At 42.5% G+C, this 71,823-nt stretch overlaps 2 protein-coding genes across 6 annotated transcripts; one reads left to right on the top strand and one right to left on the bottom strand.

Annotated features, from left to right (window-relative positions):
* The first annotated feature begins 12,842 nt into the window (after nucleotides 1–12,842).
* Pcbd1 (pterin-4 alpha-carbinolamine dehydratase 1) lies at nucleotides 12,843–17,659 on the top strand. Of its 2 annotated transcripts, XM_026405818.2 has the most exons (4): nucleotides 12,843–12,948; nucleotides 15,713–15,844; nucleotides 16,346–16,426; nucleotides 17,211–17,659. In XM_026405818.2, the coding sequence occupies exons 1-4, from the start codon at nucleotides 12,946–12,948 to the stop codon at nucleotides 17,307–17,309; spliced, it is 315 nt and encodes a 104-aa protein (XP_026261603.1). In that variant the 5' UTR covers nucleotides 12,843–12,945; the 3' UTR covers nucleotides 17,310–17,659. The 2 variants fall into 2 exon arrangements, with proteins under 2 accessions (XP_026261603.1, XP_026261604.1); XM_026405819.2 differs by lacking the exon at nucleotides 15,713–15,844 and having other exon boundaries at nucleotides 12,854–12,948.
* Nucleotides 17,660–20,224: 2,565 nt separating this feature from the next.
* Sgpl1 (sphingosine-1-phosphate lyase 1) lies at nucleotides 20,225–70,699 on the bottom strand. 4 transcript variants are annotated; one of them, XM_026405832.2, is made up of 15 exons: nucleotides 70,615–70,699; nucleotides 69,946–70,015; nucleotides 50,446–50,611; nucleotides 45,519–45,586; nucleotides 42,352–42,499; nucleotides 39,409–39,485; nucleotides 37,721–37,849; nucleotides 29,480–29,568; nucleotides 28,247–28,352; nucleotides 27,377–27,475; nucleotides 26,596–26,745; nucleotides 25,060–25,298; nucleotides 24,466–24,612; nucleotides 23,335–23,455; nucleotides 20,225–22,789 (listed from the first exon to the last, which is right to left on the bottom strand). In XM_026405832.2, the coding sequence occupies exons 2-15, from the start codon at nucleotides 69,970–69,972 to the stop codon at nucleotides 22,649–22,651; spliced, it is 1,707 nt and encodes a 568-aa protein (XP_026261617.1). In that variant the 5' UTR covers nucleotides 69,973–70,015; nucleotides 70,615–70,699; the 3' UTR covers nucleotides 20,225–22,648. The 4 variants fall into 4 exon arrangements, with proteins under 4 accessions (XP_026261617.1, XP_077654678.1, XP_077654677.1 ...); XM_077798552.1 differs by having other exon boundaries at nucleotides 50,446–50,608; XM_077798551.1 differs by lacking the exon at nucleotides 70,615–70,699 and adding an exon at nucleotides 70,551–70,599.
* Nucleotides 70,700–71,823: the final 1,124 nt, after the last annotated feature.

Here is a 71,823-nt window from a genome sequence, read left to right as displayed (position 1 = left end):
TTCACACTCAGTATTACATTTTTTTGCATAAAAAAGGCATAAAGAGGTTCAAAAGGGAGACAAATATTTTACAAGTTGTGTAGATTCTGAAATATAGGATTAAGATGTATCAACCTCAGAAATGGTCTAAAATGGGAGAAAATTAATGTGTGAATCATTTTCGAACTTTGCAGAAATTCCTCAGATATCATGACTGATAATTCACATGTAAATACTCATACTCCAATGATTTGGGCGTGCAAATCTACTTCTTCAATGGAAAATTTTATGAAATCTAAATATAGATCAAGTATTTCTGATGAAAATTTAGCATCCAGATTAAGCTGTTCCCTAATTGTAAGTTATATATTGGATTTCAAAGACTTAGTATAAACATTTAATATCTCAACTTTCTGCTGATTATATGTTGAAATGATAAAATTTTGGTAAAATAGAAGAGGACATTGAAAGTAATTTCATGTTTCCTTTTGCTTTTTTAAAAATGGAGCCATTAGAAAATTGAAAGTTCACACATGGCTCCCTGTGCGGTGTCTGTCGAGTTTCTGCTGGACAGCGCCCAGTTGACAGAGGTCTCTCAGCCTCAGCACCTCTGAGGTCCTGGAGCTGGAAATTACTGGTGTTTTCTTGCAAGCAGCTGCGCCACACCCTGCAGGACGCTTAGCAGCACCCTTGGGCGGTACCCACTACAGGGCAATAGCACCCCCTCCCCAGTTGTGACAACCAGAAAGCGTTTCCAAACACTGCCAACCGTCGCCTAGGGAACAAAACTCACAGCCACTCCAGTTGAGAACAAGTGCCCCAGAGCTTCTGCTCATGTCCCCTGGGAGAGCCAGGTAGGAAGAGGCGTTTGTGTGGCAGGGAGGGAAGGGAACAACAGGCCTGGAGGAGCTCCATGGGCCTAAGGGAAGGACCAGAGGTGGCCCGTTCAGGGCTCACCAGGCCAGGGCCTGCCCCGCTGTCCTTGTCCTCTGGCTCTGAGTCTGCATGCACTTAGAGAAGGAGGGCAGAGAGGTCTCTGAGGGAAAGGGAGCCTCCTTCGGGGCCCTATCATTGAAGGCTGGTTCCCCGTGGGGTTGCCACCTCCATGCAGGACTCAGAAGATTTTCCCAGCCCCACAGTGGGACAATAGGTGGGAAGTCAGGGCCCCAAAACAGCACCATGTGTATCAAAGGCAAGGACAGCATCTAGGGACAGCCGAGGGGCTCTTGGGTCACTGAGTGTGGCAGCCCTCCTTTGGGACGAGGCAAACCCCAGGGGTTCATGAGCCACCTGAGGAGGAGAGAAGCCCCCAGATACAGATGGCACCAAAGCCAGGCTCTACCCATGTTAGTCTGAGAATCTTGTCACCCTGCTTGCGTCCTTGCAAGGTCGTCTGTGAGCATCATCCCAATCTCCTTCCCCGCCTTCCCAGCCCCTGCCACAGCTTGGCACCTAGAATCAAGTTCTCTTAAGGAAGGAAGGAAAGGGAGCTTGCCCTCGAGCACTGGGCAGCTCGGAGACAGGGCACGGAACAGACCTCGGGGCCAGAATTAGGAACTCCCGTGAGTTCAAACGCAGTCACTGGAAGGCCAGCCCCACGCCGTCTGGGCAGTACTGGTTCAAAGGTCTTCCAATCCACTGGCAAAGAGTAGGATTCAGCAGAGGGCTGATGTGCCAACTGGAGACAAGATAACAGACCAAGAGCCACACCCCCCATAGCCCAGCCAGGGCCCATTAGAAATGTAATGGAGAAAACATCCCCTATGCCATGGCCAACCGAGACTATAAAAAAACGAAGGATAACCGTAACGAGAAATATCTGAGTCCTATATGAGGAAGACGATAAAACTTTACTGAAGGACATAAAGAAGCTCTGAATAAATGGAGTGATATATCATGTTCCACGATGGGGAGACTCGATAATACGGAGATGTCAATTCCTCCCAAATTAAATCTATAAATTCAATGCATTCCCAATCAGACTCCTAAAGGGATTTTTATAGAACTTGACAAGCTGATTTTCAAGCTCACCCGAAGGAGTAAACAAGCAAGATCAGGCAAGAACGTTTTGAAGAAGAAAAATGAGGTGGGATGTGACCTACCAGCCATCAAAACGAACTACAAAGCTAGAGAAATTAAAACAGGGTGGAGCTGCCGGATCAAAGGAGCGGAGAAGAATGAGGAAACCAATGAGGGGATTATGGGAAGGCAGCACAGGAGCAAAGGATGTGTCACCCCGCTTACGTCCTTGCAAGGACATCCGTGAGCATCGTCCCGATCTCCTTCCTCAGTGTATTAACAAAATTGCCCGGATGCGTGCTGACCCTCCTAGAGAGTAAAACAACGAACATTGTTAATGTTATTACTGCTCCTCACATGAGGCCCCAAAGTAAATCCCAGAGAAACAAGCCTCTTTCCAACTTTTTACTCACTGTAAAGTTTGAGAATGCAATCAAGACATTTGTCACCGGGTGGCGCATGCCTGTAATCCTAGCAACTCGGGAGGCTGGGACAAGAGGAATGCAGATTCAAAGCCAGCCTCAGCAACTTGGTGAGGCACTTAGCAACTCAGCGAGACCCTCTCTCTAAATTAAAAAAAAAAAAAAAAAAAAAAAAAAAAAAAATATATATATATATATATATATATATATATATATATATATATATATATATAAAGGGCTGGGGATGTGTGGTCCAGTGGTTAAGTGCCCCTGGGTTCAATCCCCTGTACCCCACCTCCAAAAAAGACATGTATTTGTTAATCTTGGGGCCAGAAAGTCTTTCCTAAACCAGAAATGTGAAGGAAAATTCAGGCAGGTTTGGCTATCTAAGAATTAAGCATTTCTTTGAATCAATGAGCCAAAAAGCAAATGAGATTTGGAGAAAATATTTATAACATAAAGAATAAATGAAGGGCTATTATCTTACAAATCCACGAGAAAAAGACAACCTTGAAATAGGAAAGAGGAAAAAAGGTGGGTTAGTGGGGGGGGAGGAAGACGAAAGGGCTTGTGAGCAGCTGATCACAGAACCCTGCTGGGGACCCCACAAGAGACAGAGAGACCTTGTGCAGTGCCAGAGGAGCATTGAGGGAGGGTCTCCATCCCGGAATTCCCGCTGGACACTGGAAGGCTGAGGGTAGGGCACTGACTCCAGTCCCCTGCAGTCTGCCTGGGCACAGCCCATCCTGCAGGCAGAACATCTCCAGGCAGAAGAGGCAGAAAGCCATGTTGTGAAGGTGACCTTCAACATGGGGTGGAGAGGACCTGGATGACAATGCTAGGCACCGGATGTGGAATATCTCATTTAATCACTAGAATAATCCTCCAGGATAGCTGTTATTATTATCCCCACTTTACAGGTGAGGAAACTGATACTCCAAAGGTAAATCTCACAACGAGGGAGTGAAGGAACCTGACCTCAGAGCAGACGCTCTCTCTAATGGCAGTGGACACCTCTGCGTGGTGACCCTGGGCATTTCTCCTCACACCTCAACCATATGGTCCCCTTCACCATGAATACAAGTTTCTGTGATTTTTTTAAAAGCTTTAAAAAAAAAAATCTTTGGATTTTCAGCCCAGGACCTGGTAAAAGATGAACACTACCTAAATGGCAGAGTGTCAGAGTCGTCATTGTTAAACGTTCCTTCCTGAATATAGTTTATAAGGTGCTGAGTGGCCATCGCTGCCACCCAAAAACAGAAACATGGATTTGGGAAACGTTTGTGGAAAGGTATTAAATCCAGGGCAGAGCGCCAGGCACTGTGGAGACCGGAGATGCCCCGTTTTCATCCTTCAGGTACAAGAGAAAGAAATGAAATACGGAGGAAAGGGACCTCATAACATGGCCTGAAGGAAGCAGGCTCAAGGGCTAACGTGGGTGTCCTGGGAAGCAAGTGAGGCCTGAGCCTGGGAACCCTCCTTGAATGGGACCCGTCTGAGGACCAACATGTCCTGTGTTTTTCGTTTGTTTGTTTTGGTACCAGGGACTAAACCCAGGGGCGCTTAACCACTGAGCCACGCCCCAGCCTTTTTTATATTTTATTTAGAGACAGGGTTTTGCTGAGCTGCTTAGGGTCTTGCTAAGTGGCTGAGGCTGACTTTGAACTTGTGATCCTCCTGCCTCAGCCTCCCAAGCCTCTGGGTTGACAGGCATGTGCCACCACGCCTGGCATGTCATATGTTTTTGCAAAAGCTGAAAAGACAGGTATTTTAAGTGCAGTGGATTAAGCTCATTGTCTTTTTCCACTTCGATCTTCCCTAAGAAAATTGGGTTTTGTCAGTGTAGAGGCTGGGTGTGTCTGGGACCCTGGCTAAGGGCCACACAAGTTGAGGATATATTTAATCTGGGCTTAGAAAGATACATCTCTATGATTTTCAGCCACTGTCATCTTGGTGACAGGAATGCCTTCCAGGAAGACTTCTCCTTGTCAGATATGCCCCATGGCCCCTGGAAGAGAAGTCTGTGGGTAAGAGAAGAGAACTTGCTGTGCACAGCGCTGGTATCCCTGAAAATTGTTCCAATCAGCAGGTGTGTGACATGTGTGAGCAGACAATTTTATTTTGATCATTACCTAATCAAAATGGATGTTCTCTCCTTGTTAGGAATATTCTCAATTATATAATACAGCCAATTACAAATACACTATCATTTTTTTCTTTTTTATTGCACAAGGCGAATTTTTCAAATTTTTATTTATTTGTTTGTTTGTTTATCAAGACTAACCAGCAAACATACTCTGTGCAAGGTCACAGCTTATGCATTCAAACTATGCATAATAAAAACAATGCCTTTTTCCTAGCCTGATTACCCAGATTTATTTTCCTTTTCTCTCTTTAAAAATCCTAATGCAGGGCTGGGGATGTGGCTCAAGCGGTAGCGCGCTCGCCTGGCATGCGTGCGGCCCGGGTTCAATCCTCAGTACCACATACAAACAAAGATGTTGTGTGCGCTGAAAACTAAAAAATAAATAAATATTAAAATTCTCTCTCTTTCTTTCTCTCTCTCTTAAAAAAAAAAAATCCTAATTCAGGGCTAGGGATGTAGCTTCTTTGGAGCTTGCCTCACATGCACAAGGTCCTGGGTTCAATCCCCAGCATGACAAAAAAAAAAAAATGCTAATGCAGCTGGTGGCAGGTGGCACAAGCCTATAATCCCACTGGCTTGAGAGACTGAGACAGGAGGATCTTAAGTTCAAAGCCAGCCTCAGCAATAGGGAGGCCATAAGAAACTCAGCGAGACCCTGTCTCTAAATAAAATACAAAATCAGGCTGGGGATGTGGCTCAATGGTCAAGTGCCCCTGAGTTCAATCCCCAGTACCAAAACAAACAAACAAAAAGCTAATGAGGCAGGTGAGGTCATAGCAGCCCTGGAGGCTGAGATAGGAGAATCACAAGTCCAAAGCCAGCCTCAGCAACTTAGTGAAACCCTAAGCAATTTAGCAAGACTCTATCTCAAAATAAAGAAAGAAAGAAAGAAAGAAACTGCTAATGCAAAACCACCATCATATGAAGAGATCTTGGAAACAGCCAATGTAGCAGGAAACGAACATTGCTATAGCCGTGTGCCAAGCAACTAATAAAAGTATTATTTTTCTGAACTTTGTGGTGTTTGTAGTAGTTCTATTAAATCTCCACTTTGTTGTGAATTTCTTTCTCCTTCTAAATAAAAATTTATTTCTGTAAAATTGTTTCTGTAGTTCGTATTCTTTTTCTTTTTTAAAAGTATATTTTCAGTTGTATTGGACACATTACCTTTATTTTATTTATTTCTTTTTACGTGGTGCTGGGGATGGAACCCAGCGCCTTATACATACTAGGCAAGTGCTCTACCACGGAGCTACAACCCCAGCCTCCGGGTCTTAAAGAACAAAACTTGAGAAGAATCAAAATCCTAGATCTGCCCCTGGTCCTTGGAAGAGGTGACTACTAAGTCACTTTAATGGAGGGGCAAAATTCTAGGGTAGAATGGGACAATCAGATGGTCCAAACAAATCCAGGTATCCCTGACCTCTAGTCTCCAACAGGAGGCGTACAGGAGTCCTTTGGGGTGCAGTTCGTGCCCTAGAAGCGTCCACCAGGCGACCAGCGCACTGGTTTCATTCAAGAGGTTCGTGGCATAGAAGTTAACTAGTGAGAACAAAATAAAACACACAGACTCAATTACCTTTTTCTATGACCAGGTCCAGACGGCTCTCACCTCTCTGGCTCACACCTCGAACCACCCAGTAGGGCAGCAGGGATTACTCAGGGCTAGCAGGAGGGGGGGGGAGAGAGAGAGAGAGAGAGAGAGAGAGAGAGAGAGAGCGAGCACGCACGCCAGGGAGTGGCCTTTTATTGGGGAACAAGAAATTCAGGGGGAAATTCCATCCAATGAAGGTTGAGGGGGGCAGCACTCCAAGGTCAGGGTCAATGATTGGCCCCAGGGTCAGTGGTCAGTCACACCCCCACACAGAGAGGCTCTCGCACCTGGAGAGGGTCGGGAAAGCTCCGACACAGTTTGGCCAAAGCGCCTCACACCCAATCCAGGAGGTGCCCAATCACGTGCGAGAATGGATCCCCGCTGAAGCAATAAGGCTTCCATCAGCCTTCTTCTTTGGCAATGTCGTTCCAAGAGTGTCATCATGGAGATTCTTAGAAACCTGATCATTTCCCTGAATGCAACAGAGCCTCAAATCTTTCCAAGGTCCCAACAGAAAGTCTTCTGGCTTCCTCTTGACCTTTACCATAAAACAATTCTTACTTGGAAAACCATTTTGCCAGCTGGGAAGACTGTCCCGGGCCTCCTACATTTCCTTTAAATTGTACGGGGTCTTGCTAAGTGGATTAGAGCCTCACTAAGTTGCTGAGGCTGGCTTTGAACTTGCAATCCTCCTGCCTCAGCCTCTGGAGCTGTTGGGACTACAGGTGTCCACCACCATGCCCTCTAAATTCTGTTCAAAAACAGAACTGTTCATTTTTAAACTCACAGTTTACTCTTCTCAGTCTTATCACAGGTCACTACTACAAGTTTAGGACTGACTTCATTACGTGCCATTTCTCTCTCCCAGGCTACTCAAGAGTCATTTTCCTCACTCTCTTAAAAAAAAAAAAAAAGGAAGAAAGAAAGAGGAAAAAAACTTTAAAAAAAGATTTACAATGTTATTTGAATGATTTATTGTAAATGCTGTGAATCTATATTTGTTTTGTATCTATATGTTAAAATTAATTTCTAAAAAAAAGGGAAAGAAACTATGCACGGTGGTGCACACCTATAATCCCAGAGGCTCAGGAGGCTGAGGCAGGAGGATCTCGAGTTCAAAGCCAGCCTCAGTAAAACCGAGGTGCTAAGCAACAGTGAGACCTGTTGGGAAAAGTACAACGGCAGCCGCACCCCAGAGAAAAACCCCAACATGGCGCCTAAGGACCTTCTCTTCCTACTTTCCCCTTTTTTTTTTCCACTGGCGCAAAAAGTTCCCACGGGTGTGAACTCTCCCGCTGGCGCCAATTTCAAATCTCGCTGGTGGGGAACCTTAGCCCCAATAAGAACTAATTCCTGGGCTCCGGAGCTGATATCTGGAAGCACTTGTCACTAAACGGGTGGCCTGCCATTTTGCTAAGCCCTGCCATCTCTCCTTAGATCTATATAAGCACACAGCCTTTTGCAATAAAATTGGAATTCTCCCCGGCGAAGTGTCCTGCGTGGAGGATTCTTTCAAGACCCAGTCTCTAAGCAAAATACAAAATAGAGCTGGGGATGTGGCTCAGCGTGCCCCCGAGGTCAATACCTGGTATCAAAGAAAATAAAACTTTTTATGGAGATATAACATACATACAAAACTGCATAGTTCACAGGGGTTCAGACTGAATAATTTTCACAAACTAACAGACCAACGTACCCAGTACATGAACCAAAACATAGAATATCACTCGTGGCCACTCAAGGCCTTCTTTTGTCACTAATTTCTGGTGGTAACTGTTTTTAAGTCATGATTATTGAGACCTAATTTGCATATCCATTCTTTATGACTAAGGCATCCAGTCACGTGACCACATTGGTCAAGGCAGACGACTCCCATTACCTCAGAACGTTCCCTGTGCCCTGCTGTGGTGGACCCCGGTCCCCCTACCACCTTCAGGCCCTTGTAGTCACTCACCTCTTCTCTCCCTAATGTTCTGTGGTTTTCAGAATGTTCTAGAAGAATACAGTATGGCTGCCTTTGAGTCTGAGATCCATTCCTGTTGCTGAAGGTGAAAGTCGCCTGTGCCTTCACTGTTGAGTAGACTCCAGGGCACCCATGCACCACGCTGGTTTCCTCCTGTTCAGGCCACTGGGGTGCTTCCACGTGTAGCTGCTCTAACCATCAGCACAGAGGTTTTTGGAGGGACATGTTTCCATGGCTCTTGGAGTGGACTTGCTGGTTCAGGACTGTGTGTTTAAGAAATTGCCAGATTGTTTTCCAGAGTGGCTAAAGCAATTTGCGTGTGCACCAGCAAAGTCAGAGAGTTCCAGGGACTGCGCATGCCCGTGGCGTTCTCAGGTGGGTCCCTGAGGTAGGCAGGGGTCTCTCGGTGGGATGTTAATTGCCATTTCTTCATTGATCCCCAGGGAAGGGGTGTCTCTCTAGGAATTCCCCGTCTCAGACCTTTCTTCCAGTGTGACAGCGGCTACTACCTCGTGCTAGGCAAGTGGTGGAGATGTGAGCTGGCTGCCCCGGGCAGCCCAGTGCTAAGCCTTCCCGCTCACCCTCCCAGCAGGTCCTGGCAGGTGGCCTCTCCAGCTCTTCACAGCGGTCCCATCCTCTACGGGATTCGGTGTAGGACTTGGGCCCAGTATGGCTTCCTGAGCCTTGCCAGGGTCAGAGGGCATTTTCTTCTACCAGAAGCTCATTGGCCTCTCCTCCAGGCTGACCACTTTTACTCTGTGCTCCCTCTAGCAGCACTTAAAAAAAAAAAAAAAAAGATTTTGGCCACTCTGCACTGGGTCAGGGCTAGATCAGCACAGGACTGGTTTGTCTTCCCATGGTGGCAGCAGCCAGTGCCCTCCAACCTGGCACTTCCCAGGAGAGTCTCTCCCTCTGTCGCCCTTCCCTACCTGGATAAAACCTGTTAGTGTGGCCAGCTCTCCCCAGCTCTAGCCCCGGCTATCTAGACCGACAGACAGCCCACACCCGGCTTCCAGCAGTTGGTTCAAATTGAACCAATGTTTTCTTAGCCTCCTTTATGAAGGCCACCCCTTCTTAGTGCCACCCAAGTGACCAGTCACCTATGTCCCTGTGAACAGGCCTGCCCAGGTAGAATTCAGTCTCCTTGTTGCTGAATGAGCTCCGGGAAAGGGCTGAGCCTATAGCACAGTGGCCTTTTGTATCTGTGGGTTTATTATATGTCCCTTCAACCAACTGCCAAGGGAAGATATTCTACAAAAACTTGCATGCAGGGCTGGGGCTGGGGCTCCGTGGTAGGGAAAACTCACATAACCAAGGCTCCGGGGCTGGCCAATGATTCACAGAAGTCCTTGGCTGGTTTTGACCTTGATTTGGAAGTTACATGGTAATATTTCTACCATATTCAGTTGGTCATGCAGGGCCACCCGACTCAACAAGGAAGAACTGCATCGAGTGTGATTATTGGGAGTCAAGGGTCAGTGGAGGGACCATGTGGAGACTAGCTAATATCCCAAGTAATGAAAAGGGAACTTTCAAGCTGGGTGTCGTGACACATGCCTAGAATCCCAGCTACTCAGGAGGCTGAGCGGGAGGATGGGGAGTTGGAGAGCAGCCTCAGCAATTTCGAGAGACCTGTCTCAAAATCAAAAATAAAAAGGGTTGGGGTAATGTAGCTCAGTGGTAGAGCATCCTGAGGTCAATCCCCCATACTGGAAAAAAAAAAGTCATACATCTAAAAATGGAGTTAACAGAAATAAAGGGAGAATATTTTTGTGACCCAGGGAGGAGAGGACTTTATTAATAAATCTTTTTTTTTCTTTTCTTGGTACTAGGGATTGAACCTAGGGGCACTGAACCACTGAGCCACATCCCCAGTCCTTTTTAAAGATTTTATTTAGAGACAGGGTCTCGCTGAGTTGCTTAGGGCCTCGCTAAGTTGCTAAGGCTGGCTTTGAACTTGCAATCCTCCTGCCTCAGCCTCCCGAGCCACTAGGATTACAGATGTACACCATCACATCCAGCTTATTAAGTGTCTTGAAAAACACAGAATTATAAGGCAGTGTGGGTTGAGAAAATAAGTCCTATTGCAATAAAATATAAGATTTCTACCCACAAAGAACATCAAAGTTGAAGTTAGTATACGGATGGCTGAATGGAAGGAAATATTTGCAACATCTTAAATTGATAAGCAATTAATGTCCAAATATAAAATGCCTACAGAATCAACTAAAAAAAGAACTATAAATTGTAAAAAAAAAAAAAGGCAAAGGATATTAAAAAGCAGTTTACAAATAACAAGCCCCAGATGCTAACAAGCATATGAAGTGTGCAAAATTGCTAATGGTCAGGAAAAAAAAAAAACTTACAGTAAAACAGTGAGCTCATTTTATAGCTATTAGCCTAACCAAAATAAATAAAAAGGCAGATGAGGCCAAGTATAAGTACACATGAGATGTGTAGGGAAATAGGAACGCTCACACAGCACAGGTGAGTTGGACTGATGTGGCCATTCTGGACAACATCTGGAACTATTTTGAGATTCACACCCATGGGGGGAATTGCTGGCCGATGTGTTATGCAGTTACTGAAGTTAAGAAGCTTCCCGCAGACCAGGGAGCTCCTGGAGCTGTTCACTGAAGTATCACTGTCTGCTGCTATGCACAGGCATGAGGGACCGACCACCTGCCACACTCCAGGGACAAGAGAGTGGTGGCGGTGGTATTAAGTATGAGCGGTACTATGTTCCACCACTGTGGAGACTCATCATGGAATACCAAGCAGCAGTGACAACACTTAGTACTGCAGATTAAATACATGCTTGGAAAAGTCTTAATTTTCCACCAAGTGAAACCTGAAACCGAATGTGACAGGTAACACCATCACTTATAGAAATTTAAAAATGCATACAGAAGAGGCAACAACATGAATTTTGCAAGAATGTGTAAAAATAAAACTACATTAGCACATTAGAGAGGTTGCTACTATAGGGAGAAGAAGAATGGATTACGAGAATAAAAGTTAATAGAAGCTGGGTGTGGTGGTGCACACCTATTATCCCAGCAGCTCAGTAGGCTGAGGCAGGAGGATCTCAAGTTCAAAGCCAGCCTCAGCAACAGCAAGGCACTAAGCAACTCAGAGGGACCCTGTTTCTAAATAAAATACAAAAAGGGCTGGGGATGTGGCTCAGTGGTCTAGTGCCCTTGAGTTCAACACCCCTATACTAAAAAAAAAAAAAAGTTAATAGAAAAAAAATTTTTATAATGTTAAGAGAAGTGACATTACCTGATTCTAAGACTTATTTTAAAGCTATAGGACAGGCATATTGGTGTACACCTGTAATCCCAGCTCTCTCAGAGGCTGAGGCAGGAGAATCACAAATTTGAGGCCAACCTTGGCAACTTAGTGAGACCTTGTCTCAAAAAATAAAAAGGGCTGTAGCTGTAGCTCAGCATTAGAGCATCCCTGGGTTCAATCCACATTATTTATATTAAAAAATAAATTTTATTTTTATTCAAATAAAATAATGACAATAAACTTATAGTAATCAAGACAGTGTGGTATTGGTGTCAAGATGAACAAATACATCAGTGGAACAGAAGAGCAAGTGCAGAATAAATCCACAAGTATGTGGTGGCACGTGCCTGTAATCCCAGCCACTTGGGAGGCTGAAGCAAGAGGATTTTGAGTTTGAAGCCAGGTGGAGAAGGGCTGGGAGTTTAGTTCTGAGGTAAAGCATCCTTGGTTTCAATCTGGAGGAGGAGGAAGAGGAGGAAGAGGAGAAGGAGGTGGAGGAAGAGGGGGGGGAGGAGGAGGAGGAGGAGGAGGAGGAAAAAGAAAAACCAGCTGCACCAGTGTCTGGGAGAGTGTAAAATGTAGAACTGGAACTCCGGCCTAGTGGGAATGTAAAATAATACAACCTCTCAGAAAACAGTGTTATTCCCAAGGTTATAAACATGTACTGTCATAGGACCCAAACTTTCCATTCCTAGGTATTGACCCAAGAAACATGAAAGCAGGTGTCCATACAAAATCTTGGGCGTGCAATTCCTAAGGGTTTTGTTAGTAATAGCCCAACTGGAAACAACCCAAAGGTCCCTCACAGTGAATTGCTCAACAATTTGGGGTGTACCCATACAAGACTATTAAATAAATATATTTTACTTTATTATAGAAACAAGGAACTATTGATACACACACAAAAAAGAAAGTTAATAGAAAAAAAAATTTTTATAATGTTAAGAGAAGTGACATTACCTGATTCTAAGACTTAGATGGATGAACCTCAAAAGACTTAAGCTGAGTGGGTACAGTACGGTTCCATCTACTCTACATAAGATTCTAGAAAATGCAAAGTATAGTGACAAATTACATCAGTGGTCGCCTGGGGAGGGGGAGCGTTTCCTAAGTGGCATGAGGAAACTTTTAGCACTGTGGGATGTGTTCATGATCTTGATCGTGGTAATGGCTCCATGGCGGACACATGTCAAATTGTGCTCTAAATATGTGCCATTTATTCTAGTCAATTATATCCGATTGTTTTTCAAGATAAAGTCAGGTGACCTCAGGTGACTTAGGGCCCAGGATCACCCAGTCGGGAACCGGGGGCGTGATTCAGCAGGGCCAGCCATCGGGAGCGGCTCTCTGGGCCCAGGAAAGTGCTGGAAGGCCCCGAGCTGAGCGCGGCCGCCGTTAATCGTTACCAGTGGGCGGCCCCAGCGCGGCTCCGCCCCGGGGCAGCCTCCAGAGCGCCCCGCGCGCTCGCCGTGCCCGTCCGTCGCCACCTGCTGCCCGCCCGGCCACCTGCCCGCGCGCCGCGCCCGACATGGTGAGCTCGAGATCAAGCCGCGCCGGGGAGGGCGGTGGGGTCCCTTCAAGCCTCTGCAGAGCCTACGTGGCCCGCCTTGGACGGTCGGGTCTCCCTGGCGGGGGTGGCCACCGGGCTGCTGAGGGGCGGTGGCGGGCAGGCCCTGCGAGGCGGCAGCTGGGCCTGGCCTTGGCTCCCTGTCGCACAGCTGCGCGCCCGCGCCAGAGGCGGGGCGGAGACCAGGGGCAGCTGCTGTGCGCGCCTGGCCAGGGCCTGATCCCGGCCCGATCCCTTCCTGCCCCCACTAAGGTTGGGGGTCTAGCAGGGATTCAGACCCTGTACCAATACACCTGGCCTCAGACCCCGCCCCTGCGCCTGATTGGAGGTCAGTGCCCCGCGTGGGCTCCTGATGGCCCTGGATCATCCTTCTTGTACACCACCCCCCCCACCCCCCCACCCCCCCCACCCCCGGGAGCGGGCTATCAGACCCTTCCTGGCTGTGCATCCCGGAGCGGCTAGGCCAGGAACCATCGTTGGGAGCATCCAGGACTGGAAGGGCATTTGGGCAGTTACAGCTTGGGGATAGGGGCTGAGACTGGAAAGTTGCAGGTTTGGGTAATCAGTAACCCCTCCGCACACTCCTCCACACTCCCCCAGAGACCAGAGGCGGGTCTAGGCCTGACCCTGATTTACTAAGCAAACAAGGCTCCTTCCCTCTGAACCCAGAGTTCAGGTTTGTCAGTCTGCCCAGGCTATGGGACTTTGGAGGGCCTAGAAGATTCTAAAAAGAAATAGGGGCCCTTCAGGAGCTCATCTGTACCTGCCCGCCCCCTTTCAGGGCTCTGATGTCTTGGCTGACATTTGTTTGCCTGGAAACAGACCAGGCTTATCAGCCCCAGAAAAGGCCAGCTTTGGAAAGGAGACCTGGTTGTCAGGTGGGCGATGCACATCTCAGCTGCCATCCCTGTCCCTGTCTGTAGCCCATGGCAAGAGAAGGACCAAGCCTCATCAGTTCAGAGAAAGATCCCACATTTTCTGGAGGGAGAAGATCTTCTACCCGAAGTGCTAGCTCAATGCAGTGAACCCATCATGGCCTCTGGGGATTGAACCCAGGGGCTCTCAACCACTGAGTCACATCCCCAGCCCTTTTTATATTTTATCTAGAGACAGGGTCTCACTGACTTGCTTAGGGCCTGGGTAAGCTGAGGCTGGCTTTGAACTTGCAATCCTCCTGCCTCAGCCTCCTGAGCTTCTGGGATTATAGGCCTATGCCACTGCACCTGACCCGGGAGGTATTTTTAAAAACCCATGCATTTACTTAGTAGCCGTGTGGTTCATGGAAGTGTTGCACTGGCACTTCTGGATGATTCGTGAAGTAGAGCTCTTGTCGCTTGACTCATGAATCCAAAATTCCAGGTGCCACTGGGCCACCTGGCTGGTAAATGGTGAAAACTGAGACTTAAACCAGCTGGGCCAACTCCCCTCAGGGCGTCCAGACTGTGGGCTGCTTCCTAAAACCTCAAGAAAACTTCCTTGCTCTCTCTCCCCAGACCTAATTGATTTCAGCTTGGCCCCTGTCCCTGTCTGCTCTTGGGTGGTTTTATTTTAGAAGTCTAGCTTCTGGGGTCCTTTAAGCTCGTGGGTCCCTCTAAAGAACAGAACTGACCCTGGTTTCTTCTCTGAGGGTTCACTCGTGGCCTGACCCATGTCACTTCGGGCTTCTTCCAGTGTGCCCTACCAATAGACAGACAGGATGGGGTTTGCCAGCTGCCTCAGGGCAAGTTACTCCCCGTCTGGGACTGAGCCCTGTGGCCAGAGCTCCCCAAGCTTCCAGGAGATAGAAAGCCTGAGAACCTAGGCCTGGCAGCTGGGGACCAGAGGCTAGGTGGTGGTGTGGTTAAGTGCCTTTGGGGCGCAGAGCCACGGCTGTCAACTGCAGTGTGGTTAAGAATCACTGGAAACGCGTTCTACATGCTGTTGCCCAGCCCACCAGGGATGCAGATGCACAGACCACGCTTTTGAGAACCTCCTAGTGCTGGGGTGAGAGAGGGGTGGAGAAGCCCTGTCTCCTCTCTACACCTCTGCTTTCTCTGAAAGCTCTGGAGGGGTGGGAGTGGGGGGCTCAGAGAGGATAGAGTTGATACCAAGGGAGGCTGGAGCCGGGAGTGGCAGTGCAGGTCTAATCCCAGCCACTCGGGAGGCTGTGGTGGGAGGATCATGAGTTGAAAGCTAGCCTCAGCAACTTAGCAAGACCCTATCTCAAAATAAAAATAAAAAGGGCTGGAGATGTGGCTCACTGGTTGAGCGTCCCTGGGTTCAATCCTTGGTATCAAAAAAAAAAAAAAAAAAAAGGAAGATTGATAAAGGGAGGCCTGATAGTTGGTGCCCTTTTCCTGAACCTTGTGTGAGATCTGGGCTGGATTTTGCTTTTACTCCTCATCATAGATATAATCCACACAGCTGGGGGGCTTGGGGACTTGGCGGGTTGGAGGGGGGAGTGCTGCTTTGTCCTATGATTGGCATTACATTTCCTTTGAGATCTCTCTCTGAGGGGAGTGTAAAACTCAACACCCAAGAGCCTATCAGTGAGTAAGCCCAGACCCCACCTCCTGGGTGAAGCACCCCTCTCAAGTCCTGCTGGTCTGTTGCCTGGAGAGCTGCTGCCCTTTGGTCATCCGTGTCCAGAGCAGCCAGCACAGGCTGGCTAAGTTCCCTGTGGTCTGGGGCCCTCTCTTTTGACCTATGAAAGAAATGCCCTTGGGCCTCTGCTCTCTTCCTCTTCTAGGCTGGCAAAGCACACAGGCTAAGTGCTGAGGAGAGAGACCAGCTGCTGCCAAACCTGAGGGCTGTGGGGTGGAATGAGATGGAAGGCCGAGATGCCATCTTCAAGCAGTTCCATTTCAAAGACTTCAATAGGGTGTGTCCAGGGTGGGAGGGTTTGCCCATTCTGGGGCTGGTGGGCCACACCTGACCCTCCCTTCAAGTCCTACAGTGCCAGACACACTAATCCGGTTTATTCAGGCACCACTGGTGGGGAAATTCATTTCCTTGAATAACTTGGAAAGTGGCGTCCTCAGGGATCACAGAGTAGGAATGTGGGTCTTGGACTCTCCCTACCTGGAACAGTCCTCAGAAAAGACAGCCCAAGTAGCAAACAGAGATACATCTGAGGATGTTTTCATAGTCAAAAGACTAAGACTTTAACCTCTTGAACTTGTTAGGGATCCTAGTAAAAGACCTTCTTCCTGCTATAGAGAGACAACCTGGAAGTCAGATCTCAGAGCAGGGGCAGGTTGTCATGGGAAATGATTAGAGTTAAGGGAAGCTAGTCCAGCCTCCTGTATCAATCGACCAGTAAAAGGTGCCCAGGAGTCCCTTCTCTTAGAGCGCTAACCTGGGTTTCACTTCACTTAAATAGGCTTTTGGCTTCATGACCAGAGTGGCCCTGCAGGCAGAGAAGCTGGACCACCATCCTGAGTGGTTTAACATGTACAACAAGGTGAGCAAGGTTGTATGCCTGTGTTGTGCTCTGTCTCCATCCACATCTGAGCACTTGGGCGCTTTCTGAAGGCTCTCCCTTGAACTAGACTCTGCCCCCCACCACAGGTTGACTGTCCATTCAATCTATCTCCTTCCTAGAATCAACAATAAGTGGTCAGTCTCACTACAAATTAAGGAATTCAAATTAAAACACTTTGAGATACTTGTGGTAAAAGTAGATATCGATAAGGCAAAACCCAAGAAAGGAAAGGCTGTGGGAATCAAGCATAATTATTAATAGCTCCACGTGGTTTTAATCTTTCTGGGGGGATAGAAGAATAAAAAAGTAATAAATTTGAACTGAGAATCCCCATGCATAACAAACAGATCTGTCTGCTTAACCAATTGGATAGTCAATAGTCATACCTAGCATGTGCCAAGAACTCTGCTGGCCTGTTTAAAAACATTAAGGATGGAAGAGGCTCTTTGTAAATGGGTAGTTTAGGAGCCAGCAGTAGTTTGGGTTCTGCCTTTAGCTTTTAGGTTGCTCTTGACATCTGGGTGTAAAATTTTTATTCTGTAGTTGAAGTCACCATTGTTTTTGGAAAACATTAAGGAGAGGTGCAGTACAAGATGGCTTTGCACTGCTGTCACAGACCTGTCAGGGCACCGGGACCCAGGAAAGATGGCAGTGACCAGCTGCTGTTCTGGAGCGCTTAGTGAGGCTGAGCCCAAGTTAGTGAGTCTCCTACTCTTAGGTGAAGTCAGTGGAGTTGCCCTGAACTTCTGTTTGTTTGTTTCAGGTGCACATCACCCTGAGCACCCATGAATGTGCGGGCCTTTCAGAACGGGACATAAATCTGGCCAGCTTCATTGAACAAGTAGCAGTGTCCATGACATAGACCCTGCCCTTCTTTGCATTCTTCAGGGGAAGGGCGGGTGACTGAACTGGGAATCCAGGTAGGGAGTCCTTGGTCCCTGAGACTGCTGAAATTGGCTCTCCTGTGTCCACCCTTCTTGCCTCCATGTAGGGGCGGAGTCCATGTTGTGGGAAGATGGCAGCGTCACTGCCAACACCAGGAACTGAGCCCCTTCCCCTCTGCCACTCTTCATCCTTGGGCTGTTACATTAGAGTGAGCCCTTCCTTTCCTGGCAGGTTCTCAGCAACAATAGTGATTTTCTTCCCAGGATGTGTCTTGATCCCAAATCCGTTTCCCAAGCAGCTGTGACACAGGGTGAAATAAAATCCTATCTTAGGAAACACATGTGTTTTTATTCTTCTAATAAAATCTAATGCATCATGTGGTCCTACTGAGGATGGAACCAGGGCCTTGCACACACCAGGCAACTTCAGGTTCATTATCATGTAGGGGACTCAATCAGGAAGATTATCGACTAGGCAGAGGAAAACTAGGTTAAGGCTAAATGTCAGGATAAGAAATAAGCAGTGACTAATGGTGACAAGGATGATTCGGAGTCAAAGACCCAAGGAGGGTTCCTGAGAGGCAGAGATGGCTAAGGGGGCATCTTGAACACAGGTAAATATGAATAGGGCATAGGACCTCCATCTAGACCGTCTGGGACGATGCTGTCTTCTTCTTGCAGTCATGACTGATTTTATGTGTCAACTTGGCTGGGCCATGGGGTGCCCAGACCTTGGGTCAATTATTATTCTGGGTGTATCAGTGTTGATGTTTTGGATGAGATTTGTGTGTTGGTATTGAGTACAGCAGAGTGCCCTCCCTAAGGCAGAAGGCTGACATAGAGCAAAAGGGCTGGCCCACTTCCAAACAGAGAACACTTGCCCGTCTGCCTTGAGATGGGCCATTGGTCTTTTCCTGCTTTCAGATTCAAACTGAACAGTCCTTGCTCCATGGGTCTCAAGCCTGCTGGCCTCTGGACTGAGGCTGCACCTCAGGTCTCCTGGGGCTCCAGCTTGCCAACCACAGATCTTGGGACTTGCTGATCTCTAATCAGTTCCTCCTTGATCTCAAGTCCCTTCCTTCTCTGTGTGTATACTGGCTGTTTTAACCTCATATACTGACCTGTAACACCAAAGGCGAGCTCCTAATCCTGATGACCTTTGCATTTCTTGAAATCTTAGCCAAGGTCTCAGGGCTCACCTGCTTTTATTCTATAAGACAGGAAATGAGCTGTGGTTTAGGAGTCAGTTAAGGGCTGATTTGCACAGGACTGGTCCCCAGTAGTAACTCCAGGACAGAATAGTCTGCAGATGTACCATGACTGGGAAGGGGACAGTCAGAACAGACTCACCTTCACCCCAGTGTGCATGCCACATAGACCCCCACCTTGCATGTGCTGTGAGACAGACAGGGAAGCTCTCTCCCAGGATCGCTCACCTGTGGTGCCAACCTGAAGCACTGCCTGGGCCCTGAGATGCCTGGCAAATGCCAGAGTCATTAGGAGCAGGCATCCTGCAAGATCACAACTCAGGCAGTCAAGATGAGTCAAACCCCAGGACCACTAAAGAGGCAGAGGTTGGTGGCTGAGAAATAAGCTTACTGTCTAAAGAGGGCTAGCAGGACCCTTTCCTAGCCTACATGCTGTAAAAGACAATCAAGACCCATGTGGATGGTGATTCCTCTGCAATGCTTAACATCAAGACCAGCAAGATTCAGACAGTGGTCTCTTATATCTGATGACAGAGGATTACGGGACAGAAGACACCAGACATGGAGTTGTGGACTGTGCCTCTGCTTTTATCATGGATCAAGAGTCAAAAAATTGACACCCATGCAGCCCTCTATTTGTATGAGGAAACTTTGTGTGGGACAAAGACACAGGCAACACTTTTCAGAAACACAGGTTTATTCTAAAACTAATCCCAATAATTGAAAATAAGAGGGGATATTAAAGAGAGAAAAGATGATGTCAAGGACAAAAGTACAAGTGAAAACTAAGGCCATTAAAACCCCAAGTCAAAAAAGGGCTATTAAAGCCTTCTGCCTGCCTAGGCTATGGCCTGTCATTATTTCTGTCACTGTTGGGACCAGCTAGAAGCTGTTTGGTGCCTCCAAGAACCCTACAGAGAAGGCAAAGGGGTCTAGAGCTACAGAGGCAGTGCCAGGCCTCCCAGTCACTACCTGTTAGATGGGCCAGGCCCCGGCTGCAAGCATAGCCTGGCCTCTCCTTAGGGTTTATATGCGGCTCAGGGGACCAGGCCATTTGACAGTAGCTACAACAAAGCCAGCACTCCTTACCTTCATTCTGGAAAAGCGTGAATGGTATGAAAACCAGAATGGAAAGCTAGGCTACCCGAAGACAGCCTTGGATCCTGACCAGCCCTTGGGAAGCCTCCTCTTCCTCTTTCAGAATGGAACAAGATGCCCAGTAGTGACATGTGAAGATCACCAGAGCTCTGTCAGCCCCAAGACCAAATGCCAGGCTCAGAGCCATGACATGTCCTTTGGTCAGATAGAGCTGTGTGGCCCAGCTGGCCGAAGACCATCCAGGTGGCTTATTCCTTGGTACATGGCAAGTAGAGTAGATGAAGATGGCAGGAAACAGAAGATAGCACTGGTCCTGGGGAACTGATGTCCTGTCCTCCAGGACTCCCAGAACAGGTGTGCCTACCAGTTCTGGTGTAGAGAGACCAATCAGCTACCTACTGAAGCTCCTAGACACCAGCCCAACTGCTGCTAGCTTGTGTCCCTTGGCTCTGCCAATTAGCAGCCACATGACAATTCACCACCAGGGGGCGATCCCTCACCACAGCCCATTGGAGCGCTACCATCAGGGCATGGATGATCTGGTTTGTGTGCACCCCAGTAAATAAATGAATGCAACCATCCACAGTGGGACATTTAATTGTTTAATTTCTTTTAAAGAGATTATTGCTGCAATTAGGAAGGGAGCATATTTTTGAAGAGGGGGGAGGTTAGAGAAGACAAAAAAGATTTAAAAGAGGCAAGTACCATTTTCCAAGTATAAAATTGGTAATATTAAAAGTGACGTGGCAGTATTTTCACAGGACTACTTACTTCTAATGCAGAAACAAGACAGTATAGTTTTTGCAGAAGCCAAAGTGACATCTGTTAGCAACATGATACCATTAATAGATACCCTACTCACCTGAGCCACATACTAGGAATTATGTGCACACACACACACACACACCCCACACACAAATCTACACAAAATGAAAGCCTACACAAGTGTTAAGTCAAACTAAGGCTCTTAATCATAAATTAAAGTGGTTACAGTCGGTCCCTTTGAAAACCACCACCGCCCCCAGCACCAGTGCTGTCACAGTACAGAGGATGTGAGTGGCTCAGGGTCTGGTCCTGGGGAAACAGAAAGGGAATGCTTCTCCTTTTTAGCAGCTAGCAAGCCATGGTGCAGCCTGTTGGGTGGCCCCGAGTCCCTGGACCACCTCCAACATGATGCCTGGAGGCTTGGGACAATTCTTGGCTCCAACCACAGTTACTCTCTCAAGGAAGTGCCCATCAGTTCAGCAAGTAGGAGGAAGCGTGTGACTCCCACGTCCTAAAGATCTCAGCCTCTTCCTGACACACACAAAAGTACATCAACCGCTCTTGAACCCCACAACGCACTGCAGAGCAAACAGGAGGGAAGCAAGCACGTGAGCACACACTCACACCACCAGCCCTGCAATGATGTGGCCAGCTTGTCACAGTTACTGGGTGAAAAGTACAGTGCTAAAAAACACCTGTGACAGACGTGCTAAGGAACTCGAGGGCAACTTGAGGACAGAAGCCTGGGAGGCACAAGTCCCTGAGAAGGGGAGGGAACAGAGTGAAGTTTCTCTGGACTTGTTCCTAAATTCTTGCCACCAGAACAAGGACTTCTAAGACTGGTCCACTTCCCCTAGGACTGGGTCAGGAAGAGCTCACTGCTGGGGAGAAAGGCACATGGTATAATGTCACTAGAGAAGGACAGTGTCTCAACCTAGATCAGGGCCCCAAAAAAGGGAGAAAAGAAGGAAGTGAGCGCAGGATTGGCTCTTTCCCCCTGCACACCCTGAGCAATTAGTCTCCTGGAGGAACTCCAGGCCCTAGACTATAATGGCTGCTGGAAGTCGTACATTCCTATTCCAAAATGTTTGTTGTTCCCCTGCTGCTCCCTTTTAGCCAGGGCTGCAGAGCATCCAGTACCTGAGGCTAAATTGCCTAGTACCTTTGGAAAGTAAATCAAAGAGGAAGAGGCAGGAAGATGTGGAGAGAGGAAATGTTCTCCACGCCCTTCCACACCCACCTAGGGTAAGTCAAGGCAACTTGTGGAGGTGCTCTGAGCTTTCCTTCAGCAGACAGAATCCCTTAGTGCGAGGCAGAACCACCACTAACTTTGGTGACCCATATTGGAACCTGGATGCTCACCTATGCTGATATTCAGGGAAGTATAGAAAACCATTTGGTTTTTGCTCATCACTGAAAGGACTCAAGTATACTCTGGCCATTGCCAATGCAGGGAGGCAGCACCACAACCAGAAAGCCCTAGATGCTCTGGAAACCATTCTCTTCTTACTCTAGGGAAACAGTAACAAACCCATGGGCACATCATTTCAAATAAGCATCTCCAAAGATGGCGACAACCAACATTTCATAGGGCCTGTCAGCACACAAGAGGACAATGGAGCACTCCATACCCTGCCATGGGCAATGGAGCAGACGTGGTCAACCACTCCAGTGCTGCACAACAGGGAACAGCAACCTGGCCAATCTGTGTCCTAGAAAAACAGAACAAGCTGCAATGAAAGAGATTTTGAAAGATAACTGAAATACTCTTGAGCAGAGGGCTGCAAGAGACTCCTACCTAGAATGTACCTAACACCCATCCAAGGAAATACCTGTTACATACTCTGTGCTGCCTAGCTAGCCAAAACATCTACCTAGGTAACAAGGAAACCCTTTTGCTATATTACAGCTTCCCTATAGAATCAAGACAGGCCAGAGCCACCACATAAGAACTGAGCAAAGACGAAAGCTGAGAAGTTAGAGAAGGAAAAAGTTACAACAATTCCTAGGGTAACATTTATGACAAAGGAAGAATCATTATGCAGTAGAATCCTCTGGGGTCTTCAAATTAAAAATCATTAAAAAGTAACAAGAGGAACCAACATCCTGAGGTGCAAGCTGTCTCATGGTCTACCTCGTGGTGCTTTATGGAGCAGGAACAAATGTCAAAGTTGCACGCAGCCTGTTCCATCCCCCGAGAACCTTCTAAAGACCAGACGCTCCTTGGGACTGGAAAGGGTCCGTGCTCAGCGGGGTTTTGGAGAACCATTCATTTGGCTGCCCTTGGTCACAGCGTCCGTACTATACAGGCTGTCCAAGAAGACTGAGGACAATTCCGCAACCAGATTCCTGTCAACAGTTGCCTGGGCCATGCCATAAATGGCACCCTATAAATCCAATCAAGGATACGTTATTAGTGGTGACGAATAAGAAACAAGAATGAAACTGTGGTTATGATCCCTGCTCCCCCAGTCCTAGCTCTCCATGTGCACCCACTGACCTTCCTGACTCAGGCTCATTCTATCATATAAACAGCTGGCACAGTGTACTATGCAAAGGTATTTTCCCGTCTGCCTTTCTGCATAAAGGAACTATTCTACAGGATTTGCTGTTAAAAAAAACTCCAGAGAAAATGTGTCTGTTGACTTTTCTGTGTCAAATTATTTTTTCAAATGGACACTGTTTTCACCTGCTTTTGTACAGCACTTTCTAATCCACAATTATAGAAGCTTTGTAGGTAATATATGTCAGTTGAGACTCCCAGACAACACTGGGAATGGGCAGGGAGAGATCATCCACAACGATTAACTAACAAGAAGTTTGTGAAAAGGGACAGAGACAGGAACACACTCCCGAGTGTCTGATTCTTTCAGACCCCCACACCAACGCCAAAACCTTCCAAGGAGGGAAAAAAATCTCCATGTGTCCTCACCATTCCCGTGGTCTTGGCTTTAGGATTCTTCATGATTTGGGTGACAGATTCTCGGACGTCCTTTAGGAACTGGATTGCTACTCGCTTCCGGGTATGTACTAATGTGATGCAGAAATGAATACTATGGGAAGAGAAAAAGAGAGAGATAAACCTTGAAAAAAGAAAAATATGCTCTAAAATAAAGCATTTCCCAATACAGGAATTGACTGGTTGCCTCTTCCCATTGTTCCCAGGCCTATGGGTCAGGGCTCTCAAATCCTTGGGTTGTCGAGCATAGGCTGGCATCGGGGCTTCTTGGCAGAGTCAAGAACCATCCTAAGAGAATGAACACAGCTGCTTGTCCTGTGCCACCCCTCCCTTCAAGCTGTCCATCATGATTCCTCCAACCCCAGAACCACCAGTGGGATGCTTTATTTTAGATGAAAAGCCTTCATAGGGAAAGGACCATGTGGCTTGGGTCTCAAAGGACTCCAGGGCAATGAGGAAACTCTTTCACCCTGAAGGGAGGATAAGGGCAGAATTATGAAGAGGAAAAGGCTGGGTATGGCTCAGTGGTAGAGCACTTGCCCAGCCTTTGAGAGGCCCTCGGTTCAATTTCCAGTACCAGAAGAAAAAAAAGGAGATAGGGCTGGCAATGGCAGCCATCCACGAAAGGCAGGCTCTATGTAAAGGACACTGAGCAGACCCATTCAGCTGGAGCAAAGGACCTAAGGGTATCGTGAAAGACAGGTTAGAAAAGCATACGAAGAACACAGAGGCAGGCCTGGATGATCAGAGACCTTTCTAGAGGGTTGTGAGGTAAATATTACCAGGCCACAAGTATTTTATTAGCAATCTCATGACTGTATACAAAAGAGATCAGAAAGTATAGTGACTTGAGAGAGAGTGGGGGGTGGTTCTCATAGCTGACCACTTGTCTCAGGTGGCTGCTACCTGATTCTGCTAAAATCGACAGCAAATCTCTTAATGCCTAATTAAATTGCATGTGGTGAGACAGAAATCCTACAGATAATGAGGTCACCAAGAAAATGCTAGGCTCTAGCAGTCAAACTGTGCATCAGGTTACCTTGCTACCCAAGTTCTTCAAAAGCCATGGAGTGAAGGAGGGAAAAGAGGCTTCTTCAAGCATACCTGGGTGGGAACTGCAACTGGTTCAAGTTCCACCCCTTGGCAGTCATCAAATTAGACAGTCGGTAGATGTCAAAATCATGAGAGCCCAGAGCAATGACTGACAGCTGAGGATTTCCAAAAACGAAGATGCCTTTGATATTCTCCAGTCTGAAAATAAGCAAACAAAAAGGAAATTCAGCCACATACGTCCTTTGGCTATCATCTCTCCATCATCCAAAGCCTTCCCTATAACACAGTCTACCTTCTGGGGCTTTGGTCTTCTCATCTTCTAACACTAAAGCAGCTAGGCTGGGATCAGTGTTTCTTAGAAGACCAGAATCACAGGCAGAACACTACAAATCCCAAATCCAAACTCCATCTAGACCTAAAGAATCAGAACCATTGGCTTCTATCCCTCTACCTACTCCCAAGTCACAGCAGAGAAGGGAAGCATCTCCTCCCGCCAGCACTGACACCTGAGCTACTGTCCTTCTACCCAGATCTCCCAGGAGATGTCAAAGGGGTCAGGCTATGAGGGCATGGCTAAGCAGATGCCTTAAGCCAACTAGCAGAAAGAGCAAGAGGCAAAGCAGAGTCCCCATCCTCCACACATACTCTGACTTGAGGAAGCGAGCGGTTTTGATGATCTGTTTGGTAGCTTCAACATAGCCGTTCTCACCGAAGTGCATCAGGGCTGCCCAACAGGCCGCAATGATGCCACCAGGCCGTGAGCCAGCGATGCTTGGGGAAGCATAGATGCCACCCTGCCAATCTGTGCCAATGAAGAACTGGTAGCTCCTGTACTTCTTGTCACTGTACAACAACACTGACGAGCCTTTGGGGGCGTAGCCGTACTGAGGAGAGAAAGTGACATGTCAGAGTGGCTCTGCCCAGCAGCACTGGCCCTGAGCACCAGGCACGGCGATGTTCGGCACTCACACTAAGGGTTCACACTTAGAGCGTTGAAAGGTAGAAGGAACTTAATGGGTGGAGCTCAGATTCTCTCTGTGAGTGAGGGGTGAGGAACTGAAGCCAGGGAAGAATGGTGCCTCGCTCAGTTGATGGGTTTCCTTTCGAGCCTAGCATCGGGTTTTCCTTATTTAAAAACTTTCTCTGGATGATACATCAGGATGGAAACAAGGATGAATTTCTACTGGAAACTAGGAAAGCATGAAGTCACTCGGAGCAACTAAAATCACAATCTGACCACTTTCCCATCTTTTTTTGCTTAATATTATATTTCTTTTTAAGAACATTGTGGTGCTCAGAATCTAAAAGGTACTTAATCCAGCATGACATACACTGTGTAACTGGTTTCCTAATAGAAAATGTGCCCTCCTAATTAACCCTTACTGAAGATAATATGGAACCAATTTCATCCCCAGACCCACCCAAAAATGCATGGTGAAGAAGCAGGGACCCAGAAGCAGCTGGTGTGGTAAGGCAAGACAGATCTTGATTGAAAACTGACTGCAGATCATTTAGAGTTTGAAAAACAAATCTCCCTATGTTATTAAATCTTCTTAATTTAAAACAAGCTCTGAACATGCACTCTCAACAAGGCTCAGCTTCCTGAGGCTGAATACTCCTACATCTGGATACACTGTCAAGAATGGCCAGCTGATCTCAACTTCACCTCGGCTCACCAACAGCACAGGCATAGGCATTTCAAACATCATAAGCCAAACACCTGAGCACACAGGCACCCTCTTCCCCAAGGATTCTCCCATCAGTGCATCCCAGTCATGCACAGTACTCAGTCCAGGGCCCCAGCACAGGAGCTGCAGCATCAACAGCCACCTGCTAAGGAACTCCAGGATCAACACTCGCCAACTCCACCACCACCTCAAGTAGCCTCAAAGCTTCAGTGAACCCTGTTACAATGGCCACTGAGCTGGCATGTCCTGGTTACATGCAGTGAGTGACAGGGAAAGTCTCTTAGCCACTGTGAGGCAAAGACACCAGATCCTTTCCAGTATGGCTTACCACCTGTACCACTACAATCCCATCACCTGAATGGTTGACAAGATGAGAGCAAAGAGCCAGATTTAATTTTATGTTAAGAGGACAAACTAATGCATTAGCCAATTTATTTTATAGATAACAGTCAAAATAAGCAACTGTCAGTATTTGATTTCCTCCCTAACTCACCTTGTGGGTATCAGCTGAAATGCTGGTCACACCTTTCACCCGGAAATCAAATGGTTTCTCCAGTGGGTATCCTGCTTTCTCCATAAAGACGATGAGAAAGCCTCCCAGACACGCATCTACATGAAGAGGTATTTTGTACTTGACAGCCAGCTGGTTCCAAAAAACAAAGAATATCAGAGAATTTCATTATAACCCTATAATAAAAACTTTGTAGGACATGGGTGGAAAGGTGGGCTATGAAGGTACAGCCATCCTGTACCATGTCTCCCCTGTGGTCAAACCTGGCTATTTTTTATATTTCTAACACAGTTATCTTTCAATTGTATTTAGCCTTCAGTCGATGGTGTCCATGTTCCTAAATGCAGATTACTTCCTGATCTAAATCTAAAAGTCAACACTATTTCAGAATATCTAGTTTAAAGAGACACCTTGGTCATGTATTAATTACACTCCCCAAAGCATAAACTAATTAATGACTTTCAGAGGTCCCAAACAGGGCTGCAGGGCTTACCCTAGGGGCTGATGAGAGCAATTCATCACCACTGTGCTTAAACCTAAAATCAAAACCACTTCTGTCCGATAAGTATTGCACCATTAGATTCTATTTTTATATCATCTGCTTTTCTTTTTTCTTTTTTATTTTCCTTGTAGTACTGGGGATTGGACCCAGGGCCCCACATCTAGGCAAGTCCTCTTCCACTCTGCTACATCCCTAACCCTCCATTTGATTCTATTTTAAATTATCAGTCTGACCACCGTATTAGCTCAATTATCTCATCACCTTGGCCACTTCGGAGATAGGATCTATCACACCGTGAGGAAACTGTGGAGCAGAGCAGACCAGCATAGCAGTGTTCCTGGAGATGGCTCTTCTCATTGCCTAGGGATTTAAAGTTTCAAGAAACGTGGGAATCTATGTTTCTGCAAAAAGAGTAATCTACAATTACTCTTCTCTTCTGCTGTGGTGCAATCTGGGCCACAGCTTAGTGTTTTGCACCAGTGTCCCCTCCACTGCTGCAGCCTGGGGAAAGACTTCCTCCCACCATGGGGGACAGAGAGGGCTATTCAGGGAACTGTCCAGAGTACAAGATAAGAAGTGAAAAGAAATACCGACGTAAGAGGCAAAGAGCCCCAATTTAGTCCCAGCCCCACAATGTACTAAGCAATAGTAAATCATTTAACCTCACAGTCTATTTCCTCATCTGTGGACTACAATAATAAAGTAGCTTCCACAACCCCTTGGACTCTCGCAAGGTTCTCAAGTGTGATTCTGACAGCACTCTGCAGCTAGAAATGTTCTTCCACACAAGGTGAAGCTTAAAAACAATTACTACAATGACAATGGCACTAATTCAGGCCAATCAAAACCACAGCTGAGTCTTGGAGTGGCTCATTCACATTGACTTCATGTTAGAAGTAAAATCCAGAGAAAGGAAAATAAAGTGAAGGTGCTGAAAGCAAAATGCAAGTCTTTAAGGTCCCAACCTAGGGGCTTGGTCATATTCTAAGATTCACAGATCTAGGAAAAGATGGAAGCACAGTCCATCACCACGGTCAGGGGCAGCTGCTGGTACTCTGCAGTGGGGCTGTCTATGTGTGACTGGGAAGGAAAGTGGTGCACATCCTGCCCCCATGTCTCTAGAGCACTCACCCGCACGTCCACCTCCATCATCTTATTCAGGCCAACCCGAACAATCTTCATCCCAAAATAACTGGCAGCTTTGTCAAAGGCGGCATGGGCACTTTGGGGAGCCACACTAGAAGTCGGGGGGAAAGGAGAATAATGAAACTCAGACCTGACAGGGTTCAAGAGAGGGCCCAGTTAGCAGCCAACTAACTCATCAGAAGTAAACTTCTGATTATTTTTTCCTCAAATTACTGGAAGTATTCACATTGTTTTCTAAGTGTAAACAAAAAGAAGTCTGATCATTTTCTGTAGAAACCTTCTCCCCACTATTTAGTTAGGAAATCCTTCTGGCCAAAGAAAGAACTCAGAAGTAATTCCAAAGGGAGAGAATCAAAGCACAAATTAGGCATGACAGGAGGAATTCAGTGACAAGGGGCTTAGATAAGAGCAGGACAAGGCGGAGCATTCTAAAGGCTGGCTATGCTAAGGCACCTCAAGGAGAAGCAGCTTCCCGACCTTGCTCCCTCAGGGACACAGGGTTCCTGGCAGGGATGCACCAGGTCAACTGTCCCTCCCAAATCTGAAAGATCATGAGCCTATGAGAAACTAAAATCTCTACTTCTCCTTCACTCTTGGAAGCAGCATGTCAAACAGTGTTGCAAGAGGAGCTGTGCATAGACACACTTGCTCTCTGACTTTCCTCACTCACCCTCACAACTGCTCTGTTCCCTTTAAGACAGAAAACTCTTATTAGGAGATAGTCTATAGAAAAAATATATATATAACTAAACACCAAAATTATGTTCACAGGTAGATACATGAGTAAGTCTCAAACAGATTTTTAAATAATTTTTCCTTCCAGAATAGCCCTCAGATTGAATTTTTTCTAGGGAGCACCCTAATACATTCAGCCTGAAACATTTGAGAAACTTCCACTGAACTAAGATAAGTAGACAGTTTTCCTTAGGCTTCAGAAAACTTAAAAACCATAGGATTCAAACCACCGGAATCAACTCTGTCACTTTTGGAAACAGGATGTCATTCTTGCTCGTAATACATATCACACACAAACTTGCAGGAGTGGGAACAGTATGTAACAGTAACAGAATTTTGTTGAATGTGAAAGGACGGGGAGAGGAGCCAGGAGAGAGGGAGAGGAGACTGGATTGTTAGAAGAAGAGAGGCAGCAGGAAATGGGCCACCAGCAGACAAATAGTAGCACTCAACAGGGACAATCTCAGAGAGGCAGATACATACATTTCTGGAGTTTTGATCCCTTTCTCTAAGGCCAGGTCTCGATAAGCTTTGCAGGCCATCAGGATGCTTTCTGTTCCCCCAGAGGTCACCTATAATAAAGAAAAGAAGCCATCAACAGGGGGAGTTAGGGACAGATATCAAAATGTACTACCTGCCCTAATCCTGACACTGTTTGGTACAGAAACAGATAAGGATTTGGGTCCATACTACAGGGCAGACACTGCTCTGTCTTCCAGAAGGAACAATGGCTATGTTGCAAAGCCTAATCTTGCTTCAGAAAAAGAAAGAAAACTCTAAATAAGTGAGTGCTTAGCACTGTCTGGAGAAACACGTATCTGCCCAGATTCACCCTGTTTACAATCCACTTATTTTTCTGCATTAATTCATCGATTTTCAGAGAGGATAGTGCATTTTATCCCATTCACAAGTATGAGGATTACTGATTTATTTTATTCATGGTTGGAAGTCAAATCCAGTGCCTTACACATGCTAAGCACACACTCTTACCACTAAACTACAGCCCTAGCCCCATATTATTGATATTTTGTGTTGGGGGGTTTGGCACTGCAGATTGTGCCTTCACCTCTGAGCTACATTCCCAGCCCTTTTTAATTATTATTTTGAGACAGAAGCTTGCTCTGTTGCCCAGGCTGAACTCGAACTTGTGATCCTCCTGCCTCAGCCTCTCAAGTCAATGGAATTATACTCATGTACCATTGCACCCAGCCCAGGATTGTTGATTTTAATTTAAAATTTCAAAGCCTGTTGAAGAATGTGAAGTTGTGAAGTTACAAGTCTAGTAAAGTATGCATTACATTAGAAAATCAGAAAAAAGAAATTTGAACTTTCCAAAGTGAACTTGTGGCTTTGACAAGTCTGGAAGATAGAAAAATGCAGAGTTTCCACTTAGAAGTTTGTTGCTTTACTTACCTGAAAGCAAAACAAAAATCCTAATGTTTTTAAGGGAAATAAAAGATTTCTGAAAGCAAAGCTTAGCCCTACTGACAGGTGAATTTCTTTACCAGAGTTCAAAAAACATGCAGAAGTCTTTTCATTTATTCTATTTTCCTCACTTGACTACAGACCCCATCTATGAAAATTCATACCATCTCGGGCTTTTCTTTTCAAAGGTAAGAAAACTGAGTCCCTAACAATTCATTCAATGTCTTATGTTAGCCCTGAAGATAGAGGCCAACCTGTTCCTAACTACATTCCTAGAAATCAGCTGAGAGACCTAACAGACCCTCAGTCAACATTTCTTTTCTTTCTTTTTTTTTCCCCCCAAGCCAAACTGTATCCAGCTTTACTAAAGATACTTTTCAAAAAGAATCATGGTATTTCAGGCAGGACATGAACAAACAATCATTAACAGTATATAACTTTCAAACTCCCTTCTTAGATGGACTATCAAAATCAGAAAGCCACTATAAAACCCAATGAAATCTTGATTTGATGGTCTGAATACAGAAAACTTAGAATGAGGGTTGACATTTCACATTAACATGTTAACAACTTTTCAAGAGCTGACCCTGACTTTCAGAAAATGAAATAAAAATGGCAGAATTATTAATCTGAAGACCCACAATCCAGAAAAGGAACTGCTGCTTTTCTGAGGGACACAATCTCAATAATATCACTGGAAAGTCCAGATTGCCCTACACACGGGTAAAATCAGTTGTTGGGAGCAGGTCCCAACACGTCTGAGTTTAGAAGAGCTAAGTCTATGCCAATGGCAGAGAGGGAGACAAGGATATAAAGATGAATTTGAGTTTTCCATACCACAAGGCTTTGTGCCAAGGCGCTGTGTGCCAACATCAGGGAGTCCCTCCTCCTGGGAGCCAGGGGGAAGTCTTTTAAAATTATCAGGGAAAGATGTTTTCCCCCACAGCAATCCAGCTTTGGAGACATTCTACTAGTCTCTGACGTATGCTCCTTTCCCAAAAACCACAATGACATGTTCTATGTGCTAACAACATAGCTTAAAAAAAAAAGTAAACCAAAATTCTGTATTTTTATAAAACTTGATAAAAATAGTATTTCAAACTGAACAGTCACCCGAAATACACAGTTATCAAAGCATCTCCACTTTCTGCAGGGTTATTCAAGTCCTTGCCAGCGTCACTCTTCCCTTTTTCCCTGTGGGTACCTTCTCTCCCTTCTCTGCAGGGGTCTCTTTAGGCTTGGGCTCCGGCTCAGGAGGTGCAGGTTTGGCAGACAACCCTGCAGATCTTCTCTATGGTTCGTCCTTCACCTTGGCTTCATCTCCTTTAACATCCCCTTCAGCCTTTCTCCTGGGCACGGTGGCAATGGCAGAGGGACCAGGTGCTGGACATGGGGACACAGCTGCTTTGGTCGGTCTAGGGGTGGTTCCTGCTTTTTCTTCCTGATATTTCTTGATGCCTGACTTGATCTCCGTAAACTGTGACCAGCACAGGCATATCACAGCCACTTGGCTATCTTCTAAAAATATCTGAGAATGAATAATTCCCAAACAAACAAAAGACTACAGCACTTAGCTAGCAGAATATCTTCTTAGATTTACCATCTATGAAAATTCATACCATCTCGGCCTTTTCTTTTCAAAGCTAAGAAAACTGAGTCCCTAACAATTCATTCATTGTCTTATGTTAGCATCTGATGGTGAGTAGTAGCCCATCTATGTTTTGATATTTAGTGTAGCTTAATACAAGATGGAAAGAGAAAGGGTGATTATTTCCTAATATCCATCCATATACAGGACAAAAATACCATTGGATACAGAATCCTAGTGACCATATGAAAACTAACTCAGAAAAGTTAAGCCATTTTTTGACTCAGGAAGCCTTCATGTGAGATTCATCTGCAGAATAACACATGCGAGCGGGCATGGGACACTTGTTTGTAGGTCTCTGCATTTCCATGCGGGAGAAGACAAAGCGCTCAGAGTTGAGACCAGCTCTACACATCAGCAGGCCATCCTGTGGCCTAGCACAAAACCTCAGAATCTCACGTGAGGAGCCAGCCAGCTGTGAAGAAAGTCAGGGAAGTGCCAGCAAAGCCAATCTCCAGCAATTTCAGGTTCCTAAGGTTTGGTAATAACGAAGCAAAAAACATTTTCAAATTACGATTCACCCACTTCATGTGTCCTGTTTTTTGATCAATAACTAATCAAATCAACATCATTACTTTGTTGGGCAAGCAAAGTACTGTGAAAGCAGAATGCCTAAATCCTACTTCTAAATTTTTACTTCTGATTCCTAAATTCTGCTTTTAAAAATATTGTTACTTTTTTTTTTTTTTTTAAAGAGACAGGGAGAGAGGGAGAGAGAGAGAGAAGAGAGGTTTTTTTTTGGTAATATTTATTTTTCAGTTATCGGCGGACACAACATCTTTGTTTGTATGTGGTGCTGAGGATCGAACCCGGGCCGCACACACGCCAGGCGAGTGCGCTACCGCTTGAGCCACATCCCCAGCCCAATCTTTGTAATGTTTTGAACAATCAATAAAAAAAAAAAAATACTGTTACTCTCCCACTTCTATCTAAACAGATATTTAATTGTGAGGTAAGAAAATGGAGGTGCCAGTTAAGTACTTGTTATGTTATTCAACTTCTTTCAGCATGTATAAAAACTCTCACTCTAACGTATATATTAAGAAAACAAGATATTTTCTTTCAGACGCAGTTGGTCCTGATGTATTTGTATAAGCCAGTAATGTTCCACATGACAACCAGATTTCTTCAATGTATGGAGTCACCTCTCATACACAGTAGCTGAGGCAAACACGGTTAATAAAAGGAAAGCTTCAAGGTTGAAAAATTAAGAATGAGAAGAGTAAAAGACCCTTAGGAATAGTCTAAAGATGGCCCAGTCATTTGGCCTTCACTTGCTTCTTACTTCTCAACACTAAACTCTTCCTTCACCAAAAGCGACTCCTCAAGAGAAAGACAGAGCAAAATAAAGAGAAAGAAACAGAAATAAGAGCAGAGACTAAGGGAGGAGAGAAGGAAACAGGAGACAGGAAGAGCTGGGGGTGAGAGAGACACTCAGATAATGCCGGAGCTAATTAGTTATCTTATAGAAGTCTAAGTACTAGAAGAGATTGGGAATCAGACTATCCCCTGGTCTCTATCCCAGTCACCAGAAAAGATCATGATGGGAGAGACTTAGTTTAATTGTCACAATACAAAAAGCTCCTAGGGTTGTATTTCTGGATTAAAATGGAAAATTGAAATTACTTCACCGAGTTTCCTCTCCCCTTAACATATAAAATAGGAAGCAAAGAAGAAAAAAAAAGAGTGAGTGAATGAGAGAAAGAGAGAGAGAGAGCGCAAGAAACATGCACAGCATTAAAAGAGTTACATAGCAAAACATAGTTCCTAATCTGCAAGGAAAATGTACTAGGCAGTTAAGAAAATCTGGAGAATTCTCATTAACAGCCTATAAAAACCTTCAGAGAAACAAATGGAGAGGGACGGGGGTTGTGGCTCAGTGATAGAGCGCTCACCTAGCATGTGTGAGGCCCTGAGTTCGATCCTCAGCACCACATAAAAATACATAAAATAAAGATACTGGGTCCAGCTAAAAAATAAATATTAAAAGAAAAAAAAAAAGAAACAAATGGAGAGAGCTTCCTGACCTTCCCTCTCTTCTGATCAGTGAATACTGGACACGGCTGCTCAGAAGAAATGAGTGAACCAGGGAGAGACAGAACACCAGGCCTGACTCTTTGAATGAAGACTTCAGGGATACAGGGGGGATTAAAGCAATAATCAAAGCTCAAAGCAAGTTGCTCTTTTCCAAATGGCCAGAAAGAACAATAACATAATCTCAGAAATACAGACTAGAAATTCTAACAGAAAGAATAAAGCTTTAGCTGAGTCCTGCTACCAACCAAATAGTGGCAGACAAGAAGTCATCCAGTGTGTGTCAGAACAGACTGAAGAGAGTCACCCCAGGATGAGCCAAGATGAAGAAACAGCAATTGTGCAACCTATGAAATGGGGGAGGTGGGATAGTATGCAGTATGCAAAATAAAAGCTCTACTCAAGGAACAAGCCAAGGTACAGAAGGCAATCCCTTATGGCTGCCTCTCACTCTAGGACACTACCACAGGATTGCAATTCAAGAAAACCAGAGTTCAAAGACTGAGCAATGAAACTACAGACCTAAAAAACAGAAGTAGCAAATGGCACTGATACAGAAATAATAAATTCATTAGGAACAGCAAGAAACAGAACAAACTCTACTGAGAATAAAGATAAAACTACTGATTTAGAGAGAAAAGTTTGAGATAAATTTAGTGAACCCAAATTTTAAAAGGAGAGACTGAAAGATCAATGCCACCTTCCAGAGATAGCCAAGGGCATTCAGAGAAGGACTGCAATGGCTGTTAACCCATGAAATAATACAAATACCCAGGCCACTTAGAAAAGATGTGAAAGACAAGATTCAGAAAGAAAGGGGCTTTCAAATATACAAAGACCTGTCACGTTGGGGGGGGGGATTATGGAATTTCTATTTCCAGCAACACAGATTAATACCCTGAGCAATTTTTCTAACTGAAATAAGTAAAAAGGCAGATAAAACATTTTAAAAATTTTTATACATCCAGGACTGGGGTTGTAGCTCAGTGATAGAGCTCTTGCCTAGCACACATGAGGTACTGGTTCAATTCTCAGAACCACATAAAAATAAATAAAATAAAGGTACTGTATCTATCTACACCTAAAAAAAATTACACCCATCACTGAGTTAACATAAAGAAATATACTAAGCTCCAAAACAAAGTGAAATCCACAATCCTTCAAGACAAAGTGACTGCCAAAACTAGCTCTTTTTCTGAGGAGGAACCAACCCCAGGAGACAAATGAACAGCTTGTGGACCAGGAGCTAATCTGAGGGCCTGTCCAAGGAGGGCTCTAACAGAAGATGGCGAAGACCCACACACTCTTAGGTGCAAGAGAAACAAACTCCTCTAGAACAAAAGGATGTTGCCTTTCTCAATCTCACACTAAGGGAAAGAAAAAGACTCTAGAATTTGAGACAACACAGCTTTATGTGAGTCTGTGGTCTGAACTGACATGACCTCCTTGCTACAAAATTATTTCCAACCTGAGAACTGTACAATACTCAGTAACCTCCCAGCAACTGGCAAAAGTAATTCAAAATGTTCTCTGCAAGAACTAACTTCAAACTAGGCTCAAAGAATCCCTATAGGTGAAGTTCCCAGGAAAATGAGTGAGACTCAAATGTACGGAGGGGAGCAATCATGGATAAAAGGAAATAAAAAGTGAAAAGGAGCAGAGTAAGACAGGTAAGGCTCATGGATATAAAAATCATCACGCAGAACATAAAGTATGCATGTGCAACATATAATCTATAAACCAAGGAAAGGAACTTTAAAGAACCAAGCAGATTTAAAACAAGGAAACAAAAATAAACAAATGGGGCACAGTAGCACATGCCTATATTCCTAGCTACTCAGAAGGCTAAGGCAGGTTTAAGTCAACATGGGCAACTTAGCAAGACCCTGTCTCAATAAATAAATAAATAAGACTGGAGATGTGACTCAGAGAAAGAGTGCTTGCCTAGCATATACAAGCCCTGGGTTCAATCCCAAGTATGGCAAAAAACAATATCATAAAATAAGAGCATAATTCTCAAAGAATGAAAAGTACAGTAAGTGAATTCAAAAGCCCAATGGAACAACTAAGCAGATTAGCCATGATTAAAGAGGGAATTAATAAAACTCTCTACTTACCATCCACCTCCAATAATTCTCCAGCTCATAGAGGATCTTTCAACTACCCAAACAGCCCCCATGAGTTGCTACTGAGAACATCAGTTGTTCAAGTTCTCCCTTTACAGGTCATCTGTTTTCTCTGGCTGTTCTCAAACAGCCAAATCACATGTGCTGGCTCTTCTCTCTCTGTCCCTCTTATGTCTTAGCCTCTCTTTTGTACTTTCTATTTCTTTCTTCTTCTTGGTTGTGTTCAAGTTTTTCCAGAATCTGTCATATTCTATAAATGTGACTCTGAAACCATGTAAATATTTTACATAGCTGTAACTAAACCAGAGCTCCTTGAAGAAACAGCTGATTCTGAGTCTGCAAGGAAGTTTTCAAAGGCTACTTGGTTAGTTGAATCATGAAAAAGGACCCAAGAGCCAAAATGAAGATATTTCCACTGGCCAAAAATGGGTAATTTGAATGTGAATATGAATAAAAACTACAATGAACTGAGATATTTGAGTTACTTCCAGTTTGTCGCCATCACAAATAATCTCATGTACATATATCCTGATACCCATGTGCACTAATTTTTCTAAAGTCTATCCTGAGTAGAATTTCTAGGTCACAAGGCATATGTATCTTCAAGTTTACTAGAAAAGGTCAAATTATTATGTGGATATTTAACTTGTGGTCACTTTAAAAAGTTCATTGTCTAATAGTGAGAAGAATACCCACCTGGTGCAAGTACGTCACCATGTCCCCTAAGTCATTACCCCTTCAGTAGGGCCTGCTGCTGTATTGTGATTAGTTCAGTTCCTAACAGTTTCAGAATTTTGCTATGAAAAGAAATACCAGGAATACCACTTTGGTTAACTAGTGAATACCAGAATATGCTGATTTTTATGATGCTAATATAGTAATTAAAAAACACTACTTGGGGCTGGGGTTATGGCTCAGTGGTAGAGCTTGCCTAGGCACTAGATTCAATCCTCAGCACCACATAAACAAAATAAAAGTATAAAAAAAATACAAAAACACTTTTTTTTTTTTAAAAAAAAAGGACTATTAAAGGGTTCAATAGAATTAAGATAAATGGGTGGTAGGTAGGTGTGTCAATGACTAAGCTTGAAAAGAAAGAGGGAGGGAATGAAAGCAGTGGAGAACAGATTTGGCAAAATATTTACATTTGGTGGATCTGGAATATTCTTTAAACATGCTAGAAACTCTAGGTAGGTTTAAAATTTTTTAAAACAGGTAAAGAGAAAAAAATGTCTAAAAGAATATATACCAGAGCTGGGGCTGTAGCTCAGTGGTAGAGGGCTTGCCTAGCACGTGTGAGGCTCTGGCACCACATAAAAATAAATAAATAAAAGTATTGTGTCTATTCTGGATTACTAAATTACAAGTAACATTTTAAAACTGCACTTAATCTAGATCTTTCTACAATAGCCATACATTACTTGCATAATAAAACATTTTTAATAAACTATTATCTTCGAAGCTAAGTATATGTCACTTTTGTAGACTTACACAGCCACAGGAATCTGGACCTCCATTGAACAGGGAACAAGTCATCCGCACAATTTCTGCCTCGATCTTACGTAGTCCTGGGAATATATCTGGATGTAGTGGGTTACTCCATGCAAAATTTCCATAAGCCTGCAAAGAAGTGTAAAATGTGAGATAAGATTATTGCACTCTATAGGACAAAAAATCATGCACTAAATAAAAGTTTCAAAGTATTAGACCCAATGGTAGGAGCTGGAAAAAAAGGTAAGATATGTTCTACAACTAAAGATCAAATTATACCAGAGGAGACAGACATGGATAAATGATTTTATAACGTGGTAAGGGAAGAATTATAAATGTAGTAAATGTACAGACTATGACACCAACAGATGCAGTTTGAAATCGTAGCTTTGCCTATCACTTTTAGCTGTGTAGGTCAAATAACTCCTTGAGACTGACTTTCCTCATATGCAAAGGGGGAAAACCACCGTACACACTTTATAGAGCTCTAGCAATAATTAAACAACATACCCCATGTAAAGCATTTCGTAGAGCACCCGGCACAAAGCTGCAGTTATTACTGAGTACAATACTGGGTTTACGTGCACAATGTAAGGGCCTCTAAGGAGGGCATAACTAACACCTGAGCACTCTGGAAGTGTTCATTGAGTGGATCCTTGAGAGATGTAAGGTTCATCTAGAACAGGAGGAATTAAATGTGGAAGAAAACATTGAAATAGAGCAAGTGCATTGATTAAAGAAAAATGGAAGGTAAGTGTTTACATGGGAAGGTATCGGGAGTGTTTAAAACAGCAGGAGGGAGCTGCTTGTGTATTCCCTGATGCTTGAGATCCAGGCTTCATCTGACAGATGGAGAGCTAACTGAAAGATTTAAGCATAGAAGACAGACTACAGCATAGGCAACATATAGCTAAGCAAAACTGTAACACTGAGTAAATTGTGTGCAATTTTGTAATTACAGTAATCAAACACAAAGGCCTTAGAGATCAGTCAAATCCTAACTTTATATGATGAAGTAGGGTTATGATGAATCTAGGGCTGGGGATTAGCTCAGTGTTAGAGCACTTGCCTAGAATGTGTGAGGTCCTGGGTTTAATCCAAACCTAAACATATAAAATAAATAAATAAAACTGACTGGGACTAGGGACATGGCTCGTGGTAGGGCAGTTGCCTAGCTTGCACAAGGCCCTAGGTTCAATCCCCAGCACCATGAATAAATTTTAAAAAGAAAAAAATTATTAGAAATGAAAGAAGCTAAGGACCATCCTAAAGTCAACAAAGAATGAGAATAATATGAAGTATAAGTAAGAATACTGCTCATCTCAGGTTGTGTGATTGGAGGAAATTATGACTAAATGACCCTATGCTGTGTCTTCTTGTCAAATCAAATCTGGCCTACCATTAAAAGCTCAAATGATAGGACTACCTTCCCTAGTACTCTGCCTTTTTCATAGCGATTCTCCAAAACATAGAAACATAAATAACATTTTACTTTTTGTTACAGACTGAAGAGGTAACAATATTATGCATATTCATGAATGTCTGTGTAAAGAGAAAATTTCTAAACCTCTGTGGTTTTATTCAACAAGCAGCTTTTTCTTAACTAAGTTTATTTAATTACGAGGAGGAGGAGAAAAATGAGGTCAAGTACACAGAACAGCACCCAGGCCCTAGAGCTGCATCTTCACCTGCACAAGCAGCTCCGTGAGCTTCTCCTCCCCACTGTAGACTGCTCCTGAGGCTCTTCCTTCTTGCCAGAAGACATCTGTGGAGAAAGTCAAGGTCACTCGATCAGCAGGCAGTGCCCAGGGAAGACAGCTAGGTTCTAAAAGAGCAAATACGCAGAAACCCCTCTGGGCACAGGAGAAAACAAAAGTTGGGTGAAGACACATGTCATTCTTATACTTAATTAAGAAAGGAAAAAACTTGTTCAGACAGTCTAGTGATAATGCTGCCCCCTTCCTCAGCCCCTTCTCAGCAGAAAAGCTACCTATACTTATTCTCTGTTCTCTGTATGGCTTTAGAGTGACTGTTATCTGTAAACAAACCCTCCTTCCCTACCTTCCTGTCCAGTCACAAGTGTAAGTACTGCTGTGGGTAGGTCGGCAGAACAACACAAAAGTGTGAACTCTCAGGACACTATCCTCGGAGCTGGAGCCACACGAGCACGGGCCATGAGGAGGGACAAGCGGCGAGCATCTGGCCTCAGGGCCCTTTCTTCTACAAACCTGGAAACCCACAGAGAAGCAGCCTCCTGTTTCCAGCAGCATATGCCAAGCATTCAAGATGAGGAGCACAGTCACCCCGAGATGAGGCTGGTTAAAAGGGGGATCAGAATGAGGGTAGGACTTCCCACTTCCTGTCTTTGGTGCTCTCCAGAGACATTCCACCTTATACCAACACATCTGCTGATGTGGGTGTCTCGGGTCCTTTTTTGCTACAGCGTGACTGTGCCCTACTGAAAGTGAATAGTGAGACAGCTCTCACAGAAACACACTAACTGAAAACTGCACAGAGCCACAGGCCCCACAAAACAAAGACCTTCAGCTTTACAAGACAGAAGGCTGAGAAGCAAGTACACTAACAAATTCCTCACTCTTAAGGTCATCTGCCAAGCTCTGGCTCACTACTGGCTTGACTCTCACTCTTTCCTTAGAGGACACTGCTGGGTACCAGATGTATCTTCAGACCCACAGTCACCAGCTTTTTAAGAATAGGACATGTGGCTTTATCTCCTGTTCTTTTACCATGTTAGAGAGTATGGTAAGGAACCATGACTTAAAAACCAAAGAGGAAGGAATGGTGGCAGCAACCAGCCCTCATAATCATGTGAATCTTTAAACAGAGTCTCAGGGTATTAAACCCTGCTCTATACCATCACATATTGCACTATATCTAATGCTGTACCATCTAACACCAGTAATTCAATACACATCGATTAGAAATTTGTAAAGTTGTCAAAACGCAACATAATATTCTGGACTGGATTCCAGAGTAGAAAAAAGGGCATTTGTAGAAAAACTGATTGAATGGGGGGCTGGGGCTCAGCAGTCAAGTGCTCGCCTAGCACATGCCAGATGCTGGGTTCGATCCTCAATACCACATAAAAATAAATAAATAAAATAAAGGTATTGTGTCCAACTACAACTAAAAATAAAGAAAAAAAGAAAAAGAAAAACTGATTGCACGGAATGTTAGTTTGGATAATAGTCCTGTCCCCAGGTGAATTTTTTAGTTTTGACAAATGTGCCACGGTCATGTACAACATTAACATCAGGAGAAGCTGGATGAAGGACACACAGGACATCTCTGTATCATCTTTGCTACTTTTCCATAAATCAAAAAGTAAGCCAAATTAAAAAGCATATTTTAAACAAAGTAATTGTAATATAATTTTACTCTATAATAAACATGAATGTGTGTTAAAAATAGCAGCAATAATTGTGAACATTTACTGAACACCTGCTACATGCCAGGTTATGCCACACAACATTTCTATGTATGATCTAATTTAATCCCCACAATCATCAGGGAAGTAGAGACTGTAGAGATGGAGCAAATGGGCCAGACAGAGGGTTAATAACTCTCCCAGGATTACTGTGTAAGTGACAAAACCAGTATAGGAATCCAGGCCGATTCCAGGGGTTACACTCTTAAACCTCAAGCTATTTGTTGTCTTTATCCTTCCCATATATGTTCATGCACACGTGCATACACACACACACACACACACAAAGCACTGTGTAACTGTGAGATACACAGAGACATCAGGTAGAGTTAGAGAGAAAGACCATACCTACTTTTACCAATCTGATATACGTGACCTGTGTTCACCTTCTGACTATGAAATCAGAATGACTTTTTTATTTTCTTTCATGCCTTCATAGAGACTTTGTAATTTCAATATGATTCTTTGTTCCATTTGTATTACATATATTGTTTTTTTAAACACAAATGTATCTGTTTTATTTATGCTTCCAGAAAGAAATGAAACCAAGTTCCACTGTCTGTGAGATTTGCTTGCTTTATGGATGAAAGATGAATCTAAAAATAATTTTCAAATTATGTAATTTGGCCCTCTTGAAAATATAAGGATTAGAGATGAGCTATTTTTATTTTTTATTTATTTATTTATTTATTTGTTGGGGGGTAACCGAGGATTGAACTCAGAGGCACTCAACCACTGAGCCACATCCCTACCCTATTTTGTATTTTATTTAGTGACAGGGTCTCACTGAGTTGCTCAGTGCCTTGACATTGCTAAGGCTGGCTTTGAATTCACCATCCTCCTGCCCCTTAGCCTTCCAAGCTGCTGGGATTACATGTGTGCACCTCCATACCCAGCTATTGTATTTTAATTGCTATTCAGGGAATTGAAGCCAGAGGTGCTCTACCACTGAACTACATCCCCAGCCCTTTCTATTTCAGAGAAAGCGTCTTGCTAAGTTGCTGAGGCTAGCTTTGAAACTGCAACCCTCCTGATGTGGCTTTCTGAGTCGCTGAGAGTATAGGTTGCACCATTGCACCTAGCTGTGCAAGAATGAGTTACTCTTAACCAACATGAACATTAAACAATGACAAAATCAGCATCTGTAAGGAAGGAGACAACACACACATGAACAGCATCTTACCCATAGAGCTGTACTCCTTGAGTTTTTCCAGAACTGCAGATGAGCTCAGACCCTGGGAGGGGAGAACTTTCACATATTCTTTGTCCACTTTCAAGAATGACATGTTCTTGTTGATATCCTCCTTAGTCTTGTTCAGCTTGGCTTGGATCTTTAAAGGTAGAAAGACAAAGTTTAAAAAAAAAGGAGAGAAAAAAATTAGCAAGAAGACGCAATAGAGAGTATACAAATGCCAGTTATTAGACAGTCAATCAACTGCTCAACAATTAACAATGCATGAGGAGTACTGAACCAGGTTATTTTTTTCATAAAAAGATGTGATATTTTGATGGTTTACTGAGCATATTCAACAGTCTCTTAGAAATTTGAAGAGTCAACCATCTCTCTACAGGTCAAAGATATGCTCAATTTCTTTCTACACCCCTTTTCTCTGCCACGCTGACATCACCACTGCCTTACTTGGTTTGCAGTTGCTGAAATCAGCAATAATCAGAATGCAATATTTGGACTTTGTCCCTGTCTTGGTAGCAGCCTAAAATGCATATATGGAAAAAGAAAAAATAGAGTCAAGAAACCCACCACACTGTATTAAAGGGATCTTGCTTACTGTGCAAGTAATAAGCAACTTCAGAAGACATGCACAGTACACATTAGGACTCTGGAGAGCCCCTTCAAGTGCCCATGTATAAGCACAAGACTTCAGGAGCTGCCAGATAACTGTATCCTCCTCAAGCTGCTGTCAACAGCTTGTACTGTCTGATCCTGAAATCCTAGAGGAACTAAGGGCCTTTCTGCTAAGTAATTTATCAGTTAACGTTATTTCTTTTCCATTCTCAACCACAGCTTCTGAGCCATTTTCTTTCATTCATTCCCTTACTTATTTGTTCAACAAATATTTGCTGCAGGTCAGGGTTACACAGTGAACAAAACAAACTTAGGCAGTGGGAAACAGAAAAAAAAAAAAAAAAAAAAAAAACACTCCTGATCTCAAGAGGTGTACTTTTAGTCAAAGAGACAGAAAATGAAAAGCCACGTATGAAAAGTGCTAGGGGAAAAAAAAACAATAGAGCAAAGTAAGAGGCAGGTCTCTGATGGTAAGTTTGGGGAGGGGCTAAGTGTTGCAATTTGTGCCATGTTACAGTGCTAGAGCTTCAGTGATGTATTTGTTAAAGTCTAATTCCAAGATCTCACTCTAAACTATTTAGACTTTCTCAGTCCAAGTCATGGATGATTAGAATACAAGATCTTCTTAGGCCCTCCGAGAAACCACAGGAAAAACACTTCTTTAAAGCATGTCTACATAGCATCCCATGTCAGCACTGGCAGGTAGCAGAGTCCACACTCTCAGGGAATGCCGAGGCATCTATGGACATGGAAATATTTTAAAAGTTGTAAATAAAAAATTATGCTGAACACACAGTGACCCCACAACAGGAAGAAACCAGGAAAGCTGAGCTTCTGTGTGGACTATGATGCTATAATAAAAGAATGCAGACTAAAAACAGTAATGAGAGGAATATTAGAAAGCACAGCAAGCACTTTCCCACCTCCAATTCCTGCCTCAGAGTCTCTATCACATTACCCAATTTTAATCTGTTCATTTATTTCAAAATAAAATTGTTATGAACTTGTTTACTTGTTTATTTTCTGTCGTCACTGCTAAACTATTAATTCCACAAGGAGGAAGGACTTGGTCTTGTTCACCACCCTATCCCCAGCACCAGGGAAGTACATGATGACACTGAGCAAATGTCAATAACACGTGTTGCATAAGTGAATAACAGATTCTTGCATGTGTACATACAGAAGAAATAAATAACTTTTTGCCTTTAAGCCTCAGAATCTGTGTCTGAAAAATGGAGGGTAACCAGATCATCTCAAGGATCTCCAAATTCTGTTATTTTATAAATTCAAAGATGGGTTCTGGAACCCTAGCATTTATTTGTCTCAAAATCCTGAAATTGAAGAAGAAAATGAGAAGCCTAAGAGGAAAAAAATGCAGGGAATGCTAAGGGGGAATCCTGCTAACCTCTGTGAGCCAGCCTATCTTCCAGCCTCTCCCCTCCCCAGGATAAACTGAAAAAACACTTGAAGGCAGGTAAAGTTGGAAAAAAATCAAAGGAAAGGTGAGGGGCAAGGTACAGCAGGGTATGATAATAGCAAGGCCTCAACTGCCTTCCTTAGAGCTTGCAAGAGGCCTGCCCAGTTTTATCTTTGCCTGTGATAAGGAGGACACCAAGGAACATATCTTATCCCAGTGTGGGTGAGGATAGAGAGGACACAGTGGAGAGGGCAAACAGGTTCAAAGAGCAAGAGAATGGCTGTTATCTCTTGACATTTCTAAACCTGGGATAAGCAAACTGCATCCAGAGGCCAAATTGTGAACAGTGTTCCCAGAACACAACCAGACTCATTCCTTAACCTGTGTCCTCCTACTGCAACACAGTATGGCCTGCAGAGTCTAAAATGCTTCCTAGGTAGGCCTTTATAGAAGTGTGCCAATCCCAATCTAACCCCTAGATAAATGTCCAACGCAGCCCTGCCAAATGATGTTCTAAAGCTCAGTAACACTTCAGGGTTTCTATTTTCAAATTCTTCTGGAACAGGCCTCTCATCATCCCTCCTATAGCCAAATATGTTGGAGAAAGTGTTAAGTTAAGGTTTCTCAACCTTGTCCCCTTTTGACTTTTTTTTTTTTTCCACTAGAGATTAAACTCAGACTCTCTTGTAGGCAAGTGTTCTACTCCTGATCTGTATCCTCATGATCTATACACTAGCCCTTTTTAAACTTTTGTTTAGAGATTAGGGTCTCACTAAGTTGGCCAGGATAACCTTGAATTTGAGACTCTTCTGCCTCAGCCTCCTGAGCAGCTAGATTATAAGCATGTGCCACCACCCTGACATCCCTTTTGACATCTGGAGCCAGAGAATCTCTGCTGTGGTGTGTCCTGTACACTGCAGGATATGTCACAGCATACCTGGCCTCTATCCACTAGATGCCAATACCATGCCACAAAGTTGTGACAATCTAAAACTGTCTCCAGATACTGCCACCAAGTCTTCCCTGGAGGTAAGGAACAGAATCACCCCTCCACCTTAAGAATCTAACGAAAACAGAAAGAAGTATGATTATTGAGGGGTGAGAAAAGACCTAAGGAAAGTTCACTTACCTTGCGACCAATAAATGGCATCTTCCTGGTAAGCTTAAAAAATTTCTTCTTGAGGCGTGACCATAAACCTATAAGAAGAAAATTAGTCAAATAAATTTTCATAGATATGACCAAGAGAGCAATTATTCAATGTGTCTCTCACAACCTCACTTGCCTATGAATTATGGAATTTTTTTTTAAGAGAGAGTGAGAGAGGGGAGAGAGAGAGAGAATTTTTAATATTTATTTTTTAGTTCTCGGCGGACACAACATCTTTGTTGGTATGTGGTGCTGAGGATCGAACCTGGGCCGCACGCATGCCAGGCGAGCGCGCTACCGCTTGAGCCACATCCCCAGCCCTAGAATTTTTTTATTACCAAAAAAAAAAAAAAACTTTTAAATTCAGTTTTACATAGTCAAAAATTTAAACATACTTACAATGAAAGTTTTTTTCTTGTATTTGTCTTCCAGGCCTCATCTTGCCCTATTAGTTTCCAGCCTATGTTTCAATGGTTTCTTTACACATATGAAGTAAAAGCAAAGGTACATTCCTAGCCAGTATGGTGGTGCACACCTGTAATCCAAGCTAATCAGGAAGACTAAGGCAGGAGAATCACAAGTTCCAGGCTAGTCTGAGCAACTTAGCAAGACCCTGTCTCAAAAGAAAAGAAAGAAAGGGCTGGGGGCATAGCCCAGTGGGGTGCCTGCCTAGTATGCATGAGGCACTGGACTCAACTCCCAGTACCAGAAAAAAAGGCATCTTCTTATCTGTTGCCCTTATTACACAAAAGGTAACCGTCTACCACCTTATGAGACTTGTTTTTCCATGTCAGTCATCCCAGCTACATGGGAGGCTGAGGCAGGAAGAGCACCAGTTCAAGGCTAGTATTGGCAAGAGAGAACCTGTCTCAAAAAATAAAAAGGACTGGGGACATAGCTCAGTGGAATAGTACCTCTGGGTTTAATCCCTAGTACTGCAATGAAAAAAAGAAAGAAAGACAAAAGATCAGTGCTACCTCACTTGTTCATTTTTATAACTGCAAATTATCCCTCTATATGAATGTACCATGATCTGTTTAACCTTCCACTGACAGATATATAGATCATTTCTAATAATACTATTACAAATCAGGCTAAAACAACTAACTTTGTAACATTTACCACAGTGCATACAAACAAGAATATCTACAGGATAGACTCAGAAGCAGAATTGCTCAGTTAAATGTTAGATGTATTCTTCTCAGAGTTCTTGACTTTCCCAGGGTTTCCACAGATGACCAACAATTCTCTTCCTTTCCCTGAACCAAATGGCTGAGCATGTTTGTGTTTTTGTTTTTGTTTTCTGGATCTATGCTCCAGTCTCTCAACCAACACAGATCCTAGCAAAAATTTTTGGATCTAAAAAGAGCCTGAAAATCATAGAAACCAAAGTCCATATATTCAGGCAGTATATAAAGGATAAACACAGAAATCTGATTTTGTCAATTATAATAATTACAAATACATTGCAGGCATCTAAATAGACAGATATGCCTTCTAATATATTCACATTTGAAAATGTCTCAACTGACTGACAACAATATTCTGAAGTTGGCCTAAAAGGTTTTACACACCATCCAATAGAAAAAAAGGCACCGAAGATCCAGCTTGAGCACTAGCTCAAGGCCACAGATGAGATCAATGACAACAGGGATTTAACTGAAGTCTTCATTTTTTAAGTCCAGAACTTCCAGGAATCTATGCTACTTCAAATGCACAGTAGGAATTTTCTGTTATCCCAAATCAGACTGTAATAATCTAGACCCAGCTGTTATCCAGGCATGAACTTCCTGCATTTCTAGGAGACCTGGGCATTCCCACTCGCTCTCCATTCCACTACCATGGAGAGCGACCTCCCTCTTCTCGTATTTTATTACGTGACAGCTTGCAGCTCTGCTAGTTGTTTTGGCTTCTGTTTTTGCTCAGACCATTCCCTGTCTTTCCACCTCCCTCTATCATCAACAGATGATAGATGCCTGGGACAAAACCAGTCACCAAGGCACAGTCTGAATAGTAAGACAAAGGAACTAAAACCATTAATTTGTAGTTACTTTTCTGTGTGAATTTCAGAGCATTTCCTTCCAGTCCTAAGTTCTACACACTGTAATACACAACCGAGGCCTTCTTTATGTAACCACATCATCTTCTCACTGTGAGCATTTTCTACATTATTAAAAATTCTTCACAAGCACATTTTAAATATTATCAAATAATAATAACAAAGTGGGATTCTTAAGCTGCTTGTTATTTAACTCTTTTTCTTTCTCAGCCTCCTGAGTTCCTGGAATTACATGTGGGCACCACTGTACCCAGCTTATTCAACTTTAACGATGTTACTTATAAAGACTCAGAACTGCTTCTTTAACAGATGAATTAACTAATTAATTAATGAGGTAGAAAATTATCTAAAAATCAGCAGACTGGGCCAGCCTTCCTTAAGTATAGTAATGTGCCCACAGAGGAAAGTAAAAGAATAAACTACTTCTGTGAAAGTTGTAAGGAAAAAAAGGGACAGAGCAAAAGGAATGGATACAGCATAATAATGGGGAAATTTAAAGTGAAATATCGTGTGAATTTAAGCGATCACCTCAGAAGTAAAGTCCCTGGAGGTACAGAAAGAAAAGTAAACAAAACTTTTTAGTGGTGGTTACCAAGGATGGTTGGGAAGTGAGATTTGAGGAGATGCTGGTCAAGGGATACAAAATTCTAGTCAGACAGGAGGAATAACTTCAAGAGATTCATTAACAGCACGGTGAGTTCAGTAAATAACAACGTATTATATACTTGAAAATTGCTAGAGAGTAGATTTTAAGTGTTCTCATCACAAAAAAGGCATGGGAGAAAAAGTGTATGTTTAGTTTGACTTAGCCATTCCACAATGTATACATATTTCAAAATATCACTTTGTACATCACAAATATAATTTGTCAATTTTTAAAAATATTTTTAAATTTTTTAGTTTATAGATGAACACAATATCTTTGTTTATTTTTATGTGGTGCTGAGGATCAAATCCAGTGCCTCACAAGTGCGAGGCAAGTGCTTTGCCACTAAGCCACAACTCCAGCCCTAATTTTTGTCAATTTTTAAGAAAGAATTTTATTAAGAATTTTTTAAGCTAAAATAAGAAGTGGCAATGTAAGAATAACAATGTTTGGCTCTTGACAGTTTACAAATTCCTTTCACACAAATGATGCTCATATTACCTGTGACTAATTAGGGCAGGTAATATTATGCCCATTTGATTGTGAGGAAGCCAGGCTAAAGACCCCCCATAAAACTGGTTTCCATTAATGTCCTATGGACAATCCCACAGTTAGAATCAACACTACAGTATGGAGGCATAGCTATGACTGATTACCACAGAGAATTAGGAAGACTGTGCCTTCCAGAACGGCTGACCTCTGCTCAGATCCTTGTTGCTCCCACTTCTTACCTTCACTAGTCTCCACCCTGAGGTTCCAGAACAACTGTCTCCCCCGCAGAAAGGAATGCAGAGTGTAAAAATCAGCCAAATTTGATATGAGTCCAGATTTTAGACTCCTCAGTGCAACACACTAAAAATAACTTGATTGTTTAGCAATAGGTAGCATATTTCTACCTTATCAAGGTGCTAAGGGGGAAATAAAACCCCCTCAATTCCATTAAAATTATCCCGAATCTTTGGAGGAAAGATATTATGATCTGCATCTCAAATTCAATGTGGAATTTACAAAATAATAACTGCTTTTGTGTGTATGTGTAAAGGAGTATAAAACTATTAGTGTTCAACAATTTTTGACATAAAAACTACCTTTTGTATGGGTTAACCTGATTGAAATTAGACATAGAAAAAGATACAAATAGTGGTATCCTTTGGTAGCAAGATTTTAATTTTGTTCCTATGGCTTATTCATATATCTAGATTTCCTACAATAAACATGAACTATTTTTATAAAAAGAAAAATATGTATTATTAAAAACAAAACAGCCAGGTATGGTGACACAAGCTTGTAATCCCAGTGGCTTGGGAGGCTGAAGCAGGAGGATCACGAATTCAAAGCCAGCCTCAGCAACTTAGTGAGGTCCTAAGCAACTTAGCAAGGCCCTGTCATAAAATAAAATATAAGAAACACTGAGTAGGTGGCTCAGCACAAATGTGTTTAAGCACCTCTGGGTTTAGTCTCTGGTACCAAAACACAAAAACAAATAAAAACAAAACAACTTTGGCTTGGAATTCAGCCCACAAAGATTTAGATGGCACAACTTATTAATATACTGCCATTAACTTTTCTCATGGAATGCAAGGGTACATTCCCTTTTAAACATAAAAAGGATGTAAGTAAATACCTGGTGCAGAAGGCTGTACCTCAGTTAAGTTACATGCCTGGCACAGTGAGCTGCAAAACTGAAAATGCAAGTAGATATCTAACTGTAAAAAAATGCAAAGAGTTAGGTAATGGCTATGTTAACTAGCTCAATTTAGCCATTCCACAATGTATACATAGTTCAATACAGCATGTGATACACAATAGATATGATTTTTGTTTGTTAATTAAAACAAATTAACAAAAATTTTTAAAGCATACCTAAGATTAATACTAATTATAGCAAAGAAATATAAAAAGCTCTAAATTTAGTCTGGTTTCATAAATATACTATTTTAAAAGAAAAGTATACAGAATGATGGTTGCCAGGGGCTAGAGGTACAAATGCAAAAAAAAAAAAATCAATATAAACAGTAATGGTTACCCAAAAATCCTATTTGGTTTCCTTTACCAACCAGGAAACAATCTATCACTCTCCATTTAAAAAAAAATTAAAAACTGGAACTGAACCAGAAGTCAAGAATTAGTCCAAACCCATCAGCCATGACTTCCACAGCTAGTGACACTCCACTATACCTTTACAGAAGGAACAGTATACTCACTCTCTGGCTGGAAAATAAACTCGTACACCCAGACTATCAACAGGGTCCATGCGACACTCCATGCAATTAGCTGCCAGGGCTCATATTTGGTGCAATGCCCATTTACATAATTCTTGGCTTTTGTGGAGTATACTTCCAAAATCTCCAAGTAGGGCTCAAAAGCCTTCTAGAAATACAAGAGAAAGAAAAAAAGAAAAAGAAACTTTACATTCAAAGTCAGAAAAGAAGCCTGTTCTTATTTTGTTCCTCAGCTCTCATTTTTCAAGGGCAAGCCCATTCATGATGCAGCCCTACCTCAGCAATAATCTTATCATCCTCTACAGCCCTGAAAGCTTCTGCACCATTCATTCCAGTGTAACATTGCCACTTGTGAGCCCTGTGGACTTTGACACAATTTTTGATCTTCTGCTTATTTTGCAAAATAAGAGGGCTAAATTTGATCATCATATGAGTTCTAAAGCTTTTATACAACTGCCAATATTCTCTGTTCCCCCCACCCTTTTCTTGGACAGTACTGGGGATTAAATCCAGGTCAATCTCCAGCCCTGTTAATTAATTAGTTAATTTTTGAGACAGGCTCTCACTAAGTTGCCCAGGCTGGCCTTGTGATTCCCAAGGCTTCTGAGTAGCTCAGATTATAGGTGTGTGCCACCATTCTCAATAAAAATGTCATTTCTCCTCTTCTCTACTTTATTTGAATCTTTACCTTCTCTAACCCAACAGTCAGCAGACTGGTTCTGTAAAGGGCCAGACATAGCAAATCAATCATTGTTAAAAATATTCTGCTGCTGCTGCAGTGCAAGCAGTCATAGATGATATGTGAACAAATGAATGCGACTGTGTTCCTACAGAATTTAATAATGCACACTAAAATCTCAACTTCATATTAATTTTCTCACATCAAAATCTTTTTCCTCCCAACAATTTAAAAAGTGTAAGAATAACTTAGTTCATGGCCTAGATTTAGCCTGTAGGCTACAGATTGCTAATCCCTGTTGTAAGGCTCTACTTGAGTTGTAAAATTCTACATCAGGTTCCATATTTTATCATCATTTGTATCCCTCACAATGTATCCCTGTCATAAACAAGAAGAAAACACCGTCATCTGTAAACTTACCAGAATATTTTTTGTGAGAATTCATCTCTCCCTTTAAATTCAAGTATTCACTCGTGATAAAACTGATCCCAACCTGCCTTGCAGTCTACTCATCTATTTCTTATCTCGCTGGCTACAAGGTTAGGGCCTTGAAGGAAGACTAGTTCTTTTTTTATTTATAACCCCCATAGTGCCCTGCAAAAATAAGTTCATCTGATAGCTTCTTATTACTCACTTATTCAGCATTTTGAAGGCACAAAGCTGGAGAAGCTCTGGGTAAGCAGCATAGCTCCTGGTCCTTACTGAGATTACAACCTAGCAGGAGAGGCATCTGTTTGTTGCTGTATACCTGGTGCATGCATACCTACACAGGCTCTCTCTCGCACGCACACATACACAACAAAAACTCTTCAGAGGAAAAGCCATAGAAGGACATAGGTAAGTTTTAAGAGATCACTGAGGAAGCCCTACCTCACTCTACTTGAGATAATGAAAATTAGGATAAAACCTCAGCTAGTTAAAAAGGTAAAAGAAAATTCTCTAGGCAGAAAAGTTAAAAAAAAAAAAAAAAAAAGTCACACCAGAAGAGAAAAGAACAGCTGCAAAAGCATAAAAGAAACTGGGAATGGCAGAGGTTCCGTGTGATAAAAAATAAAGCTAGAGAACAGTAGGGACTACATGTGTCTTACCAGTACTCAAGCCCCAACATACAGCACAGTGCCCAACACACAACTTGTACTGAATAAAACTTGGACAGTGTGGGCAGGGCCAAGTAAATTAACAAACTCATTAGTCAGAGTACTAAGGCCAGAAGAAAGACAGTAGGCCTATATTTAAAATGGGCTTGGAGCTGGGCATGGTAGTGCACACCTGTAATCCCAGTGGCTCGGGAGGCTGAGGCAGAAGAATCATGAGTTCAAAGCCAGCCTCAGCAAAAGCGAGGCACTAAGCAAATCAGTGAGACCCTGTCTCTAAATAAAATACAAAATAGGGCTGGGGATGTGACTCAGTGATGGAATGCCCCTGAGTTCAATCCCCAGTCCAAAAAAAAAAAAAAAAAAAATGGGTTTGGGCAATCAGATTAGATTAAGTGGACTTTAAGCCAAAGTTAATCAGAAAGGACAAAGAAGGCCATTTCATACTGCTTAAGGGAATTATACACCAACAAGACATGACAATCACAAATATTTATGCCCCAAACAATGGAGCATTTATGTACATCAAACAAACCCTTCTCAATTTCAAGAATCAAATAAACCACGACACAATAATCCTGGATGACTTTAACATGCCTTTGTCACTATTGGATAGATGCTCCAAACAAAAACTAAATAAAGAAGCTACAGAAGTAAAAAATACAATTGATAATTAAGACTAACAGACACATATAGAATATTTCATCCATCAATGACTGAATACACTTTGTTCTCAGCACATGGATTCTTCTCTAATATAGACCATATTATGTAAGCTATCGCATATGTTGGTATACAATAGTAATATTACCTTAATATATTTTTAGCATCTGTAGGGTTACTCTGATAGCTCCCTTTCTACTGATATTGATTTTTGTATTCTTGCTTTTTTCTTGATTAGACTTGATTGATTTTTATCAAATTTCACCTGCATTATTTCTTCTCTTTTTCCTATATTTCTACTCCTATCCATATGCACTGCTATAAGATCATGAAAGCTTAGAGAGGCCAGGTGCTTAACAGGTGCTTTTTAAAAACATTTACACCTGCCATGGACCAAATAAATGTTTATGTTCCCCCAAAATTCCACCTTGAAACCTACTGCTCTAATGCTGGTGGTGTAGGAAGTGGAAGCTTTTGGGAAATGATTGGGTCAAGAAGGCAGAGGCTCTCATCATAGGAGCAGTGCTCTTATACAAGAGAGCCCAAAGAGCTAATTCATCCCTTTTACCAGGTGAAGACACAGAAAGAAGACAGTTTCTATGAAGCATTTGTATGAACTCCTATGAGAGAGACCTTTTAGCCCCTCATCAGACCCCCAATCTGCTGTTGCTTTGATCTTATACATTCAAGCCCTCAGAACTGTAAGAAATTAATTTTTGTTGTTTATAAGCCACTCAGTTTATGGCATTTTGTTATCACAGCCCAAATGGACTAGGACAATACCCTTAGTAATTAGAATGTGGTACAGACAATTACTGCAAGTACTGAGTTCCCTCGAGGGCCATCCATGGAAACAACCAAATCTGCAATGTCCACCCCCCACAGTTCTTGGTGGCCATCCCCTAGAGCCCACTGTTGCTATCAATAACCTCAATCCTACAAAGCAGTGGCAGTACCATTCAGAATCTTGGAAAGACCACAGAGTCTGTCATCAAAGGTATGCCCTATGAAGAACTGCTTAGTAGGGTAAAGCTGTTACCAAACCCAAAGGGTTAAGAGTGGGGATGTGGTTCAATGGTACAGCACTTGCCCAGCATGTGTAAATCCCTGGGTATGATCCCCAGCATCTCTCTCTCTTACCCCTCCCCCCCCACACACACACACACGTAGATAGTGTGCATAATAATGAATACAATGATGCAAAGATGAAAGAATAATCACTCAGATCAGCTTTTCTTTTGCAGATACTAACTTCTAATTTGCTCAGAAATTAGAGATTACCAGTGTCAAAAAATGACTGTAATCAATTTTCCTAAAACAAAACTGAAAAATAACAGAACCTATATTAGGGAGAAAGCAAAGAACAACAAATGCAATCTAATTTTTTAAATGTTTTTAAATTAAAATATGAAGACATGACTCATTAACATTTATATAATTAAATTCAATGAAAATATATTTTCTTGTTAATAGGTTTGATTCTTAAGAGGATAATGGGAATCCCTGAATTCAAAAGGGATACTTTAAGAGGAGATAATCTCTAAATTCTCTAATTCTGAAGACAGAATTAGGTTGTAACTGGATGGGTCTTGACAACTTTTTGAGTAGGTGATTAGCTGGTCATAGAAATTACATCTCCTGGCATCATTCTAAGGTCCTTCTAGGTTACTACAAACAATCTAGATTCAGTCCCCAGTGGAGAAGCACCTCATAGCACTGAGAGCTCACTGAATTATTGGGCTCTGTGGGGTAAGGCATCCTATCTTGAAAAAAAGGACAAGGTAATTCCTTTGGGCCTTGAAAACAGCACAAACCTCAGGTTGGATCCTGATGCAATACCCCAGCCCTTGGGAAGCATCAGATTTAGGAGCTGAAAGAGAGCATTAGAGATCAAGTTCAGTATTCCCACTTCACAGGCTGAGGCCCGAAGAGAAATGGGTGGCTGACCTTGCACAGACAGGCTCATGCTGGGTGAAACCTAGGAACCCAAGCCCCTTGACTCAGTATTCAGCACTCTTTCAACCCATAATTCAGTGTCCCTGGGCAGAGGATCCCTTAACACATTTCAGTCCAGTGACACCCCAAGAGCTTTCCTGTTATGATTCATATTCTGGGCAGAATCTTTCCCAGATATATGGTGTAGCTAGGGGTTGGGGTTGTGGCTCAGCGGTAGAGCCTAGCATATGCAAAGACCTGGGTTCGATCCTCAGCACCACATAAAAATAAACAAATGTATAAAAAAATTGTGTAGCTAGGTTACAACTACAGATTAACATTTAGAGGGAGCTGGCATGAGAATTTAATATAATCACTATTTCTCATAACAGCAATTTCAGTGTTGATTTTTACACAGTACAAAACTACAGTTTGTACAGTCAAAAGCAAAATGCACACAAGCCAGCTTCCTTGGGCTCCTAAAATAACACGTACCTTTCAAATGTGCTTGACCCAATGCAGATTGCTGACCACCAGAGACTTGGGGCAGAGAGTCCCAAGAAAGTTTGTCACTTACTCAAGGAGACACTCAAAACAGTAAAGTCTAATGTTACTGATCTCTGCAGATTAACTATAAAACTTGGCCTCTGGGAAAGTTCCTTCCCTATTCACACCATGTTAGTCTTCTTTGAATATCTGATATGCTGAGATGCCTCAATTCAGGTTATTTCTGAGGAGCTAAACAGGGGCAAACTACATTAGCCTATTGGATTATGGGTTAATCTGACCTAGAGGCAAAGCATTTAATCCCAGTGAGGGAGAATAAGAAAAAGATTTCAACACATGACCTCTCTTATGGTACTGGAGCTGATAAGAATGCAAATAAGAGGAAGTATATAGGGGCTGTGTTTGTGGCTCAATGGTAGAGCACTTGCCTAGCACAGGTGAGGCATGGGTTCGATCCTCGGCACCATGTTAAAAAAGAACATGAGATATAGGTATTGTATCATCTATAACTAAAAATATATTTTTTAAAAAAGAAAGTATATAGGTCTCATAGCCCCTGCACCTCCTAAAACAGCATCTTTAACACAGCAGGAGCTCAACAAAACTAACAATTCTCTAAGTCCATTCATCTAGTTTACTCCAAGAGCCAAATTAAGAGCCCATGGCTTCGCTACTAAGAAAGCCAGCACTGCCAGATGATGAGGTGTCCACAAAGGCTGGACTCTTCCGGGATGTGGGCAGCTACTGAATGGCCTTCTCAAACTACAAGCTTCATTCTGCCAGACTTTCACCACTCACACTACTCATCTGCTCCCAAAAGAAAGAAAGTTAGAAAGTTCTTTGGAAAGTACTTTGGAAGACTTGTCTTCAAAAATCACAAAATGAGCTGAGCATGGCAACACATGCCTATAAGGATTTTAAGTCTGAGACCAGCCTAGACAACTCAGGGAGACCCTGTCTCAAGATAAATTTTTTAAAAGTGTTAGGGATGTAGATCAGGGGTACAGAACTTGCCTGGCGTGCAAAAGGTGTTGGGTTCAATCACCAGTACCACAAAAAAAAAAAAAAAAAAAGGTTAGATTCTGATATGGGTTCTGACTCTAGTTTGAGTCCAGAGAAGGCATATTTTGTTATTAGTGCTTAAACCCAGGGGCACTCTATCACTGAGCCACATCCTCAGCCCTTTTAATTTTTATTTTAAGACTGGGTCTTGCTAAGCTGCTTAGGGCCTAAGTTGCTGAGGATAGCCTCAAACGTGATCCTCCTGCCTCAGCCTCCAGAGTCTCTGGATTTGGAGGTGTACACTACCACAGGCTGGCCAGAATATAACTTCTTATTCAACACTTTTCTTAAACCAGGTGCATCAACACCATCCAAGGAGCTTAATGAATCTTCTAGAGGTTCTTTAAAAGTGCAGTATGGAGCCCAGAAATGTGTCTTTTGAAAAACCTCCCCCAGGTGTTTCTGACAGGCATACCATGATTTTAAAATGTTCCCATCTCTTTCTTTTATAAAAGAATCATCCAACAGCTAACTTAGCATAATACTTAGACACAATCATCAAAGTTAGTGACTACCCAGATCTCCAAGGGGGAAACAGATACCCACTAAGCTTTCTTGCCAACTGTCCAAGTTAGAGACTAGCCACATCAATCCATTAGATCAACTAATTATTCCTGGCTAATATTTATTCTTTGGCCAGACACTAATGAAAATCAAAATCTTCCACCCTGTAATCCTTCCACTTTCTTCACCTCTAATACAAATGCATGATTCAACATCCAGCAGTTCTTCCAGAAAGCAGAAATCTGAGCTTTAAAGCAAGAATGGGCAGTTGAGGAAAGGAAAAACCTGTTTTCACCCACTGCCTTAGTCCTAAGATCAAATGGTCTAAGGACCAAACCTCAGTTTAGAGGGTGAAGTTAAAATATAAAATAAACCCAAAGAGTTAGTATATTTATCCTTACTGTACTTATGTTCTAAAAATACACAAACCAAAGGTAACTCAACATTTTTGTCTTTCATGTTACATTCTGCAGAACTTCAAGTGCAAAGCAAACAGGTAAGAAAACACTATTGTCTTTAGAGCTTCAAAAGGCATTAGAGTTTATCAGCAAAACAGATCACAAGCCCAAAGGGAAAACTCCCTTGGGTCATTAAAGAAGTGAGAACTGAGCAACAAAACTAAACATCATTCCAAGTAACCAGTAGTTACTGCAGATAAAGGAAAGGAAAATGTGTACACACACACACACACACACACACACACGTAATTTTTCTTTTTTTTTTTCCTTTTGAGACAGAGTCTTGTTATGTTGCCCAGGTTGGTTTCCAACTCCTAGGCTCAAGCAATCCGCCTGCCTCAGCCTCCCAAGTAACCGCAAGCACAGGGGCACCACCATGCTTGGTATGATTCAGAAATGTTTTGAGTGACTGAATCATCACTTCTTAGGCAATCAACAGCAAAACCACATACTTCCCCTAAGATTCCACTATGTGAGTCAAGATGTCAGTAACTGAGCAGTTCATCTTGAAAAGTTTAACAATCCATAGGTTCCCTTCCAGCCATATTTTGTCAAGGTCAGATATGCATACTCAGTACTACTCAACAAGCACTTCCAAAATTAACAGCTCTACACTTAATACTGGAATAATCAGGAAAGCATCTTTCCATCTGAGACACAAAATAATCCTGGCTACAGAAAGGAGACAGAATACAATGTGCCCACGTCATCCGGAGGGCACTCAGAGAAAACCAATGTGACTAAGCTTATAAAACCTAATGGGCGAAACATTGCTTTAAGGTCATTTTATTTACTTGCTTGTTATCAGGACAAAGAATGAAGTAAAGACATAGGATGATTATGTCAAGTTAAATTCTTAGAACCTCTCTTCTAAAATACATCATGTAGTTCGGTGGTACACAGTACTCTAAGGAACTTAAACGAGGAGAGAAGAGTAAAATGCATAAAATTAAGTTCTATAAGCAGAAGATCATGCCAAGCAATACAGAGGAAAAGAGTGATTATGGGCTTTTTAGGTAAATACACTCTTGGCCTAAGGCAACTAGGTAGGACAAAGGGAAAAACTCATTCAAGCTTGCATATGATGTCTTATTAAATTTGCTATGAACTCTCAGAGTCTATTAAAATACATAGCTAAGTGACTTACTGTGCATATGCACAGAGGCTATCTTTCAAAGTACAAAAGAAGTGTATTGACTTTTGAAGACTAGAAAAGGGAATTTCTTGGATAATAAGATCTACTGAAATAAGCCCATGTTCTTCACCCAGAACAGCCTTAATTTCTCTGAACACATCAACAGCTAGGGAAGAAGAGAGCTGAGTTTCTCCCTCCATTTACCTGTCTTACTAAACCTTTGTCATGGAGTTAAGAAACACAGATTTTTCCAAATTTTTAACTATTTGTAAAAATACCATCCCTTTGAAAGTCATGCTGCTATCAGAGATGAGAAATACTAAACATCTGAACAACCTAAGTAAGTTGCTAAGGCTACTTCTCTAGAGATTTCTGAAATGCAAATTTGTTCTAAAGAATAAAACAGGTACCTATCTGCGGGTCTCCAACTGACCCTCAGCCTTTGAAAAAAATTGCCTTTGAAAAGTCTGCCTTCCAAGTCCAGTCTCCAAGGAGCCACTTTTAAAGACTGACAGCAATACAAATTACCTTTCATCTATAAACCAGTGAACTGTGCCAGGTCCTGTAAGGTTCAGCTGACTTCCCTCTCCACTGTGGAAACTAGTTCTGCCTCTATTTGCATATTCATTTCAATATTACTGGCCTTTGAACTAGTTAAAACATCTGCCTGATTTCCTCATTCTGAGTAAAATCTTCTTTTTAAAAATAAGACTTTTTGGACAATTTTAGGTTCACAGAAAAACTGATAGAAAGGTACATAAAATCCTCATATAACCCCTGTGGCACTCATGTAAAAACTAACATGTATAAATAACCTTTAAAATAAAATCCTCAACTTGTTCATTTTATATCTATATGCAGGTCATGATTTTACTTGATGAACATTATCTTTTAACAAAAGCTAGAGATCTTTATAATTCCTCCAATCTCAACCCCTCCCCAGAAATGATTAGAAACATAAAAGCTTGTATAAATAATTATAAAAGAGTTAAGGACATCCTGAAGGCCAGTCATTGGGGCCCATATTCCCTAGTTAAAAATGCATAGCCTTGGTATTATAAAAGGCCCTATTACAATTAAAGTAAGCCCAAGATTCCTATGTCTTTGGTAGGTGAGAATTTTAGAAACACTATTGTATATAGCCACTATTTAAAATTCTCCAGGAAAAGCCCTACAGCCAAAATAAAAAGGAAAGCAGTTCTGACCCATACTAAACATGGATGAACCTTGAAAACACTGTAATAAATGAAAACAGTCAATCCCAAAAGATCATATCATGAGAAACTACATATATGAAATTCAATGAAACTTTTTTTAATATAAAATGTCCTGAACAAGCAAATCAGCAGACAGAAGTAGACTGGTAGTTTCCTAGAAGTAGAGGAAAATAAGGAAATGACTGCAGAATACAAGGTTTCTTTGGAAAGTGTTCTAAAACTGACTGTGGTGATGGCTGCACAAATCTCTGAATATACAAAACATTCACTGAGCTTTACACTTAAAAAGCACCATGACCCAGCAATGCCATCTGTGATCACTGGATGTTCTCTCAGCTAAGACTAGCTCCCTAAGATTCTTTGGATTCACGAGCTTTCTTTAAGAAAGAAAAGGTGGGGGGGACTCTTCTGAAAAATTTCCAAATGAGCCAAAGACAACAGAAACTGCAGTTCCAGAATTGAGAGTACAATTCTGAACTCCAAATAAGATCGAACATAAGTTTCTAAGCAACTTAGACATTTGCAGAACAGGCTGGATGTGGTGGCACACGGCTGCAATGCTAGCAGCTTGGGAGGCTGAGACAGGAAGATGGCAAGTTCAAAGCCAGTCTCAGCAACTTAGCAAAGTCCTAAGCAACTTAGCAAGACCCCATCTCAAAATAAAAAAATAAAAAAACAGGTTGGGTATCTGTTGGGTTCAATCCCTGGTACTGAAAAAGAGGGGGGAAAAAAAGGAGAAAAATAAATTTGTAGGACAATTATGTATAAAACTAGACAAAGAAAGTCATTACTGTCTAAAAGCTTATTTTTAAGAACTTAGAAACACAATTACTGTTAAAATGATGAAACTCTGTAAAACCATTGTTTTCTTTGGCAATTCCTGAATACACACTACAGCAACTCCCTAGGACATGTGAGAAAGACAGTCACCTTAGAGTCCTCCCAGAACTGACTTCTCATCACTTCTATGACTCTGAAAGACATGTTGATGTGTTCTGCAGAAAGGCAGCTATGTGGCCCTAGAAAGTCACCACTGGTAATCAAAAGCTCCAACTTTAGCAATCACTAAGAAGCTGTGAGACTTTGTCACATTATTGAACTTCTATGTGACTGGAATTTGCTCATCTGCAAAAATAAAAAATTCACAGGGGAAAAAAAACACTACCATCTACTCCTAGGGTTGTTATAAATATTAAATGAGGTAAGAAAATGACTGCAGATAATAAATACTTAATAAATATTGATAAGCCTGAATTCTCTGATGGTAAACATTTTCCTTTCCTCTTAGCAATCAGCTAGGATAAGCAACCTTTGCTGAGTTCAAGCAAAATAACAAAGAAGCCAGAGAGGCTCTCAATAGGTCAACTCCCACACCTCTGTTATATTTTCTTGCAGATGGTGGTAATAAAATGCATTTTAGTGAGGAGCTGCGCCTCAGTTTGGTAAGAATTATGTTGAGTCAACAACCTACTAAATCAGTCAGAAGGCTGCAAGTGCCCTCTTACCTACCAAAAAAATAGAATTAAATCACTTACCCACTATGTTTGCAAATCATAAACTTGTATATTTTCAGTCATTCAAACAGAAGCTATTAACTGTTACATCTTGATTCTTGGAAAATCATCTGAAGAAAATGCTTTTCAAAATGGACTGAGTGATACACCCCAAGTTTTCTTCCACCCTGAACAAACAAACTGATACACACATATACACACACAAACACACACACACACACATTTTTAAAAATAAAAAAAATTAAAACTAGACAAGGAACAAATCCTCCACAGCATTCTCATATCTGCCCTGGACTGCCTTCTCTTAAGAGTTAGAAAACTTGTTTTCTATTTGCCTCAAATGTCTCAAAGACTAGATACCATTAAGACTGGAATTCAGAAACTAAATCTATTCGATTTTAGAACCATCTGCCAAAATGCAGTTCAAAACAGCACATTTAAATACTTCAGAAGAAGCATTCAGATACCATGGGCTCCCCAATACTGAGCATAGAGTGTAAATAAACCACAAGAGCTACTTCAACTCTAAAATGTTCCAGAGGATTATGATTTTAGCCATGAAATAAACTATTTAAAATGGTTTTTTACAACTCTAAATTTGACCTTTAACAGGACCCTTTAAATAATAAAAATCGAGGCTTTTTTGTTCCCATCAAATGTTAATAATATTTATAGATATTATAAATATAACATAGGCTCTACTCAAAAGGAAGGGCATCTCACATTTACAAAGTACCTATGCTGCTTCAGGCAGGGTTCTTGGTGCTCTCTTCAAGTGTTTACTTGCAGATGACAGAAATTAACATTTGTTGCCCAAAGCTAAATCTAAAAGTTCTATATTAAGAAAACCCAATAGGTATGAAAAGTGGGACAACCACTTTGGAAACCTGTTTGGCATAACACACTGTGATACAGGAAGTGTACTTATGTATTTATGTTTTAGGGTTACAAAAGGCAAGTTCAAGAATGTAACAGTAACATTCATAATAACCAAAACACTAGAAACACAAATGTTCTTCAACTACAGAATGAATAAATTAATTGTGATACATTTATACATTGTATATATTATACACTGCCTTGCTACATAAGAGCCTAGCTAGATCTCACAGACAAAATGTTGAAAAAAAAGATCAATCATAGCCCAGCACAATGGTGCATGCCTATAATCCCAGCTACTTAGGAGGCTGAATCAGAAGGATCACAAGTTCAAGGCCAGCCTGTGCAATTTAGCAAGATCTTATCTCAAAACAAAAAATGAGAAGGGTTAAGAATTAGCTTGGTAATTTTAAAAAAGTGGTGGTTGTGGGGTGGGATGTAACTTGGTGGTAGAGCAACCCTGGGTTCAATTCTCAGTACCACAAATTAAAATTTTTTAAAATGTCATTCACAGAAGAGAATATACTGTATGTTTCCATTTAAAGTTCAAAATCACCAAACCTAATCTACAGTGAGAAGAATGATTACTTTTGGTAGATATCAATTGGGAAGGAATGTGGGAAGCCCACTGGAGTGCTGAAAATTTTTAGACCTTCATCTGGACAGTAGTATAGTGCATCATATGGAAATATTTACTGACCTATACAGTTAAGATTTGTGCCCTTCGTTGTATTTTTTGTTTGTTTTTTAATTCAAATATGATTTACTCACTTCATGGGACAACAGGACACACAAATGACAATATGACAGAAGACTGGGCTAGGAGGACTATTCTGCATCTTCTGCCTATACAACAGGAAATTCATTCATTCATCAAATTTTACATATGCCTATTTCATGTCAAAAAAAACTAATGTGGCTATATTAAGTTTTAAAAAGTTATTAGATTAAAAACTTGACTCACTAGGTAAGATGTAACAATACAAAATCTGTACACATCTAGCACAAAATTTCAACATATACTACAACAAAATCTAATATAATCACAAGGAGAAACAGACGATTGTTAAAACACATGTTTTAAAGAGACATCCATAAAATAGGAAATCCAAAGGTTAACAGACATTTAAAGGGGTACTTGACCTCAACAGTAACCAGGAAATGCACATTAAGTCTTACCTGCCTACCAGACTGGCAAAAAAAAAAATCAAGATTTATAAATGTCAAATTCATCAAAGCTGTACAGAAATAAGAACTCCCACAAACTGTTGACAGTATGCATTGGCCTTTTTAGAAAAGTGTGACAGCATCTAGCAAATTCAAGGGTGTGGGCTTTACAATCCAGCAATATCACTCCTGGGTATAAATGAGGATAAATTACAGTTTAGTCCTACAATGAAATGCCATATAGCAATGAAAATGAGTCAACTAAGTGACATGTGACAATGTGGACAAATCTCAAATACTGAACAACAAAGAAAAAAAAATCACAAAAAATAAACATAAATCCATTTACTTCAAACTAAAAGAAACAAAACTTAATGATGCACCCATAGGTGATAACATGGCTTTTAAAAAAATGGCAAGGAAATAATTATCCTAATAGGACAGTGGTTACCCCTAGAAGGAACAGAAGGAGATATCTGTAACAGGGTAGGCACAAGAGGTTCAGGGTAAATGTTCTATTTCTTAACATGCATATTACATGATTGTTTTCTTTATTATTCTGTAAAATATAGATATGTGCTTTAAAGGCTCTTCTGTATGTTTAATAAACTTCATATAAAAGCATCTATAATTTCAATAGAGAATGAGCTCTTCTTCTTCCCTTTCCTCATCATGCTGAATGAAACATGAACCTCATTAAGTGGAACCCAGAGCAGCTACCCTCGACCAGAAGGGGATCCCACTACTGATGGTGGGATCACAAGACAGAGGTGGCCTGGAACCTCAAAGACCCAAAGGAATGGTCATATCGGGCAAGAGTGCCTACTCCTAATTTCTCTTACTTTAAAGAAATACATCCTTGTCTTTTAAAAACTCTACTAAGCTTTTTCTGTTATATATAGTCAAGCCAAATCCTTACACATGCAGTAATTTAGACAAATGAAAAACTTTCCCACAATGAAGTCATCCAACAGCACAAAGACTCCCCAAGAGCACTGTCAGCACTCACACCCAACAGGGCAGTGTAGGAGGGATTGCTATGCACCAAGGCAGCTGAACCACAGGACTTTGAAAGGCCCTTCATGAAGGCAATTAGGATGCTAAGGTTACCACTGGGACAAAGCAGCTCTGGGCGTGCCAAAGCCGTGACAACACTTTGCCTCTGAATCTAGTCTTCAATTGTGACCAGTGGGAATATTTCTTTTCCGTAACAGTTACATCCTATCCATTTTTAAGATTCTGCTCAAGCATTAACTTGTACCTTTTAAAACTAACTTGACCTCAACTTCAGCATGCTGGTTACTCTTCCTTTCTCCTCCAGATCCTCCATTCAACTTTCTCCAACTCTGCTGTGCATCTCACAAGGCTGCCCTCCGAATTAAATCAACCCAGGCTTCCTTCTCCTCGGTTTCCAGCTGGGTTGGGTAGGGAATCAGAGGGTGGGAAAACATGATGTCCTTCCTCCTGGGCTACTGGTGACAGTGGCTGCAATCCTCCAGGCTAGCCCCTCCTTTAGCCAAACTCTGTCAAGTTTCCAGAAACTACTTTTTCCCCTGCCCTCTCAGGCCTAAGAATGGCAAAGGCTCCCCCCAGCCCTGGGACGTCTGGCCATCCCCTATTGGTTTTCCTTAACCCTGACCAGCCTTCGTAGACAGTCTCTTAACCTCAGTCACGCTGTGGGGGTGTGCAGAGAGAAGAGGTACATTCAACACACTACTTACAGCTTTCACTATTGCATCTTTCCAGAAGATTCCTATCTCCCCTCACCCCACAGTATGGTTTTCCTTTCAGTAATTGGGTTCTCGATGTTTACACAAGTGGACTGATTTACTACAAATCAATTCTCTATAGAAAATTCTTAACCCCAGGATGGTTCTTAACTCTGCCACCTAGGTGTACAAACTGTATATGATATTAGATTGGGCAATGTCGAATTAAGAAGGCAAATGTTACTAAGAATTCTTGACACACAGACTGCAAAACTAAGCCAAATACTGGGATTTGGGTGTTTATCTATTTATAACTCCCCTTTTGTTTAGACCAAAGGCTGTAGAAGGTATCATAGTACCACTTCATTTATAAGATTGAAACAATACCAAATATTGTTCATCCTATAATGGCCACCCAAATGTCAATAAATTTTAAATGTCCTATCTACCAGTTCCAATGAATTTTATCTTTCTTCTAATTTTATAAACAAACAAAAAATAGGCACAAATAATATAAATGAGCTTTTAATTCAGTTTATTGCTTACATTCCATTCAAAATTCGGGGGGGGGGGGGGGATCCGGAAAAAGGTTTCAGGGAGTTCAAAGATAACACTCAAAGACATGTAAAGATTTGACTTTGAACCAAGAACCAAAACCCCAAACTGAGGGAGGTTTGCTGTTCTTGAAATCAAGAAGACTGATGAAATACTGAGAAGAAAAGCATTTCTTAAAAATTCTGCTCTGCTGCAGTCCATGCTACACACTCTCCAAGGTTATTCTAAAGCAGCAGGGCTTGATTCACAGTCACAACAACTGTAAGTAACAAGGGAACAGACCCACCAACTCTAAGACTCATTTGCCAATCTATAGTAAAGCACAGACTACACTGACACCCAGTTATCTCTGTTAGGGAAGTTCTGACTATGGTTTCTCAACCTCAGCATTACTGACATTCCTAGTTAGATCATTCTATTTGTGAACTGTGTACATTGTAGGATGTTTGGTTGCATTCTTCATTCCCACCCAACAGACGAAGGTCTCAGGTGTGCCAACCAAAAAGGTCTCCCAGAGATTGCTAGATGTTCCTGGGGAGCAAACATGCTCCAGTTTGAGAACCACTGCCCTAGATAAACAATTACCACTCAAACCCCACGCAGTACTACCAGGCCACAAATGCTAACCTTGATTTACCTGTGATACCAGCTAATTTAATCATCATCTTTGAATGGGAAAATAGAAAAGTGATCTAAGGAGTACACCTGGCTTTATTAAGTACCTTTTCCTTTAAACTACAAGTATTTGGCAACTTGCAAAGTAACGCCGCCCACTGGCACTTAGAAGAATATGGATGAAAAGAAAGGCTGCTGAAAGAGAGACAGGAGGCTACCAAGTTGCCGGATTTGAATTCCCTTTGAAAGCATCACGTCTCTCAGAAGAGGAACATACTTGTTTTATTTTCACTGGGACACAGATGGAAAGTATTAACAGTCATTGACATGCACATGTGAGCAAATGGGAAAAGGCAGGCAAACCACCCTCCTCAAATGAGGACAAAATTGAGAGCAGAAATGCACTGAAGAGTGACAGCCCAAGCTCCCTCGTGTGGATTCAGCTGTTACGTGTGAGTGTCAGATGATTTCAGGTGTTCTCTCAGCATCTGTCCACACAAGCGGTTTTCACCCCTATCAAACCCAATCTTTTTTAATAACAAATATTTTATAATGCCCCTTTACTATTCTGAAGTGAAATCCAAAGATTATAATATTGTATCTATAGAGATACAAACTTTAAATTTCAATATTATGACCTAACTACAATGTAGAATAAACAAGATTTTAATGTTTTTCTTTTTTTACTGATGTATTATGATTATACATAATAGTGGAATTCATCATATCTTATTTGTGCACGCACATAACATAAAACAATCAATCTCACTCCCCAATACCTTCCCTCCTGCCTCCCTCAAACCACTTGCTGTTTTACTAATCTCCCTTCTATTATTATCATAGCTATCTTAATTAGTGCATTATAATTATATATAATCATATATGTGTGTATGCACAAGCGTGCGCACACACACACAGACATGAGATTCATTGCGGTATACTCACATAAGGACACAGTATAACTTGGTAGATTTCATTCCTCTGTACTTCCCCAGGCCATCCCTTCCTCCCTCCTTCTCAATCCCTTCTTCTACATAGTGTTCCTAACAAGAAAATTTTATAATGAAATGTATTTTCAGACAAGACTATATTAGAAGACAAAGACTCCCTTCTCCTTCACCCCAACATTTCCAAAGTGCTCCCTAGAGGGCAGAGCAATCCAATCTTTGTGTTCTACACTAACCCTCTCTTGTCAGTCCCAGTGGATAGTCAGCAAACTCAGTTCCATATCATGAACATACACCATTGGCACAAGGTAGATAAGAGGGAGGGGTCTGAAGTCAGACCATCTGAGGTATGATCTGGCCCGCTACTTCACTGTTGTGATATCTGCTATAAGTATAGTTTTTCAACTATTAAAGAAGGATGCCAGCATATTTTTCAAATGGTTTTTATGAAAATTGAGTAAATATGTAGAATATATATATTTTGTACCTAGTATATAATATATGCTCAATAAAAGTTAACTATAAGAGTGATGCTATTATTGCTGACTCCACCTTGTATTGGTTCCTGGCTTTTGCTCCTCTTATTCTGCTAGCAGAAGGGATGAGTGACTTGGGTATCCATTTAACAGAGATGTTCCAAAAAAAGGATTCATATGCAATATAAGAAGCTGCATCATATAATTATATGATCAATATCATAATTAACAGTTTTTAATTGTGAGAGTCTATGAGATACTGCCTTGCACCGAGGTTTTTTTTCATTCATTTGCATCCTTTCTTCCGAGTCAGAGGCCCAAGAACTTGTCTTATATATCACATAAACTATTTAGAGCATGCTGAACTTCGATCATGACAGTTTAGTGTCCTGTTGAGAACCCCAGTGCTGGCCATTGGTTCTTTACCATTTAGCCTATAGAACATTGCAATCAAGGAGGGGATGACAGCTTTTCCAGTACAAGCATTTCACGCAACCTGTACATTATCTTCAGGAAATGATAACTATCAAGGGCCACTCACACTTACATAAATTAATCCTTACAGCAAAAAGCAAAGCAATACTGAACATTCTAGATTATTAGGTGAGGAAGTAAAAGATATGGCAACAGCTGAGAAATATTTCAAAAGAAAACTGACTCCAAAGTTAATACTCTAAATAAATGCAATCACTGCTTAGACTGCTAAAGTTCACTCATAAGCCCTAGAAGAAATAAGCACAACTCTGTATATGGAGAAATATCCTACTTAAATATAGAAATCTATAATTTATGTAAACATATCAATCTATAAGAGGAAAATAAAAAACTTCCAATTGTTATAAGCCATTCTGCATGAACATTCCAAAACGCTAATAGTGATTATGTCTGGGTGATGAAATTATTGCAAGCAGGAGAGGACATGAGAGATTTGTCTCCTTCTCTTATTTACAGTTTACAATGTTTCTAACATAATGTTCTTATAATACAAGTTTTAAATTACATAAGGCTATTTATCATCTACTGAAAATCCATGACACTTGGGGCAAGAATATATTTCGAGAACTTATCATCAGGCTCTGTATATAAACCAAGTATTCCTTTGCTCTTACATTCAGGAAAAACAACTTTAAACCAGGAGGGATCACAACTTAGTTTCCCTCTTCATTATCCCTCCTGAAGACTTTACAGGTTTACCACTACAGAAAGTCAGTGCTAATATAAGAACCATACAACTAGTTTTTGACAGTTTCTCAATGACAACAACCAACTCTCTAGGTTAATGAGATAAAGAGAAATTTGTTATTTAAAAAAAAATTATACCTTTATTTTATTTATTCATTTTTATGTGGTGCCTTGCATATACTAGGCAAGCACTCTACCACTGAGCCATAACCACAGCCGTGGGAAACTTGTTCTTAAATCACTGATAGTGCACAAGGAGATACCAGACTCAGAGTAGTGATTTATTCAACAAAAACTAAACCCAGATACTTTTTCTGTACTGCTGTGGGCTCCCCACAACTTTCATGCTAAAGAGCCTATGCAGAATCACAGAATCATAAATGTCCTAAGAATAGAATGTCATTGTGCATCTTGTAATGCTTTTCTTCCTGCTCAGTGAAAAAAAAAAAAAAAACACATAAAGATTTCAGGAGGGGCTGGGGTTGTGGCTCAGTGGCAGAGTGCTTTCCTTACACATGTGAGGCACTGGGTTCAATCCTCAGCACCACATTTTAAAAAATATTTAAAAAAGATTTCAGGAAGCAAGAAAACAGCTTCCACAAAATCAGGCAACAACTTAAATCCAGACTAGTTCAAAAAAAATTCAACAAGCATTTATTAAGCACTTACTATATTCAGAGCCCTTTGATACTTGTTCACTCATCTCTAAACATATAAACCATGTTATCTGCCTTCCAAGGAATCAAAACTCTAGGAGACAAATGCTGCTAAACTAATACATGAAAGAGCAGCATAAAATGAATAAATAGGAGTTTTTAAACTGCTCTGGTAGTATGAATGAAAGAGATTAAAGTCACCTGCAAGAATTTTCAAAAAGATTTAAGAATTTTAAAGGGACTGGGGATGCAGCACAGTGATAGAGAACTTGCCTGATGTGGGCAAGGTGCCGAGTTGATCTCCAGCACAGAGGCGGGGATTCTAAGGTCTCTGTGTGCTGTATTAATATATTTTGGTCAATTGTTTATTCATCCTGATCATGACTCTCCCCCAAAAGATGGCAACAACGCTCAGCTACCAAAAGAAAACATCAGGGGTAAAATCCCCACCCTCAGATCCTTCCGACTAAAAATAAAAATTCAGGAACAAGAACCGTCTGAGGAGGAGGACCTCGGGGAAAGACTCACCAACATCAGAAGGTCGGTATTAGGCATCTTCCTATTCCGACGTCCTCCCGGCGCCCCCCTTTTGCAGCTTCTGAAAAAGGGAAACAGGTTTGTTTACTTCTAAAGCTTGAGACGGCCCCAATGGTCCACCCAGATTCACCAAAGCAGCCAAGACAGAATATTCTCCCTTTCTGGATCGCTTCGATTTCACTCCCTGATATCACACTCCACCCCAAACCAGAAAATCAGAATCCTGCTGCAACTTGCTTTCCTCCCACAGCGGGCGACGCGGACCCAGATCCAGCCTCCCACAAAGCAGTGCACACGGGCAGACACCAGGGGACACGCCCCGCCCACCCTCGTCAGGGGTCGCCGAGTCCCAGCCCCCCAAGCACCTAACCCGGGCCGAGGGTCGGACCCGGGGTCCCCCCCGCCCCGGCTCCCTCCAGAACAGAAGGGCCAGCGAGCCCGGGCGGCCCGGCCCCTGCTCCCGCGCTCCGTCCACTCCGGGCCTCCCATCCGCTCAGCCCGGACCCCCGGCCCGCGCCCGCCCGGCCTCGGCCGCCCGCCTCCCGGGCTCACTGCGGGCCGGCTCTCCCCAGCCGGAGCCCGCGGGGCCCCTCCACCTCCTCAGCCGGAACCAGCTGGCCGGTTCCTGCCCAGGGTACTCTCCCTCGCCGGCCGTCCCACCTCCCGCGTCTCCTCCTCAGCGCCCGACTGACTCGCGGACCGCGGGGCTGGAGCTCCCAGGGTGGCCACAGCCGCAGAGATTGGAGGTCGGACCGCGGCCGGCCCCGCCCCTCCCGGAAGTGGCTCTGGAGGAGCCAGCTGCCTCCCGGAGCCCCGGCGTGCGCGGTCCCGCCGCTGCCGGCCGCGAGCACGTCCCGTCGCGGCACCAGGTCCCCCTTCTCCTCGGGGCCCCACAGCGCGTGCGCGCCGCCTGCTGGCCAGGCAGGGGTTCCCGGGCCTTTCAGGGAAGGTCTCCGGCACTGAGGCCTGGAACTGCAGTTGGTCCCTGTTGGTTACCAGCTTCTCATTCAAGCCACGTTGTTAAAAACAACTTTAGATCACTTTTGGTAACTTTAAGCCCCTGAGAGACTAGGCCAACATGGTCTCTAGGGGAGGGCTTGGAGGTTTTAAAGTATGTTGCCCCTTGTCGCTTTCCTAGCTCAGAGACGATTTGTTCCATTGAGTGCATGACAAAAGGGCACATGTAGACTGTTTAATGGAAATACTACGCCCAAGTGCCCCTTTCCTTCCTCTCCTACACCAGGGGTTGGGCAAACATGCTGCCCACTTTATTTTCATTAGCAATGTTGAGAATCATCTAACAACAGTCAAGTGAAAGGACCCATCAGGGTCACAAATGGCACCCTTCATTTCCATTTGACTATCAAATAGGTTTTCCATGATTTTGCCCATATTGTTATGACACTGATTAACTGGAAGCCAAAGGCAGCATAGTTGCATCCAGGACCTGCATACAGTATTGAAGCCAGATTTAAAATTAGGTAGTCAGTGTAGTTAGGTAAATCCGGTCTAATATCGAGTGAAATCTAAAATGGAGGCCATGCTGACAATGATTCCAGGAAACAGGACAACTCATGGAATGTTAATGAAATCCCGGAAAAGCCCTAGGCCAAAGTCCACCCCAAAGAAATGTTAATGGAACCCAGGAAACAGCCCCCAACAGATATGGAGATAGCCCATCCCAAAGAAGTGATAATGAAGTCCTTATTTGTTTGGCCCACCTGTGTCCCAGCCCTTCCCCCTTATATTCCATCACCAAAACTATAAAAAGGGGAACACATTCATCCTTCAAGGATTCCACCTCTTGGGTCCCCTTCTTCCTCCCGGAGAAGTCTTTTCTGCTGTCCTTTAATAAACTTCTAATTTCTA

The sequence above is a fragment of the Urocitellus parryii genome, chromosome 5, assembly GCF_045843805.1.
Source record: "Urocitellus parryii isolate mUroPar1 chromosome 5, mUroPar1.hap1, whole genome shotgun sequence".
NCBI classification, from domain to species: Eukaryota; Metazoa; Chordata; class Mammalia; order Rodentia; family Sciuridae; genus Urocitellus; species Urocitellus parryii.
This window is presented reverse-complemented; position numbering and strand designations above follow the sequence as displayed.

Bases quoted from the DNA above. Each gene is read 5' to 3' on its own strand.
- Pcbd1 (XM_026405818.2), top strand. The intron at 15,845-16,345 runs GTGTGTCCAGGG...TCACTTAAATAG, and splicing joins ATTTCAAAGACTTCAATAGG to GCTTTTGGCTTCATGACCAG. The intron at 16,427-17,210 runs GTGAGCAAGGTT...TGTTTGTTTCAG, and splicing joins GGTTTAACATGTACAACAAG to GTGCACATCACCCTGAGCAC.
- Sgpl1 (XM_026405832.2), bottom strand. From the start codon at position 69,972: ATGCCTAATACCGACCTTCTGATGTTG. The intron at 50,612-69,945 runs GTGAGTCTTTCC...TTGTATTTCTAG, and splicing joins ATACCGACCTTCTGATGTTG to AAGGCTTTTGAGCCCTACTT. The intron at 25,299-26,595 runs GTGAGTTAGGGA...TTCTCTCCTCAG, and splicing joins TTTCAGCTGATACCCACAAG to TACGGCTACGCCCCCAAAGG.